A 72,089-nucleotide genomic window follows, 5' to 3' on the forward strand; every position below is an offset into this window, starting at 1 on the left:
CCTTCACCCTGTTATTTTTTGTTTAGTCTTCAAAACATTGAGGACAATGTTCGGTTTAAGTTTGGGGATAGGGGATTGAAATTTTTTTTTGCTAAGTCCTTATTTCAAAAATTCAAAAGGGTTTAAAAATTTTCAAAATTTTTATTTTGGATTGAAAATGTGAGTCTAGTTGTTTTTGCTTGTTAATAGTTATAGAGTCTAGTTGGTCGTACTATGCTTTTGCTAAAGGTTTTTCCACGAATTTCGAGTCTTGAAGTTGTCTGTGCACTAGCCATGTGAGTGTTAGATAGGTGAAGAGTTGACTTTTCTGAGAGAACTTAATCGATCATTAGTGGAGACTTAACCTATGTGAGATTCTGAGCCTTTCTTGTTGTTTTGAGTGATCTCTTCTGAGCTAATTCCGAGTAGAGTGAAGAGCTACTCAACCTCGCAATATTGAAAGAAGAACTCATTTGATCTCTTGAGTTCAAATTTTACAACCGCTAGGGATGTCATCAGGAAGTAAACCATTCTCTTGTAGTCTGAGAAACTTGAAAACAATGTCAACTAGAGGAAGATAGAAATCCATTTGTAAGAACCTTGAGAATAAGGCATGAAGCAAAATTAAGAGAATTATACCCAAGGAAAGAATAATGTCAAGAAAGTTCTTTGTGTATTTGAGTATGATTACCAGAAAAGTACTATGGGAAAAAAAAATATAGAAAAAAAAAGAAAAGAAAAAAAAAAGAAAAAGAAAAGAAAAAAAGAAAGTGTTTGATTAGTTTTGTTTAAATGTTTATCCTTTAAATTAGTTCTTGAAGATTTGAAGACGTCGAGTTCTCATGAGTTCCAGGTACATCCTCATTAGTGTCTATCGACCTCTAGGAAACATTGTTAGACAGTTGTTTAGGCGAGAAGAGTTGGTTAGCTTCCCCATTCCGTATTAGTGGTTGTTTCCTTTCTATGAGATCAGTCATTTACGAAAAATTTAGTCCGTCTTTTGCAATGTGTTGAGTTTTCCTTCATATTCATACCAACACATAGAGTGAACCATTCTGAGTGACTTTAATTTTTAAGTGTATGACCGTGAGGCAGTAGTCGAGGCGAAATGTATTGAGAAGGTAATCGAGGTCTTGTCTGTTCGGAACTGAAATGATGCTCATATTGGCTGGTCATGTGCACTTCGAGTCTTGATTACTAGTGAAGGGATTTTTAGCATTTGTATGGTTTGGTCGACTTAGATTTCATTTCTATTAACTTTCGAAAGTCTACCGGATAAACATTTTTAGTCCATAGCATATTTAGACCCTTCTGCATTTTTTAGATTTTTGAATTTTGTGGGTATATTCACTGCAAACCCTCACGAGACAAAACTCGTCCTCTAGGGTAACCTAGAGGTTTAACGACTTGTTGCACGTGCTAAGTGCAATCGTGATTCCCTACGAAAGTGGTGAAGTGGGTTTAATTTTATTTTTTCTGTTTTGCTCGAGAACTAGCAAAATCTAAGTTTGGGGATGACTGATGAGACATGAAAATGTCCCATCTGAATCTCTTAACTAAGGCTAGTTAATCTAATTCGAGCGGTTACTCTGATAATTTGTTTGTTTCTCTTGTCTAGGTGTCTTCTACGGAATTAAGCGCGAAAAACGGATAAAGATGGAAAAAAGACACACGAGGGGGCATTTTGGTCATTTATTGAGTTGGGTGATTTGTCCACGTCTATATTCGGATGAGAAGTAGAGCCCGAGACAAACTCAATGGCGAAAGCGGAAGTCAAATCGGAGTCCGGACAAACAAATTAGGCAAAGTTGAAGTTTTGGTCAAAATCGGGTCAAGTTATGGCTTTTCAGTGCCACGTGGCGTGCAAGCTGACGCTGTGGGATTAACTCTCGGTATCCTGGTGTGCGCAATGGGTAATGACCGTCTCCACTCTAAGCAATCATTCCATGTGTCGCAAGACATGATATTAATTTAGGCCCGCGCAATCTAACGTACAGAGAGAGGGAAACATGGATTGGACGACTGAGCTGTCTCTCCATCTTGTCTTGATATACCATCAACATAGCAAAACCGTCCACTTTCTAGCAGTTACACGGGATTGGCCAAAATAGTGGGGATATCTTCCTTAACCTTTTCAAAAGGGAAACAAATTAAGTGGGTATTATTTTGGGAAAGATTCTTCACTGCCATTTCCCTTCTTCTTCAAAGTTAAAGAGAGAAACAAATATAGAGAGATGGAAAGAAGAGATTATGGGTAATATTTTAAGAGATTGAAACAGAAATCTCTTCTTATAGAGAGATCAAACCGAGAAAGACTAGAGATAAAGAGACATTGCCGTGAGTATATCTTCTCTCTTCTTATTGTACTAATAGTGGAGAGAGAGAATAAAAGCTTGAAAGGGAAAGACATAGCTGGATATATTCGTAGAGACAGAGAAGGGAGGATTTGATTACTTCTTAGAAATCAAAGAGAATGATTGAGGAAGAAATATTCTAGAGAAGGAAATCATGGATGAGAAGTTTAGAAAGAAGGAAAGGGATAGAGAAAGCTCTCGGCTGGTTTAGAAGATTAGAAAGAGAAAGATATTTCGGGTATCTCTAACAAAAGAAAGATAGAGATGAATATATTTTCAGAATCAAAAGAGGGAAGACTTCTATAAAAGAGAGGTTGAACAGGAGGTAGAAATCATCTCGGCTTGGGACGGAAACAGGGGTTGGTTTGGTGTACTTGATCCTCCTCTCTGGTCTTCAAAAATATCTATAGAAAGAGAGAGAGAGAGAGAGAGAGATAGAAAAGTGCTTGAATAGAAATTAACAAAGGAAACCAGAGACCATTGATTTCATCAAGCTTTGTTCATCATCATCTTCTTATCCTTCTTCTTCTGTTTGTTTCTTTACTGTTTGTGAGAGAGAGTGAGAAACAGAGAGTGATAGAAATAGAGAAAAGAAAGAGATTTTATAGACAGGAAGAGAGATTTGTAACAAAGAGTTGAAAACAGAGAGAGATTCGGTTTTTGAAAATAAATTATATTCTTCATTTTGTTTTCGATTTTCCTTTTATGTTCTGTTTTCTTGGTGAGAGAGAGATAGAATATGTAAAGAGAAAGAGATTACAAAGATTTATAGTAGAAAGAGAAAGAAAAGCAGAGAACTTAGAAAGGAAATACTGTGGGAAAATAATTTTCTTACATAGAATTCAATTCCGAGAAGATGAGAAAATCGTTTTCCCTTAAGGCGCGTTTGGCGGTTTTTCGGGAAAATCAGAAGGAAATCGTTTCCAGTAAGAATAAAAGTTATGTTTTCTCCTCTCTTTGCTTCTTACTTTATTTTCTGATTTTTATCATAATTTCCATGAGTAACTAACTCCTCTATCTACGGTTTTAGATGAAGTTCATCATAATCATTTTCGCGATACAATTTATTAATAAGTTTTACTATTTTTAATGATAAAATCTTCCGGGTTTTTAGACCTTTCATGGACTAGAATCTGAGTTATATAAAGAATTCGCCAATTAAAGCCAAATAAATTTTCGTTAGAATTGTTAGGAGGACGGATTCAGAAAACCCTAGGCCTCCCCCATTTGAGTTCCTTGTATCAGTTGTATTTATTTTCTTTCCGTAATTTTATTATTTTATCACCAAAAACCCAAAAACAATTTTCCAAGAAAAAACCGATTTTACTTCCAAGTCTTAGAATAGGTTTCACTTAGTCTCTGAGGAACGAACCGGTCTTACCTGAATTTATTACAACTTGACACCCGTGCACTTGCGGGTGTAGACCTATTTAGGGTAACCTTTCTAGGCCCATCATAAGCCCATACTACTTTAAAAACACCAAAGGCAAGAAAATGGAACAACAAAATTCAAGGAGTATAGAGCGCATACCAGGGCTCACTTCGGCGGCTGTCTTATGACTGAGTATGACCTCCCAATGCCTCTCGATAGGGTTAAGAGTCAGGCAGAAGTCGAAACGCCTAACAACCTCCCATTCAGCAAAATCGATTTCGCTCCCTTGCTCGTTATCTGCATAAACTAACACGGTTAGACCAAGTGAAGAAGGAAATAACAAGACTCAAACAACGTCGACAAACAAACAATAAACAACACTCACTATCAAGTCTCCATCCCGAAGGCATCCACGACACGTCACGCCCACCAAACAAGCTGGGACCCTTCGCCAAAAAATATCGGTCATACCGTCCCATCTCACTAGAAGGCAAGCCTAACACCACCTGGGTCCTACCTTGTCAGATACGAAACTGATACCGACCTTTATCAAGTTTCAGGAGATAGAATGCAGATACGTCCTCTCCGTGCAATACCCTACCCGACTTAGCCAACTGGTCGAGGCATAGCAGGACCCTCCAAGCATTGGGCATCAGCTGGGATGGGTGAATCTCGAACCGTCTAACGTTCTTATACACCAAGGAAGGGATTGGAAGCCAGAGGCCGCTTTCGAAGCTATGTTCGTATAAAGCAACCCAGCCTAGTATGTCACTGTCTACCAATTCTGACGGGTCGGGCGCTCTACGCTTCACGTATTTGGGTATCTTGTATTTCTTTCTGAGTCTCTTCAAACAGTGTCGGTAATGGTAGATGGAGGATTTATCAACACGTCAGGCCGCCCAACAGGAGCACGCGAGCTAACTCCTCCTTGTGTCGAAGCCCTAGTATAACAACTGGAAGAGTTGTCTACCCGTTCATCCATCATACGGAGCACACGTCTAAGTAAGGATAGACTACTCCTAGCAAGGATCTGTTCTAACCCTCGCGACCACCAAAAGCCAAGCCTAAGCAGCATAAACTCTTCTCTACTTGAGATTAAAGCATATGGCTACCATAGCCCACATAGTTAAGGTAAGAAAGTTCTACCTTAACTTGCATGGCTACTACAAGCCTAACATGATTCTACCCCGTTGTTACACATTTTCTGCCATGCATATGTTAAGTTCACTATACTAACATGGCAAGCAAGAAACATAACTTGGTGGAATCCTACGCCTACTATAAGAGTAAAACAAGGCAAACATATGGCTACCCTAGCCCACATAGTTATGGTAAGAAAGTTATACCCTAGCTTACATGTCTTCTACAAGCCTAACATGATTCTACCTTGTCGTTTCACATTTTCTGCCATGCATATGTCCAGTTCACTTTACTAACATGGCAAGCAAGAAACATAACTTGGTGGAATCCTACGCTACAATAAGATCAAAATATGGAAAACGTGCTGCGATTATTGTTGGGAAGATCAAAATATGAGTGTTTTTACGAACGTACGAAGAACGCGAAGAACACTGAAGAAAGATTCGAAGATCACCTCAAGATCTTCAAGCTTCTCTCTCCAAGCTTTCTTCTCCAGAAAGTCCTCTCCAAAGGCCACTCCAACAAACACACTCAAACAAAAAGGGTCCAAGACCCCTCATCCCCTTATATATAAGTGGCAAAGTGACTTAAGCAGATCACGTCGTCCGACACATCTCGTCGCCACACAGCTCGCCTACAACCTTCAAAAATATTATGGACAAGCAACCACCGGAGGAAGCAAAACTTGGCAGAATAGTCTCACCCATAACCAAGCCAAGAATCAAGGCCGGATGAACAACATCGGTTGTGGCGCTGCCGAATCAGCTTATTCGTAGATTCGAGCAAAGAATTCGGGAGCAGAACTTCAGGTAATTCTGATAAATTCACGTACATAACGCACATATACGTATATGTATATACATATAAATATACATATGTATAATAAAAATAATAATAAAAAAAGATAGCATAAAACTGCCCAGGGACAGTTTAGGACGCGCCTGCCCAGCACGTTCCAGCAGGGCAGGACGCTCCTGCCCTGTGCGTCTCAGCAGGGCAAGACGCTCCTGCCCTGCACGTCCCAGCGGGGCAGGAAGTTTCCTGCCCTGCGCGTCCCAGCGGGGCAGGAGGCTTCCTGCCCTACACGCCCAGCAGGGCAGGGCACTCATGCCCTGCCTATCCAGCTGGGTCGTGCTCCTTAGTTGGGACACCACACGCCAGGTAAGTCGCTCATCTTCGTCTGGGACAGTTTAGGACGCGCCTGCCCAGCACGTTCCAGCAGGGCAGGACGCTCCTGCCCTGTGCGTCTCAGCAGGGCAAGACGCTCCTGCCCTGCACGTCCCAGCGGGGCAGGAAGTTTCCTGCCCTGCGCGTCCCAGCGGGGCAGGAGGCTTCCTGCCCTACACGCCCAGCAGGGCAGGGCACTCATGCCTTGCCTATCCAGCTGGGTCGTGCTCCTTAGTTGGGACACCACACGCCAGGTAAGTCGCTCATCTTCGTCTGGGCAACCGGGCCGTCTCCTCTGCATACCGCGTTCCGAGCGTGATCTAGCGTCCATCACTACCTCTGAAATACGGGTCTCTTTGACTCGAATATCCGCCAATCATGGTGCCACTTCTTCAAGCTCATATCAAAACGCTTCGACGTACCGCATAGGAAACAAAGCGACAACACAGAGCCGCCGGGCACGATTTCAATGGTTCGAGCTACAACAACTCCCTAAGTCCGCCACTCGCTAACTCAGAGAGTGGGGGACAAACTGTATTGGCAAAAAATAGCATTGGGCCTTCCTTATGCGCCCACCCTCATACTACATGAGAGAAGTGCCTTCAGTAGCCTCGATGGTCTAGTAAGGAAGCCCATCGAAAGCCCAACACACCTCGTAAGCCCAGAAAGTCTAGCATGCTTGTTCAAGCCCATGCTTTTGACATGCCGGGATATGGTCTGCCATGACAATCCACCCACACTCCAGCTAGTTGTCCAAACACGTGGACAAGTCGTTAGGGATTGAGTCAGTCCAATCCTAACATGTCGTTACACGTTGGAGTCATGGTAGAAGACCGAGTCTTACGCTACAAGGAGTAGTGGATCATTTGTACTGGCAACAACAGACTAAGGTGGCGGGTATCGTAGGGCTACCCTTCTCTCTCAAGAGATCAACGACCACGAAGGCAGTCTAGTGGGATCCTATTCTTACTCGAAATTATTCACTCATTCTCTACTTAGCACTCCAGAAGCTATACTACGATCTCTTCACTCATTCTATACTAAGCTCCGGTTACAAATCACCTACTCCGACGACCTCTGATCTAAGATATCCTAAGACAGAGATTCCGGCTAAAAGCATCCACGAAACCACATCACATCTTGCTGGAGGCTTCTCGTTTCTCTCATTTCTTGCAGGTCTACCCTTCTGTAAGCAAAAGTCTACCCTTCCGCAAGCAGAGATCTACCCTTCCGCAAGCAGAATCTTACTCTTCCATAACCAGAAGTCTATTTTGCTGATCAAGTAGTCCAGAAGCTACCACAACTCATCACTCCGTAGAATCGAGCTCCGACCACTCTACGAGTCGTGCCACCCCGACGCTACAACGACACTAACATCATTAGTAACTCTATCTTCGATCTATTTACTTTATTTTATCAAACTAAGTTACTGACTTGCCCGTTAGAGGGTCCTTGACCGACACCATCCCCAGTGCCCTTGGACTTCACGGTTGTGTTTCTCTTGTGCAGGTCTACAGGTTACCAGTAGAAGTTTCTTACCCTCATGTTAGCCTACCAGTAGCACTAGCCTACCAGTAGCGGTTTCCAGCCCCGATGTTTGCCTACCCATCTACCCGACTACCAGAACCGACCTTATGCCCGTCAACCCGTCTATTTGAAGGCCCGAAGCCTACTTGCTGGTGCCCACCTAACCATCTCTCTAATCGTGTGACTTTCTACCAGTCCACAATCACCATTACTAATAACAACCGTGAATGTTGTTGGTAATTGTTAACGCAATGTGTCAAAATCTTCATCCGATTAAGACACAATTGAAGATGTCTACATTTTTCTTTCTAAATTTCAATGAATATGTCTTTACCCGTATGACGTAATATGAAAGTTAAACAAATAAGACTCAACATGCCAACAAATAAATTTGGTGATTGAACGTTAATTTGGATATAAGATCCTATGACAATATACATTAAGCAATACTAAGCAGCTCAATATGTCATTAACCTTTTGCCTATTTTAGCAACACATAAAAAAACCCATATGCTAGATAAATTAACCAGAACGAAGAAGGAGGTAAATGCGAAGATCACAGACGAAGAGAAATAAATAAGAGAGAAATTGTCTTTGATTCGATTACTTAATTGTCTCCTCCTTGATCTAGGTTAATCTATTTCTGTCTTGATATAGGTTTTAGTGGGTTTAGACCATTGATAAGAAGTGAGACTTGTATCTTTGTACTAAGAAATTCAAGAAAGAGGTATGTAGACTTGTATCTTTGTACTAAGAAATTCAAGAAAGAGGTATGATCACCTAAAACTTAAACAATAAATATGAAGAAAAAAAACTAAAGAAAAATGTAATATTTTGTTGTTTCTACAATTGAATCCGAGACTAAGATATAGAGCTACAACTAACAACAAAATTGCAAACCTTTCATTGCTAATTCTTACGGCAAGAGCAAGTGAAGATTCAACCACCTACATAAAACAAACTCATAATTCAGAAATTCATTACAACACATCTAAATAAAACCCTAAATCATCATAAAATGGAAAAAAAAAAAGAAAAAAAAATTAACTGATGGACTAAACTCATGAACCATGTGGTTATCAATAAATAAGTTGCAACATGTAGTGGCCCATGGAATTGAAGAATCCAATGTTCATCAACTATGTTCATCAACTATGTTCATCAATTATGTTCCACAATTCAAGTATCTAGATCTTACTTTGTTAAGTTTGCTCTATTTTCTCCTTGTCGCTCTATCTATAGCTTCATAAATATAACCAATTGATGGTCTACCATCGGAATCGACAAGACGTAGAACTTTCACCAATGGAGATATATATTTGATTCAGAATTGCATTCCAAATTGAAAACTCTTCTGCCAATACAATATCTCTTACATCGATTTCTTCACTAGTTTTTTACTAAAGCTCTTCTCCCACTCTGATGAAGCAAATATTTTGCTTAATACCAATTTTTGCTCATGTATGTTTTTCAATGTTATAAAACATGTGAAAAATCGTTTCACTACCCGCCTATAAAACTCTTTTTCCTTCGTATGAACACGCATTAGATTCAATTCTTAAGTATGTTTGTAAATGCAAACTGAAATTCTTTTGAGTTTTGCAATTAATTATATATGCGTGCATTGGTAATTGTCCAATGTTATTGAGCGTAATATCCACAAGATGCGCCGCACAAGGCGCCCAAAACAAATGTTTTTTTCTTTTTCATTAATAACTCTTCAGCTTTGACATATGTCACAACACTATTAGTTACTACTTGAACAACGTTTTCTTCATTCACTTGTTCAACAACATCATCTAACAACTTGAACAAATTTTCAACATTCTGGATATGTTAGACGTGTCAATTGATTACAAGATAGCAGAGCCCAATGGACTAATCACTAAGAAGTTAGTGACGAACTTTTCTGTTCATATGTCCACTTATTAGACATTATAGTGCATCCAACCTTCTTCCATTCTTGGTTATACATTCGAGCTCTTTCACTTGCAATACTACTTCTTTGTTTTGCTTTAATATTTTGTATCTCGTTATACGAAGGTGACCTAAGTCCACGACCAAAACAACTCACATCTTCCATCATATCTTTGAAATATACATCGTTCACGAGGTTAAATGAGAAATCATTGACATAAAAGAGCTTAGATATTTGGCAAAACATTTTTGTCTAACACCCTTGTTCCAAATTGCATGAATAGTGTTGCTTTTAGACAACTCCGTGATCCTCTATAGTTGTTGTCATTTTTCTCTTAGAATCAATAATCTCTATATTAGGCTCGAGCGCTTCCTATTATTCAATTCTCTTTTTTGCTTTTTCTATTACTTTATCATTCAACATCTTCTTAAATTTTCATATACATCCTTTAGGTTTTACGACAAACAACGACATTCTTCTTAATTCTTCCTAGATAGTGTACACCATCTTATAAACTTCCCTCAATAATCTTTACCCAATAATTGCTTTTGACGTGGTTCTCATTTCGATTGATATGCATACAAGGTTCCCACGTGAGATTATAATATAATAATAAGTCACTGATTATTATACTTATCTAATATATATTGATCAGTAACATATTATTATACATATTTTATACCATAACGAATAGTATTATGAGTAAAGATATATAACAATAACATGATATCAGAAGTTGCTTCAACAAAAAAAAATATATATCAGAAGAGAGTGGAGAAAATAAAGACAAAAATAATAACTTTGATTAATGAAACAATAACTGGTAAATCGGTTGACTTGTCATACTCTTATCCAATAATAATCGAAAAACAAAAGTGAATAAAAGAAGAAGATTAAGAGTAAAGAAAGAACACAAAAACAAACTTGAGAGAGAGGGAAAAAGTCTCGTTCATTCTAGAGAGTGTTGCAGGCACATCCTATCATTTCTCTCTTCATTCCTTTAAGTATCATATTGCTGCAAATATGTAGAATAGAGAAGTAAGTTGAGCATTTCTTTTAGTTCATTATAATTCGAAGTGTTTTAGTTTATTGACTAATGACTTGTTAATTTTAAATGTAGAATGTTGAACGGATTTTGATTAGTAAGTCCCCCATTTCTCTCGTTGCCCTTTGAGATATGGAAGAAGAATAAAGTCATTTGCATGAGATTTAATATTCTTGTTAATATGTCATATGCAAAGAAGATGACGAGCCTCGGGAAATACATTGTTGAGAACATGGATTAAACAAGCTCTCTATTAGTTACAATTATTGTACGAAGGTCGCCCGGCATATACAACTGCTTGAGACATTCTATCCCCCATTTGTAATGATTTGTAGTCTCTTGAGAGATGAATGCACATGCAACAGTAAATGTTTTCTCGTTGAGGTAGAAGATACCACATGAAAAAATGGATGTTTGAACCTATTCGTGTTGTACGTGGAATCAATTATGAGAACTTGAGAAAAATATAATTCAAGATTAACACTGTGAAGATGAGAGAAGAATAAATCAAACACCTCGTTTATATTTACGTGACGTCCCTGCTTCACCAAATATTGTTAATAATTATACAACTTGTAAACTGTTGTATTACAATCTTTCCTGCACTGGACTCGTGTCTTATTCTTTTAACTGCGTTGTACACGACCGCGTTACTAGAATAGTTATATGTGTTGTGTTTTTTGTGATGCAAAAATATTTTTTCTGGTCGCACTCCACTCCGGGTTAACTTTACGATGATTTGTTTCTCATCTCTACTTAACTGAGCAACATATGCGTGCCCAGTTAGATCTTTAGAAAGATCATGGTTGTGGTAACCGTTCATTACCTTGACCAACCACATTCCTTTGCCCATGCATTTAATTCTTAATCAAAAAGGGCAATTACACTTCATTGAGCCAGATCTTCTACTTACATTAGTCTTAGGAGTAAAACCTTTATTTTTATGGCTGACATAGGCACAACTTCTCTCACAAGATAACTCAACAAAAGAACACCGCCTTCATTGCATAAATTTGTCTATGAAAATATTCCAACTAGAACGTTTTATGATGTCCTATGGTTTCGGTGCACCACTCTATAGCTTCCATTTTTTATTTGAAATACTGAAATTTTACCATAACGTAAAATTAATATAGGCAACTATAAATTACATAACAAACTACAAAAATGTTTTAAAGTTCATTATTGAAGCATACCTTGTGATAGTCAAAGCATTGCATCAAATCGGCTCACAGAATTGTGTCAAACTATAAGAATTACAGAAAGAATGGTCTTAAATAATTGTCTACATAGAAATGTTTGGCTATTTCTAAATTTTCACTTTGCTTATTATTAAGTCCAGTTTCTTGGAGTACTTCAGGAATATTCCACTATAGATTTGGGTTGAAAAAATTATCATAATAACCAAAAAAGCCTAGATCTTTTTCTATTAGATATAAGTTACCAAAGTTTTATGATTTATGATATATAAAGTATAAAATAATATGAGTAATTGTCATTAAGGTCATTTTTCTATTTTTTTCATTCCCACACTACCCTTGCCCACTAAAGTTCACTCTCTCCCAAAAAAAACCCAAACATTTTTACGTTTTTTTCTACTTCCCCTTATCTCGATTTTTCTTCTACTTCGAATCTTCATCATGGAAATTTCAGTTCTTCTTATGATCTCTTCATCGATCACTGCCTTCGAGCAATTTATGATGGATGATGGTGGTTAATATGTAAACACAAAATGAAAGAAATTTATGAAACAAAGAAATTTGTAGGGTTTTTTGTTGTTCCTTCTTCTTCGTATATCTTCTTCCCCGTTTCTTCTTCTCCTCTGATCATCCACTTGTTCTTTTTCGAAAAGCTTCTTAGGGCAAAACCAACGTGGGGCTCGGCTCCGAATTTTGGGAGCCCGTGAATTTTAAGAGCCCCGAGGCTTTTCTCAATTCCAATGTCGGGCTCCTAACAGGGGCTCCCAAATCTAAATTATGTACGTGTATAGTGTATGTGTGCGGACTTTTAATTTCAATTATCAACTATACATTATTAATTTCAAATATAAAATTGAAATTTAATATTCTAGAGAGAGGGAGAATTTTGAAAAGATGAAAAAAATTAAAAAATTATAGAAACAATTGGAAAAACAAATTTAAAACAATTAAGATTTTTTTTTTTTTTTTTTAAAATCAGTTTAAAATTTTTTTAAAAAATAAAAATAAGTGGGGTGGATCCCCTGAAACATTTGGGAGCCCGGGAGCATGGGGCTCCTAGCCCCACCAGGAGCCCTGCCCCGCGGATCCTGGGTTGGGAGGCATGCCTTACACTCCAAAAGTTTTCCATTTAAACTTTTGCTGAAAAAGGGTCGAGTTCTTCCCGTACATCATCAAGATCGTCATTATTGTCAATTGGACAAGATAGATTTAACTTTCAGTACTGTTTGTTGGAAACACACTTCCAAAGCTGAAATCACATGGGCATTTTGCAGTAAGTATGATAAAACTTGACTGTATGTATCAATCCAGAGAATGTTTCTAACAGAGATGCAAGTTATTGGTAACCAAGGATTTGAATGTTCAGAGTATACCCATATTTCTCAATGAAAACATCTTTAAATCTCGCCATACTAAATCCCTCTTGATACTCCTCCAAAATTTCAACTACGAGCATTTGGCAATCAGTTGTCATTTGATTTATGGGCTCTCCGATAAGTTTTCAGTTTATTCGTTCCAAATTTAGACAAGACTGGGAATGATGATGATGATGATGATGACATTTCCTAATCCTATTTTTGATGATGAATCTGATGTTGATGGTGAAAACTCTAGAAAAATGTGATGGTGTATTAATGAAAGAAGGGATTACTACCATCAGTTCTTGAGTATCTATTTACTACAAATGTAGATAATTTATTTAACGAAGAAAAATGCAATTAGTGAGTTTGCAATTAGTGAAAATGTAAGAAAAATACCGACAGGGAAAGATGAATACTAGCAAAGTAAGAAAAGTTCTTGGGTGGAAGTCAAAAGTTGGTTTTGAGCAATTAGTGAAAATCTAAACGCAAACTGAGTTTGCAAAATCGCAAATGCAAAGTAAGTTTGCAAATCCCAAATTCAAACTGAGCTTGCCCAATGGAAAATGCAAACCGTGTTTGCAATATCGCAAATGCATGCTTGGTTTGCAATATCGCAAAATGCAAACTCGGTTGCCAATATCGCAAAATGCAAATTCAGTTTGCATTATTGCACATGAAAAAAACAACAGAAAAAAGCCGTTGTTTTTCTTGGTTTTTTTAAGAAAATATATTGAAAGTGGATCTTGTTAAAAAGATAATAAAGTTATAGAGATTTAAAATTTAAAGAAAATAAACGAATTACTTTGTATATTTTTTGACCTATATAATAATTATCAAATGTTTTGTGCTTTTCTCATTTTCAATATTATTTTGACATATTTAGTTATTAGCCCATTCCGCTACATGAATTCAAGCAATTTATAAATCAGTGTATAATTGACAAGAAATAGGTTGTTGAATTAGTTGTAAAATCTGATCTAATCACACAAAAAAAAAATATTTCACTATTTTCAGTAATGTTAGGGGTAGATTTAACGAAAACAACACTGAAAGTTCTTGCATCTTTTGGACAAATTTTATAAGTTGAAGGAAGAAAGAAATACAAAATTTGACCCAACATATTTTTCTTGGGAATTCGTTACATTCTTAAAAGAGATCTTCATCTATAATATCACCATTTGATCGAATTGGTGGTTGTTGGTAGTGGTTGTTGGTAGTGGTTGTTGTAAAACTTGATTGTGGAGAAGAAAAGAAAGATATTTAGATCAACATGATATATATCTCGAGACATGGTAAATGTACCGAATAAGTATCTAATAGACGAAGGAAGTGAGAATAAATAAACTCTTTAGTTAGTAGTAGTTGTTGTAGAACTTGATTATGGAGAAGAAAATAAAGATATTGTTGTTAGAATATTTAGGATTTAAGGAAGAAGGTGTGAAGAAAAACCTTCTAAAATTTTAGACCACGTTATTGTTCTTTCCAATCCCTTCATATATCAATATTTAATTTCAAATAAAAAATAGCTCTCGATACCAATTTTGTATGGAAACCTCAACACAAAAACTGATTTTGTACAATGGGTCCACAACTAAAAACTCAGCTCCCCTTACCAAAACGCCCTCAAAATATAAGGCACTTCTCCTTGAATGCGTTGGTTGACGACTGACGACTACCACTTCCTATCCCAAACTCTCTTTATCCGCAATTTAATTTCTTTATCAATCTTCTCTCCTCCTCCCCCCCCCCCTCTCTCAACTAGGGGTGGAAATCGGGCGGGTTCGGTCGGGCTCAAATTCTTTGTGCGCGAGTTCGGGCGAATCAGGTTCTAAAGTGTTGTGTCCGATCGAACTATCGAGCGGATCAGGTCAGGCACATGCATTATTTTGTGGCCGCGATCCGTTTTTGCCCGAGAACCCGATCGGGCTCTAACGGGCTCTGGCAAACGGGTTACGGGGTTTTTCAATAAAAATAATATAAATTACAAAAAATATTCATTAAAAATATTAATAAAGTAGACTAAATCGGTACACTAATAACATTACATCTCTTAAACCATATATACAACTTTCATCATCATCTATTCATCAATATATACACAGGACACTATCATCATCATCCATCATATATCTTTTTAACCATGAAGGGTCGGGGACAGAGAAGAGAGACCATGAGTCTGGCGAGGTATCGTTCTATGAACCATCAAAAAAAAATCAGTACACTAATAATATTACATCTCTTAAACAGATCATTAACCATCATTAACAATACTAAAGGAGCATTACATCTCTTAAACAGATCATCAAATAGATCTGTTTCAGAGATGTAAAAGTGTCTCTAAACTTTTTATATTTGAAAACAAAGAGAAAAAGATAATTTTACTTTACATCTCTGAAACAGATCATCAAATAGATCTATTTCAGAGATGTTCAACATCTCAAAACACCAAATAACATACAAAAAAATGGATGAAAAACTTCAATCCAACACTTACATCTATAATTACATCTAAAACAAAGAGATTTGGTTAGAAAATACTAACCATTTTGCTTTACAGAGAAGCCGAGAAGGAGCCGTGATGTTGGTCGTTCTGGAACTTTTGTTTGTCGTCGAAACTCATATCCAAACTTCAAAGGATAACCTAGAAGGAGTCGTGATCCACCGCCTGTTTTAGGTTTTAGGTTTAGTGTTTTAGGTTTTAGGTTTTAGATTTGAGGTTTTAGGTTGGACTGTTTTAGGGTGGTTTAGGTAGTCGGTGGTGTGGTGTGGTGGTTGTGGAGTGGTGGTGTACGGTGGTGAGTGGTGACTTATGAGGGTGGCGTGAGGGCTGAAGCAGTGACTGAGTCTCTGAGTGTGAGTGAAGCGGTTTTAGGTTTAGGTTCAGGGACTGGTCGTTTGAGAGGTGATGAGACATGAAAATGTCCCATCTGAATCTCTTAACTCGGGTTAGTTAGTCCAGTTCGAGCGGTTACTCTGATGATTTGTTTGATTTTCTTTCTCAGGTCTCATCTATGGAGTTCGATGCGAAAACATCGTGATAAAGACACACGTGAGGGGCATTTTGGTCATTTTAATGACAAGGGTATTCTGGTCAATATTAGTGCTCATGTGAAAGTAGAGTTCAATACGAATCCATCGGCGAAAGCGGAACTTAAATCGGAGTCTGGAGCGAAAAATTAGCTTAAGTCAAAGATTGGAATGACAGAGGGTTGACCAGATCAACCAATGACACGTGGCGCGAATTTAATGGGTAACAGGGTTAATATGGACGTTATCGGTATCATTTCGGTATGGTCTTCGGGTCCATTGGGATAAAGTCGGATGGCAGGTGAAGAATAATCTGGTGCGCCCGCGCGGTCTTGTTTCGGTGCTCCCGCGAGGATCAGCGGTCTATCTCAGGTCAGCAACACGTGGCCTTAACAGGATCACGTTTCATCTCTTCCCCGATGCTCCGCTTTGCACTGAAGTTTCCCCTTGCCAGCTTTCACGTGACAGCTATAGTGACGCGCAGCGTATCCAGCGCAGCACCATTCAATGCAACCATCCAAATCCAACGGTTCTTTTCGCTAGTAAAGCACGTGGCGTCATCTGGATGATGTTCTACCGTGACCAAGATGCCCCGCTTTGCACTGAAGTATCTCCTTGCCAGCTAATGCAACGTGACAACCTGGTATTGGCGAAATCTAAAGGATCCGATTGGTAGTTATGAGAGCCTGGGATTGGTCAATACATTCTCTCTTTCTCGTCATTATCCTTTGAGTTTTCAGGAAAACAGAGAGAGAAACTGAGAATTAGAAAGAGATTATTTCTATAGAAAGAATACAGAGAATTAGAAAGAGATTATAAACAGAAAGAGAAAGAAGGAAGATATAGTTGATTAAGCAAGAACAGAGTTCGAAAGGGAAGGAAATCAGGGAGGATTGAGCTGGTTTGGAAGATTTTCAGAGATATGAACAAAGAAGGAAAGAAGAGCAATGTGATTGTTTCCAAAATAAAAATCAGAGAGAGATTTCAATAGGATTTGCAGAAAGAAAGAAAAGAAGATTTCTAATTTCTTTTTCTTTTCTATATAACAGGGAGAGAACAAAAGAGGGGGATCATCTCATCTTTGGGGGGGGGGTCATCCTCTCAATAGCTCAACCAAAACAGAGAATATTAGGGAGAGAGAGAGAGACACCATCATCATCATCATCATCATCTATTTCTTTTCTTTGTGTTTATTGTTTTTTTGTGAGAGAAAGTGATAAACAGAGAGAGTGAAAGAGAACCATTGTCAGTGTATCCATTTGGCTAAAACAGAGAGGAAGGAATTTGACTCATCATCATCTACTGTTGTCTTTTTCTTTGCAATTACTTCTTAGTGAGAGAGAGAGAAATTACAAAGAGAGACAGAAAAGAGAATAAACAGAAAAGCTTCTTATTTTATCATCTCCAACTTGTTCTTAATTGTCTTCTTTTCTTTGTGAGAGATAGAGAAAAACAGAGAGAAGTAAAATGGAGATGGAAACAGAGAGCTTCCTTCCTGTTTGAACAAATTTGAGTGAGAAAAGATTTCAGAGAGAGTGAGAAGAGTGAGAGAAAATCAGAGGAGGAAGAAGACCACGTTTGGGTCAATAATCTCTCTGGAAAATAATTTTCCCAGAGAGAAAATACTTCCGAGAAGACGAGAAATTTATTTTCTCCAGGGGAGTGTTTGGCTGCAACAGGGAAAATTCAGCGAGAAAAGTTTAGTTCTTTCAAATCCCTCTTATTATTCATACTTGTTAGTTTTATCTCTTCCATCATAAGTAACTAATCTCCCAATCTAGGAATTTCGATGAAGTTTTGACATACGATTTTGATAATTTTTTCATGGCTTAATATCTTAAATGCTTTAATCGTTATAATATTGAATTCGTAGAATTGGTGTAGGAAGATTTCTTCATTAGCTATGCTTTTGATTTGATGGTTCATGTTTAGGTTAAGTCCTTTAATGAGTCATGCTTATAGATTGATAGTTAATAGTTGCGATTTCGGTATTTCAAAACTTCGAGTTTAGACTTTAGTTTTATTCGGCTTTAACTAGAATATTTTCCGGGGATTGGTACATTCGGTTACCAAAACTCGAGTGATAAAAAGATATGCATGATTAGGTTTTCATGAGAATGTGTTAAAATGGATTCTAAAATCCTAGGCTCTCTTCCCATTTGAGTTCACCTTTTTAATCGTTTTAATATTTTTATTTTATTTTAAAACCAAAACCAAAATCAAAACAAAAAAAAACCGTCTTACTTCCAAGTCTTAGAATAGGTTTCACTTAGTCTCTGAGGAACGAACCGGTCTTACCGGAATTATTACTTGACGCCCGTATACTTGCGGGTGGTGACCTATTTAGGGTAACCTTTCTAGGCCCATCAAGAGGGTATTTGTAGGGTATTTATAGTGTAGATATTTTCTGGTGATTGGTCACCGGTTTGGTGTGCGCTTAACCAAAAATTGTTCAAAGTATTCATAGCAAGTCAAAGAAGGGTTGTGGTTGTTTGAATTATAGTACACGTTGTTAGGGGTGGGATTCGGGCGACCACGGGCTTCTTTTTTACGGGCTCGGGCGGATCGGGTAACAGAAGTTGTAGCCCACCATTAAACGTCGGGCGGATCGGGCCGGACATTTAACCCCAATCTCATGCCCGCAGCCCGCCCGTGCCCGCAAGCCCAAACGGGCCACGGCGGTCACGGGCCGGACGGGTTCGGATTATTTATAAAAATTTTGATTAATTAAAATATTAATATTGCCTCTTTATTAACAAGTTTTACCTTATAAATTACAAAGTTTTAACTTGTAAATTAAATGCATGTACAATTAATGGGTTAGACTAAGGATGGTATAAATAACCATTCTCTAACCTCTTTTTCTTTTCACCCAATGATGTGGGACTATGTAGAATGTTACTTCTCCTTACTTAGATTTTAATTTTCACTAACTCTTTAGTGCCACATTGATGGTGTTGAAGATAAAGAAAGCAAACTTTGCTTTAAAAAAGAAGGCTTGCATTTCAAAATTTAACACCCTTGCAATTCTTTAGTACCACATATTAACGATATTGAAACAATTGAATAAGTTATATAATCTCTTGGTTTTCAGTACAAGGCTTTCATTAACTCAGTAGTACCATATTTTTTTTTTTTTTTTGATGAAAACTTACATTTATCATTTATAAACAAATCAACATTTGCAAATATATCAATAACAACAATGAGATGAATGGTCGTTCAGCCCAAGATCAATCTTGATTGTCTTCCCTCTTTCTCTTTTTTGTGTTTGATATTGGATCAGATACCTTGATTAAGTTACAGAGACCAACATGAGAATTGTATGTATCAGTTACCTCCATTGCCATAACAGTTACAGGACTAGAAGGTAAGTAAGAGCTCCCACGAGCTATTAAAGTGTAATTTGGATCAGCTACTTGTTCTTCCATAATATTATAACAGTTGACAACTTCCCCCATTTGATCTTGCGGGATGAAACTGGTGATATCAGAGAGATATGCTTCAAGTTTTGATGGAAATATTTCCTCTAGACTGCATCTGAGTGCTGCTAGTGTGATTGTGGATGGCCGGAACTCGGTGAACTTTGAATCTAGTAGAGTGCACAGGAGCAACTCGGTGACTTATGGTGCATTGGTGATAATCGTATCGAAGAGAAGAATCAAGTTGGTGGATCAACAACTCCAGATAAGGGTAACTCGTAACACAGCCGACTCTCCACTCCAATGCCTTCAATACAGTAAGTTCAGATCCTCCATCTGGAGTTCATGCAAAGTAGGGATAGAGACTTCACCAAACTTTGCCGCAATATATGAACATACAACAGCAAGTAGCTCCATGAATGCGGCTTCCCATTTCATATTATAGTTGTTGATAGAGACAAATCGATGGAAGTAACTCGAAGCACGGAACACTGTATCTATGGATAGATTCAATCGTCGTTGAGACTTGAGAAACCATAATATAGCTCTGACTCTAGAAGCTTGGAAGAATGGTGAGTGAAGATGATTAATGTTTATGGGCATGAGATGGAGTTCTTTCTGTTAGAAAACCATGAAAGAGTTCTTGGAGTCTTCTTTGGAGGTGGTGTTGTAGAATGATGATGAACCCATTATAGTTGTATTGATGATGAACCCATTATAGTTGTATTGATGATGATGAACCCATTATAGTTGTATTGATGATAAACCCATTATAGTAGTAGTAGTAGTAGTAGTAGTAGACAAAATGAATGTTTTGCAATTTTTTAATTTTTGTCATCGAGGGGAATTTAAAGTAGAGCCTTAAGGCCGTGTGTTTCAAGCTATGACCGACTACACACTACAGTCACTGCTAGTACGGAATAGACATGGTGACCGTGACCACTAAAGTTTATTAACTATTTATAATGTCTTACAAAATTTTGTTTAGCAAAATATACCCAAGTTTTTTTTTTGTGTTGAAAATAAAATACATCAAAGTTAGGAGGAAAAAAACATGGTCTTAGGACCATTTGATATAGTCAATTACTATTGACCATGCCCCATAGTTAGTCAAGGTCACAAGAAGGCCAACATCACAAAACAAACTTTAAGCAAACTTCAGCTTTTAGTCCCACACCTTTAAGTTAGAAATAAAAGAAGCAAGGAGATAGGTTATATATAACCTCCTCATTTGCTTTGGAAGACATGTTTCTTTAAAGTCTAAAACTTTAAATAAGCTTCATCTATTAGTCCCACATTGTTGGGATAAGGATAAAAGAAGCAAGAGGGAAGTTATATCTCCCAAAACAATGCTTGGTAAAAGCTAAAATTTTAAGTAATTCTAGCTCTTTAGTCCCACACCTTTGGATCATATAAACTTGGGTTGGTGATATGGTATGAAAAGGGTGTTTGGGTAGCAGCCTTCGGGTAGCTAACAGGCGGATCTTCACGGACGGGTATTTCGGGCCGGGACTCGAATATGAGCTCCTGTCCGAGTCCCGGCCCATATAGCCCGAGCCATTGGGCCGGGTATACCTGGCTCGGGTAGCAATCGGTTTCGGGAGTAAACGGTCCGGGAGGATTGGGCCGGATATCGGGTTCCCGGACCGTTTTCCCACCTCTACACGTTGTCCGTAACATCTCCCTAAATAACGGTTGGTGGGTGACAGTCTTGTGATAAAAAAATATATTAAGGCCCATCCTTGACAAAAAAATATTTAATAAACCAACATTTTTGAATTTCTAACATTTTTCTCATGCAAAAACCCAAATGCATCACTAAAATGTTAATTGTCTAATGAAAGTCTCGAAATGTGTAGGAACCTATGCCGAAAAATTGTGAATGGAGACTTGTCGGTCAACCAGAACCTAGCTCATAGTGGGATGTCATCAGGGCCAGACGGATTTCATCGGTTAAGATATTATTATATATCTTTTATCTATGGAACAAATTACAGAACTTTTTTTGCTGACTGGGACATAATAAATGTCTCCATCTCATTTTTCCCTCGCTTAATCGCTCCCTACAGAAACCTTTTACTCTGTCTCTTCAAAATAGATAACCTCTAACAGTACATTCAGGTTCGCTCAATTTGGAATAATCCCAATGTAATCCATTGCCTTATATTGAGAGTAGCAAGAATAATGAGACAAAACAAAAAAATTTTGTTATTAAAAAAAATTAGTTGCGTATTTAATAAATGACCTCTAACATTAAACATTTAGATTTACTCAATTTGAAATAATCTCAATGTTATCCAACGAGTTATAATGAGAGTGGCAAGAATAATGAGACAAAACAAAAAATTTACCGTTATTAAAAAAAAAAAAGTTTGTTGTGTATTTAAATTAAAAATTAAGGTTCAAAGGAGTATTGTTACTAGACCATTTTTTTCCTCTTTCTTTCTATCCTTTATCACTGATTTTTCTCGAATAATTATGTATCCTGATTTTCTCTCCCAACCACTCTACATTTTTTGAAACTTTACCAACACCACGTATTCAGGAACACACACGTAAAGTGCTCAATGGATTTATCCGGGCAGGAGGCATGGGTCAGATCTAGTAATTATATATAGAGAGAGACTTCCACATGTATAATGTATATTGTTACAATTTGTAAATCACTCCATAAACTCCAAAATTTGAAGAAAAGTCAGACAATGATAGACATTATAGAGCCCAATTAGTCCACAAACTCACATTCTACTAATTATAGACATACTGTTTAATAGAGCAAGATTGATTTTGAATGATACTTTATTCATCTCATATAAGGAGTAAATATAATGTTACATGATAGACAGGAATAGAAATACAGATTAGGTATATGTTACAATTTCCTAACACTGGTAACTATATATTTACAGATAATATTATTTCCTATATGATAATATTGGGTGATTCACGTTTCCATGATTCACGCCAACACTCCCCCTCAAGGTGGTGCATAGATATCACCAATGCCCAGCTTGACAAGTGAATCAGTGAAACTTTTACTGGGTAACGCCTTCGTTAGAATATCAGCTAGTTGTTCAGTTGACTTAACATAAGGAATTTCAATAATTTTTTTCCTCTATCTTCTCATATATGAAATTTCGATCAATTTCAACATGTTTAGTTCGATCATGTTGCACTGGATTGTCTGCAATATTAGCAGCAGCCTGGTTATCACAATATAATTGTATAGCTTTGTCCGGGGGAAAGCCAAGCTCCCCCATAAGTATTTTCAGCTATAACATCTCACATATACCTTTAGTCATTGCCTTGTACTCGGCTTCTGCACTTGACATAGATACGACCTTTTGTTTCTTACTCTTCCAAGTGACTAAGTTACTACCAACAAATGTGAAATAACGAAGTAGAACGTCTTCTTTCACCTTTGCCACCCCAATCCGAGTCTGTATATCCTATAATCTTCGCGTGTCCATGGTTAGAAAACATAAGACTCTTTCCTGGAGCTGATTTTAAATATCTTAAGATTCTTACAACTGCCTCCATATGAACTTCACTAGGATTGTGCATAAACCGGCTAACAACACTAACTGCATATGCAATATCAGACCTAGTGTGAGATAAATAAATCAAACGACCAACTAGCCTTTGATATTTCCCTTTTGTCAGCTGGTACTTCATCAGGAAGCTCTTCCATCCCATGATTTTGTTCCATGAGTGTACTTATCGGCTGACAATCAAGCATGCTAGTTTCTTTCAACAAATCAAGAACATATTTCCGTTGAAACAAACATATTCCCCGTTTTGACCGAGTAACTGAAGGATATATTTCCTCGGTCAGAAGGAATGGTATCCTTCCGGAGGAATGTCCATCGACCAAGATGTCAATGTGTACGATTTGGCGAATAGGATTCTGATGACCTTACTCAGAAGATCATTAGTCCGGTCCAATTAAGGGCCGTAACGCTTAGCTAGAAGCTAACTACGATCGTCGAATAACTTCGGTAATCCGCGACAAACATAGATCGGATCCTACAAGGGTTACTGATGAGACATAAAAATGTCCCATCTGAGTCTCTTAATTTGGACAAGTTAGTCTATCTAGGGCAGTTACTCTCATGAATTACTCTGTTTTCTACTCAGGTACCTTTTTTAGAGTTATGTGTGCAAAACGGATAAAAGTCGGAGAAAATGCAGACTAGGGGTATTTTGGTCATTTTGTGATTCTGATTTCATGGTCAAGATTAGTTCTTGGATGGAAAGTAGAGTCCAAGACGAACCCGTAGGCGAAAACGGAAGTCAAATCGGAGTCCGGATGAGTAAAATAGAGCGAGTCAAAGTTCAGGTCAATTTCAATGGACCAAGAATCAAGAGGGACACGTAGCGCGCATCCAGGAAATAATCGAATGGACCGGAAAGAGAGCGGGCCACATTCGGTTACAGCAGAAGTACACCGAGCTTTAAACTGCCATCATCTTCTTTCTCTCATCTGTTTCATAAAAATCAAAAATTACAAAAAAAAGCTTAATACCGACCACTGGAAAAAGGAAAGAGTTGACTCGATGGATTTAGCAACCAAGAGAAAAAGGAAGAACCGACTTAACCACCCTATAAAAGGAGAAGAAACCGAGAGATAGAGGCATCCCTCCATTGAAGCAAAAACCGAGAGCTAGAGAGAGAGAGGTAAAGTTCAAGAGTTATTTATGTCTCTTCTTCTTCTTCTTTATTCTTCTCTTTGTGAGAGAGAGAGAGGTTTAGATTGAAAGAATTAGAGAGAGAGAGAGAGAGAGAGAGAGAGAGAGAGAGAGAGAGAGAGAGAGGCTACTGTTTTGTAGAGAGAGAAAGAGATTGAATTATTAATAAAATCCATTACAATCATCTTTTCTGCTTCTTTCTTTGCTGTTACTGTTAGAGAGAGAAAGAGAGAGTTACAGTATTGTAATAGAGAGAGAAAGAGAAAGGTTAGAGTGAGAAAGAAAGAGAAAACAGTAGAGAGAGAGAGAAAAACCAGTTGAGGAAAATAATTTTCCTACAGAGAAGTATTTTCCGAGAAGATGAGAAAACTATTTTCCCTAAGGGTCTGTTTGGCTGCACAAAGTAAAATTTCGTGAAAAAAGGTGTTTTCTTCTCCGATTCTTTTTCTTTCTTTAATGTTATTATTTTTCTTCTCTTTAATCATTATTATGCTCTCATCCATCATGAGTAACTAACTTTCCCGATCTAGGGTTAAGGTTAAGCTTTAGTTTTATTTGATTTTCTGATTAATCACTTTTAAGTACTTAAATACTTTGATTTCTTCGCGTATCTTTCATGATAACCCCTTTCATTAGTTATACTTATGTTTGATGTTTCATATTTAGGCTTTAGGTCTTTAATGTTTCATGCTTACATTTGATATCTAATAGTTAGAGTACCCGTGATTTTATGTATCGAAATTGAAAATTTTAAAGTAAGTGTTCTAAAAAGTAAAAATCATCCGAGGTTGGTTATTCTTCCTTGAGTTATATAAGAAGAAGATCTGAATTGCATAAGTTAGATGTCATATTTGCTAAAGTGGATCCTGAAATCCTAGATTCTTCCTTCTTATAAGTTTCCCGATTATCAACTTTTTATCGTTTCTATTTTAGTTATTTCACTTTAAAAACAATCTTTAAAAGAGGAATCACCATAGATACAAGTTTTAGAATAGATTATACTTAGTCCCTGAGGATTCGATCCTAGTTTTATCAGGTTTTACTACTTGACACCGGTATACTTGCGGGGGTACCTTTTTGGACATATCAAGTTTTTGGCGCCGCTGCCGGGGACTAATAGCGGATTTGTTCTAATCTTGTTTCTATTTTTTTGCTTTTTGAATTCTTTGGTGTGCAGAATACTGAGGATCAAAAGAGGAGGTGCAACAAGAAGAAGGACTCAAAAGGAATTTTTCTAATATATATATAAAAAAAGCCTCGGATTCGAACACTTAAGGGAATAGTGGTCCGGGTCGTCTGCAAAGGTCATCGCCCGTCTAGAACGGGAGGTAATTTTTCTGATCACCCACGAATCTCCTGTAAGTGGGTAATTGTGTGAATTTGTTTGCCTCATTGTTTTGCCGAACTGTTTAGTGTAAGCATTTTAGTAAGGGCACAAAACCCAATTACAAGATAGGAGTTCGGATTTCATCACCGTTCTCTTGCCCATTTAGGAAACAACATTCGCGATCCTAAGCCTCGTTAATAATTAAAATCTGATTTAGACAGTGACCCTAGGGTATCGAGCTCATAGGACCTTCATAAACAACTCGGGAACTCGATTTTTACTGGGCATTCTCAGAGGAAAGCGTGTGAGCAATTCTTGTCAAAAAGGCCGACTCGAGAAGAGGAAACGTTTGCCAAAGAAAGACGGTTGTTACAACGTTCATCGTTGACTGTCTTCCTGGAGAATTGTGTACCGTCTACTCTGATCGAGTAACCTTAACAATCAGAGTTCAAGTGTTGTGGCGAAATAGGAGCTGTCTAGATTATTAGGCAAATCTGACAAGCCATTCACTAAATCTATATCTAATAACTTGTTGCTAGATTCTATTTAGGTTGCTTGGTAGAGTCAGCTTGATTGTGTTTGTTTCCTTAGGAACTTCGTAGTGATTCTGTGGTTTTCGAAGAAAAAAAAACAGTCTATTTGTTTCCGTGGTCATTGGTCTCTAGTTTATGCCCGATAGATATCGTGATCAGAGAGGTCGTTTCATTAGTAGAGAAACCCATTTAAGTCTTCTAGAGAAACCTTCTGTGAGTGACACTATGGGTGAGAATCTGAACCAAGAACGGGAAGGAACCCAACCTATGACACTCAAAGATTACGTCAACCCCACTAGGACGTGTCAGCCATCATGTATAAGGTTGCCTCAGGTCACAACTCACTTAGAGTTAAAGCCAAGCATAATCCAAATGTTTCCTATCTTCCGTGGGGTTGAGAACGAGAATCCCTACCACCATATTAGGGATTTCGAGGAAATCTGTGGGACCATGAACTTCCAAAATATGTCTGCTGAAGTCCTGAGACTTAGGTTGTTCCCTTTCTCTTTAAAAGAGAAAGCAAAATCATGGTTGTACGCCTTACAACCTCAGTCCATTATTACATGGGAAGAATTAAGCTGTTCGTTCCTTCAAAAATTCTTCCCTAAGCATAAAACTACCTTTTTAAAGCAAAGTCTTAATATTTTAATGCAACAAGAAGGAGAATCTCTCTATAAATATCTTGAGAGATTTAAAGAACTTGTACTTCAATGTCCTCACCATGGGTTCGATCAAATGAGGTTAGTCTAGATTCTTTATGACGGACTAAACTACCCCACCACATCCGGGGTTGGGGCATTCTGTGGTGGTAGCTTTACCCATAAGCCTGGCGATGAGTGCATGGCGTTTCTAGAAGATCTAACTGAGAAATCCCAGCAATGGGAAACTTCTAGAGGACCCCCCACTAGGACAAATCCTACTCCAAATCGGGGTGGCGTCTATAGAGTAGATGATTCAGAACTAAAACTGTCCACCCTATCCAAAAGGATAGAAGCCCTAGAGCTTGGTCAACCTAAAACATTCAGGGAAGATCCCACTCAAGCCATGAGTGTTGGAAATGAACCCATTTCACATATGTGCTCCGTCTGTGGAGACCCATCTCATACAGGGGACAAGTGTCCCCTATTCTGTGGTTCCGATGACAGAGAACAAGCTAATGCTCTTTATCAAAACTTTAGGCCAAAAAATCGTCAGAAGTTTGACCCTTATTCGAACACTTACAATCCGGGATGGAGAAATCACCCTAATTTCTCATGGTCCAAAAATCAATATCAAGGTCAAAACCAAAGTCAACTTAGCAGTTCTATAAACCCACCTGGTTTCAATGCTCCTAGGAATCCTTATGTTCAAAATCAAGCTCAAACTAGTACCCAATACACTTCGCAGAATAAGGAATCTCTAGAGGAGACCATGAATAAACTAGCTAAAATCCAAATAGAGTTTATGCATAAGACTACCCAGTCCATAACTAGTTTAGAAACCCAGGTAGGTCAACTTTCAGAAGCCCTTAGACATAGGGAAAAGGGTATGTTTCCTAGTCAACCAGAGCCTAATCCGAAGAATAAACAGTCGATGGATCAAGCTAATGCTATAACCACCCTTAGAAGAGGTAGGGTAGTTGACAATAAGGTAGGAGTGCCTGAAGATAGTGAATCAGATCCTAAACCCTCCTCCTTATCAACCAACATCCCTAGGGCAGAGCCTGAGAAGACCCTTGAGCCTGAAAACCCACCTGTGGAACCTGAGTCCTATGTCCCTAGAAGAAATCTCAGTTTGAGGAGATAATGGAATTGTTCAAACAAGTTAGTATTAATATTCCATTACTAGATGCGATTAAACAAGTCCCAGCTTACGCTAAATTCCTTAAAGATCTATGTACTAGGAAGCGTCAGATGAATGTGCATAAGAAAGTCTTCTTGACTGAGAAGGTGAGTTCAATCATCCAACATAACCTACCACCTAAGTAGAAAGATCCAGGAAGTCCTACACTACCTTGCACCATAGGAGACCATAAGATAGAACGAGCTTTGTTAGATCTAGGTGTTAGTGTCAATCTTCTTCCATATTCTGTGTACCTACAGTTAGGTTTAGGAGAAATCAAAGCCACATCTGTAGTTCTTCAATTGGCAGATCAGTCCGTTAGGCGACCCCGTGGTGTAGTAGAAGATGTGCTGATAAAAGTTGGTGAATTCATCTTCCTTGTGGATTTCATCATCCTAGCTACTGAACCAGTTCATGATACCCAAAGTCAAATTCCTGTCATCTTAGGACGTCCATTCTTAGCCACCTCCAATGCCGTAATATACTGTAGGAGTGGACTTTTGAGATTGTCTTTTGGAAACATGACTGTAGAGATGAATATCTTCAATGTTGTACTTCATCCTGATGATATTAACGATTTCGATGAGTTAAATTTGATAGAGATGTTAGTTCAGGATTCTTTACCTAAAACCCTAACTAATGATCCTTTGGAAACATTGTTGGCTCATTTTGGCTTAGACTTTAATGAGGATGAAAGTATCAATGAGGTGAATGCTTTACTAGATTTCACCCCATTACTGGATACAGATAAGTGGAAAGCTAAAATTGAACCCCTCATATCGTCAGAGCCAATGGATCTACCAACATAATAGATATCTCCACTATCCGTCAAAGCTAAAATTCTATTTAGGCCTGTGAGATATGTTTATGGGACATTCCCAATGTTATATCACACTCCCACTAGTCATATCATCCGATTAAATACCCATTCTTATGTGTAACCCGATGTAGGATCCGATCGAAGTTAGCCGCGAATTACTTCGTAATTCGACGATCGTAGTTGGTTTCTAGCTAAACGCTACGACCCCTAAATCAATCGGACTTGATGATCTTCTTCATCAATTGTCCTAGCCGACATATTGCTCGCATTGCCATCTTGGTCGAAGGACATCTCCTTCAACTCCTTCACTTATATATATAAATATATATATATATATATATATATATATATGTGTGTGTGTGTGTGTGTGTGTATGTGTGTGTGTGTGTATATATATACATGTGTGTGTAAACATTTACATACAAGTGTGTGTAAACATTTATATACATGTGTGTATATGTGTACATCTATTATGTGTGTAATTAAATGTGCTCAAGTGACATATAATTAAATAGACAACAAACGATTTTTTTTTTTTTGGGTCTCAACAACTATATGACACATTTATGACAAAGTAAATTTTGCGGGTGTAATAGTACTACATGGTGATGTGCCATGTGAGTTGGTATGATCCACTCCTTTTGTAGTTCAACCGTTATATAAAGGAGTGAAGCCCTCACTGCCTCACTTGTGTTGTGAGGACTTGGAGCAACTTGTGAAGATTTGGAGCAACTTGTGGAGGGATTTTGCTTGCTTTGGATATTTAAGGTAAGGTTTTTGGTTTTTACCTTTGTTCTTCATATTCTTTGCTTGTTTTTCCCATATTTTCATATGTTCTTCCCATGCTTTCCATATTTTTTCCTTTGCACGGTTTTAGCAAGATTTTGATGCTTGAATCTTTATGAAATAATATATTTGTTGAAATCCATGTTTTGCTATTTATGGAATATGGGCCTTGAATTTGCTTAAAGTAGTCTAGATGGCTAAGTGTCGGCTCGTTCCTTAGGTATTATGGCAGTATTAGATGCCTAGCTATTTAAAGTTTAGCAGGACTTTAGTTATCCTAGAGAGACCAAATATAGTCTAGCTGGACTAAGTGTTGGCTCAATCCATATAGCGGGACTTTAATTGCCCTATAGAGACCAAATATAGTCTAGCTGGACTAAGTGTTGGCTCAGTCCATTTAGAGGGACTTTAATTGTCCTAAAGAGACAAAATATAGTCTAGCTGGACTAAGTGTTGGCCAATCCATTTAGCGGGACTTTAGTTGCCCTAGAGAAACCAAATATAGTCTAGCTGGACTAAGTGTTGGCTCAATCCATTCGAGCTAGCGGGACTTATTTGTCCTAGAGAGATCAAATATAGTCTAGCTGGACTAAGTGTTGGCTCAATCCATTCGAGCTAGCAGGACTTATTTGTCCTAGAGAGACCAAATATAGTCTGGTTAGACTAAGTATTGGTTCGCTCGCGAGTCATACGTGCAAACATTTGTTGGATTTGTTTCAGACAAAAGTTTGTAGGCCTCGACATTAGGTGGGAAACAATTGGTCCCCCTTCGATGACGTTTACTTTTATGACGAAGGTTATTCTTGAAGTCTTTCCAACCCGGAGGCAATTTTTCAATTATTGCTCGGACTTGAAAGGCTTCATTTGTTACCAATGTTTCGGCCATTAATTCCTAGAGAGTTATTTGGAATTCTTGATCTTGGGTTATGACTGGTTTAGAGTCAACCATTTTAAAGTCCAGAAACCTTCCAACGATAAATTTCTTCACTCCTGCAGTTTCGGCTTTATATTTAGTGTGTAGTGTGTTCCATAATTCCTTTGCATTATCAATCACACAATACACATTATAAAGGCCATCATCCGACGAATTCAAAATATAATTTTTACATGAAAAATACTATGCTTCCAGGCTCTATGGCCAAGTATATTGGATATCTCCATCTTCTCGAAGGACCGGTTTGTCTTCAGTCAGATATTTTGCCAACCCTAGAGTGGTTAGACAAGACATCATCTTTTGTGCTTATCGCTTAAAATCGATGCCCTTAAACTTCTCTGGTTTTTCGACAAAGGCAGGACCAACACTTTTCATTGTGGCTTCACCAGTTGTTGCCATCTCTATTTCTGTCTCACACAGAAACTTAATTCTGTATACCGATGTAAATTCAATTGTCTTAAGATTGTTGGTTTCGGTGTACCGATTCAACAAGTTGACTCAGCGAGTCTATAACCGAATCACTGGTGAAACTGGTTACTATGATTTTATTTGTAAATCAATCAAAAACACTTTCTTTCCAAATTAATGGAGAAAAACTAAGGAATAGAACAACTCAATATCTTTCATATTTGTAACCGATAATGTCTGTTATTGATAAGCCTAAAATAGGTTTATTCCTCAAGTGTAGGGATTAAGTTATAGTAAAGTTTGTAAATCGGGAATTTGTTCTAAGGGACAAGTAATTTTATCTAAATCTTAAATTAAAACTCCTTTCCTTGATTTGATTGGTTTTGAAAATAATAAAACAATGACAAACTAAATAGAAAGGGGGTAAGATGAGAAAGAAATTTAGGATTTAGAATCCACCATATTATAGTTCACTTTTTAACTCATATAATTAATCAACTAAGCCTCTATCTTTATAACTCAAAATTTAATATAATGAACTATATAAATTTCGGGAGGTATTCTTAATAAAAGCATTTCATATTCATGTAATAAAGACATTAAAGTACAATCAAAAGGTTTAATTAATCAAATCACATATCTTAAAGAGATCCATAATACGTTTCATCATAAACCCTAAATATAAGATTAGCTACTCATGGAATCTAAAGTAATATTCATTGAAATTCTAAAGTAAATGGAATTACAAAAGATAATGAAAAGAAATCACCAAATGGGATTTAGATCCATAGCTCTTTGTGCCTCCATGTTGATGTCCAATATTAACTCCAAATGTTTCCAAGAATATTACCCAAAACTACAAATAATAGCTTTTTAGTTGAGAAGATAGAAGAGAAATAGATCAAGAGATTTTAAAGAAGAGATGAAGAAATTAGAAAAGAAGAAAGAGATTGGAAAGGAAGATAAGAAAAGAAATTGGAAGGAAATTATGGTGGAATGGGTAGTAAAAGAAAAGAATGGAAGCTAGGGTTTTAAGTGATAAGGATGAAAAGGGTAAAAATGGAAAGGTTTTATTACTTTATCTCCAAGAAATAGATAAACATTGGCTAAGGAATCAACTAGTACAATTGAGGGCAAATCTGGAATTTCTGGTGGAAGTTGTTGTGAAAAGATGGCCACTTGTCAATTAGTTATAGGCTGAAAATTAAGGAAGGACAAAAGGAGAGGCTAGAAGGTAATTTCGGAGGGCTTAAAAGTAGAGCAGAAAGGACCATGCGAATTCTGTCCGTTGGGCATTTGGGATGGAACTTCAATGTTCAGCGGGTATACCGAATACTGATGCTCCATGATTAAGGACGTGCCACGTCACCTTGTTGTGTCCCACCAGCCAGAATGGTGACCGAAATGATCCCACCAGCCACATTATTTGACTTCAGCTTTGCCTTTGCATATTTCACTCATCCGGACTCCGAATTGACTTTCGTTTTCTCCTACAGACTCGTATTGGACTCTAATTTCTAACCATGCACTGACCTTGACCAAATTACCAGAATGTCCTTGACTCCAAATGACAAAAATACCCTTCATGCATCTTTTTCTCATTTTTAACCGTTTTCACACTTAACTCTGCAAAAGCCACCTAATCAAGAAAACCAACAATTTTATTATAATAAAGACTCAAAACGAACTAACTCGGTTAAATTAAACGACTCAGATGGGACATTTTCATTACCCATCAGTTATCCAGAACAAATGATTCGTAGTCGAATCTCACTATCGATTTAAGATTGGAAAGAGGAATTGTATTCCTTCTTTGTTTACCGATTTAGTACTTAAAAGTCAACAAACTTCTGATTTTAAAAAATTAGAATGTCTTTGATTAAGAAATCAAATAGACTAAAAAGAAAAAGAAAAATCAGAATATTAGAAGAAGAAGATTTTTAATCAAGGTGAGGTATTCCTCTTTTCTTAAGACAATTGACGTCCTGTATAGTATTAAACAATTACCGGCGTTTGTCTCCTAGGATACAACGATTACTTTTCGATTCAATGGTACTTCGAATCAGAAAGTAGTCGAACTTGAAAGTATACTAACCTCTGACTTAATGCGAATTGATCGGACTTCCTTCGTATGAAACTCCTTGAATACTCTATCAAATGGTCTTCTTAAACTCTCTAAAATGAACTTCTAATAATGCTTGATGCTCTGGAAAAGACGGACTGAAATTTGGAGTTCATTTGGGTCCTATAAATAGGTTTCAAATAGACACATGCATTTGGCACACTTCCGTTGGTTAAGGGACTCATCTATTGAGAAAGTAAAGTGACGGGTCACTTCTTTAGCAACAGATCCTGTCTGTTGAGATTTGAACCGTTAGATCTTGCTCAAAAGCTCGGGAGGAACACCCTCCGTTAAATCTTCTTAGGCGCGTCCAAAATTGCCAACCAGCTTAATCTTGGTGGCCGTTAGATGGAGTTCGGGAGATGTCCCACCCCATGCCCGACACAGGCTTAACGCCATCCGTTGGATCTACGCGGACTCAACAAGCGTCGTTAGATCTGAACCAGCGCTCCTTGCGCAAATGGCCCTCAAACCAACATTTCCTTATTGCCGTTTGGTCCCTAACTTAACCATTTTCCGTCCAAACTTCAAACTTGAATATCTCATTCATCCGGAATCGGATTTGAGTGATTCTTGGCTCTAAACTTAAGAGCTCGACGAGACGAATGCAATGGTTTGCTTCGTTTCTGAGTTTGACGACTTGAACCGATCTGAAATCGGCTCCAATTCCAACACGTTTCTCAACCAATTCGTTCAAGAAATCATCTAGTTTCTCAATATCGACACTCGGCATAACAACAATATGAGCAATGTTTCCTTGACAAGCTGGTTGCCAACGACGAATGAACTCTTCATCTTCTGGTCTTTCGAACACAACAGTACTGCTAAGCTCGTTAAGCATTGCTCTGACTCCTTCAGCTTGAAGACGATCTTTCAAATAGTGAGCATTTCTAAGACATTTTTGGACTTCTTTTTGGAACCCTCGATATCCTTTTCGGTTTAGTGTGTACCAAAGGAAGATTGGAGCATGACCATTTGGACTTCCCATGATTGTGGCGTCTCGAGAAGCTAGGTATTCGACATTTCTTGAGAGAACATTGATGTGAGATAATCTTGTTAATTGAACACCGCATTGCAGTGGACAACTGACAAACTTGTGACCTGAGACACTTACACTGCCAATTGGCTTCTTGAATGAAACTATAGGTGCCTGTTCATTAGAAAGAACAATATAAGCAAGACGAAAACAGGATAGAAGTTAAGGACATATCAAGCTTTAAAAGAACATGAAACAAAAAAACAAACATTTCTATAAACTAACTTGCCGTACGTAAAGTTATGATTCGAATCCAGAAATCCCCTGCACCAGTTATAAAATTTTGTTAAGCTAACAAGCAATCCATAAGGTTTACGATCCGAATCCACAAATCCCATGCACCAGTTATAAAAAACATGTTTCCAGGATTCTTTTATGATTGCGAAAAAATTGTCTTCGCGGCACATCTAAACTTTGTTTGTCAAGGTCACAGAGCTTGTGGATTCTAGATACATGTCGAAAGAAGCAAAGATCGTTGCTCCTTGGTTATCTACTACAGACGGGGTTAAACTACTAGTTAAGATCAAACTTTAAATATCATAATCAGATTTATCAATCACAAAATTGGGTTTGTTGCTAATAATAACTGTTATGACGAAGAACTGGCAAACTAAAAAAGCACTAATGAAAGTAAACACCCACAAAGAACAAGAGGTATACGTGGTCCGGTTGGTGAGACGAGTACCATGGCTCAATGGCGCCATGATTTTCACTATGTATGAAGAACACGATTACAGAGATTTTTCAAAGATATCAGTATTTGTAGCTAACTTAAACCCTCTAGCACTCCGCCTCCATGACTCTCACCCAAAAACTGAGAAAACAGGAAACCCGCTTAGATTGATAACCACCCCTGATAAGATCAGGGAAAACATGAGCAAACGAGTTGAGAAATCGCATCATGAGCCCAAAGAGAGCCCCATCACAATGAATGTAGAACCTATCTTTTGAGAAATCGCATTGCTTAAGTGTTTCAATAACAAGATCAAGATCATCAACTGCTCCTTTAACAGTTGTTCCTGCACAAGTTTAATAACATTAGGTTGAGCACCAGTAGTAGCCTTCTATCTATTCTTTCCCATGGAAGCAAGATGGGAGTTAAACAGTAATACCGTCATACCTATGTTGACATTAATGATGGCTGGCTTGTTCTTGTTAAGAAGTAGTTTGGCTTTGAAATCTACACAATCGATTTCCCCGGAGAGAACAAAGTATCAAGTTTTACACATCCCGTTCTGTACATTCGTGCAGCTTTAAAGACAGAATAATGTGAATCTCGTGATGCATATAAAACTCCATCTGGATGAACTTCTCTCCTATACAGCCAGATTTACATTCCACATCAATATATGAAACGATAATGAAAAAATCACATCATTGAAAGAAGAAAATTATATTGTGCATAAATGGTGTGCCCGACTTATGTCTCAGTGTTGATCAAATAACTCTTGTGCTAAGTCACTAAGTTACTACCTTCTGGGATATGCATACAGGAAAAATGAACTCTCTTACTGCTGTCTTTTCAAGCACTGATCAGGCATAGCGACACATTAAAATTGTTGTTAGGAAAATAATAGTCAGCAATGGTACTAACCCAACCAGGATACCATGAAGATTACCTTCTGTTCCACAATTCGTAATGTAACCCCAATATTCATTTTTCTCTATTTCCCATAGACGAGCTAACCAATCTAAGACACCAACTTCAAACCGTCTTGAATGGACACATATCTGAATATTTGAAAATTTGCAGCCAAGTCGAAAAGAAAATCTACAAAGATGTCATGAAAATTATCCTAAATTGTATTAAAAAAAAATTATCCTAAATCTTTCAAGTGCAAACTAAATTGCCAATTCCGCTTGAAGTAGTAAACCAATAAATATCTGCGACAGAGACTACAACTTAGGTGAACTTTTACACTTGAGTTCTGATAAAGCTTTCGGTGCCTGAGACCAACAAATGGACCGGGATAAACGGATCGTGATCCCTTAAATTTCAACTCCAAATAAAAAAAAATCTAATTTACATCCGTATAAAGAGATGCAAGGCTATACGAAGTAAAATTCTAACAAAAATCAAGCAATTCAGACAAAATTAGCGGACCTTATTTCGTTATCACTGTTTTTTTCTCCCACAACAACAATCAAGACAATTACAAGGCCAAAATGCATTGTTATTTCTTGCCATCAAACTAATTTTTTATCTAATTACTCGTACGACAGACCCATTTACATACGAGAGTTCAAATTTAATTTCTTGTGAAACAATAAAATGAATCGTAAACTGGTCGACCAAGGAACGTTTTGTAGTCCATTATCCATCTCGACCAGTTTGTTTTTTTTTCTGAACAGTCCGAATAAATCTTTAGTGAGAAAGAAAAAGAATACAAAGGAATTGGAAAAGATTGTGAGGAACATGTTACGACACAATCTCCTTCCAATTCAGGATGAAATCCAAAAAAGTGGAACTGCTAGCTCAAGGCAGGGTCCTAGACCAATGAAACAGAAGTCTTAGAACATCTTCGATTTCAATCCTAGTGGACCTAGCAGACTCCTTAAAGGTACAGGAATTCCTAAATTTCCAAATAGACCACACAATTGCATTAGGAATAAGATTCCACAGCTCTCGAACAGTTTGTTTTTCTCTTACGAAACACGGCGAAAAAAGAATTCCCAACTCTAACTTTCGAATTTTTGATGTCAACCTCTTAATGGAGGGTCTAGAGTAGATATCTGAAGATATAACATGCCCGTTAGTTTTAACTAGGAAATGAACTCAAGATATGACAAACATACCCAAAATTACCTACACAAGAAGTCTCACCTTTTGGCCATGCAAAAGTAGAGCTTACAGCTTTGCTTGTCAGATCTGAGATGAACTCTTCGATTTTATTAAAATTTCCATCTACGAAAGCAGAAAACAAACTGACTCTAGTACTGGAATCTTTGCAGCCTTGTCAATTCTTTTGAACTTTTCAAGTAAAAAGTAAATTGCTTACTCCTGTTTTAGCTGTCAACCGATTAACAACTAAAAATACATGTCAGGTTTCCTGTCACAGTCTATATTATTAGTATTAAGGACAAGCCAATCAAAAACAATGTGATATACCACAAATGTGTAATCCTTCTCGAAAATATTAATAGAACAATGTGATATACCACATTTAAGATCCAATTCTTAGGCATCACAATCGAGAAATCTATAATCCTTCTTGAAAATGTTGATTGAACAATGTGGTATACCACATTCTCCATTTCTTAGGCATCATAACCAACAAATGTATATTCCTTCCCGAAAATATTTACGGAGCAATTGGTTTACCATGTAGACAAATACAACTTACAACGTGATGCTACCGGTATTGTATCTCACTTATTTAATAGCCCATGCAATTATTACTAGAAGAATATGACGCATGAAAAGCCTGACTTGAAACTCAAAATACTAATACATAGTACATATATTAAAAAGACAAGGGCATATAATCCATATTGCCCACAACATTAAGTTTCACTAGCTAACTTGCAAAACCAAAATCTCGGCCTCAAACACTACATTTGGTGTGAAACCTAACATAAGAAGTACAATTTCTGAACCAAAAGTAGAATAAAGTAACTTAAAGGCGCTTGAAGACTCTAGTGAATGTCTACTGCAGACTTTCAATTAATCAATATGATTTTTTTAGGTTTCACCTAGCAGTCTCTTCAAGTTATACGAAAAGAACTCTTGTTAATCCCATCATAGAGAGAGTTCTATTCGTGACCAAGAGGTTTTACAAAGTAAAATTATGAAATAAACAAAGCAATCTAGACAAAATTAACTAACCATTGTTTCAATTATCTCTTGCCATCAAAAATGAAATTTGCTTGAGTATCTGCATGCAGAATCCACCAACACCTCGAGGTACTGGTTTGGTTCCACTCTCAAAACACTCGAGAGCATTAAAACCAATCATATAAAAGTTATCTAATGAGCCTTTTATAGTCCACTACATTTTATGTCATAGGAAAGAATTGCACCTTGAAAATCAATAAACTGAAGTCCCACTTCTGTTTATACTTGATTTCTTGGTTACTTCTGGAAGACGTGAAAGCAAATACCAGGATAAGCTACGAATCCTAGGTGTCTCCGTATTAGTAGAGATATTTGGCGATAAACTTGTGTTGGTCTGAAGGGACTAATATAAACGATTGAAGTATGTCGGTGAATAAAATGTTCTACTAATACTGTTCAGATTCAGGTATATTGTTGAAAAATATGAGCATTCTTCAACAATAAGAGCAACTATAATTGAACTATACACAGTATCAGTAGAATGAGTCAGTTTATTCTTCCTATTGTGAATAAAACTAGAATGAAACATATCAGTAAAAAAGGAAACTTGCAACCTCTTTCCATAAATCTCCTGACGGTTCAGGCAATGGCATGAATTAAAAAAACAAAGATTAAAGAAGATTTCATGGTTACAAAATACTCGCAGAGTATGTTATGAATGACGGATGACTATTGAGATTATTTTACTAGATGAGATAACTGATCAAGATCCGAGCTCATCTGTAAATCCTATTATGTTGATATAATTTATGTAGGAAGAGAACTCATGAAGTATTAAAACATTTTCAAAAAAGGTCTGCACATTTAAGCATTTGAACTGATAAAGATGCGAGCTCAGCTGCAAATCTTATCGAGCTATGCAAATATGAAAAAAACATCTGGGTTCTCATTGTCATAAGTTAGATGATTTCTCATAAAAAGTAACTAATCAATTACGATACAAGACATTCCAACTATTAAACTTGAAAACACAGATCCGAATATTTGAAAATTTGCAGCCAAGTCGAGAAGAAAATCTACTAAGATGTCATGAACATTATCCTAAATTGTATTAAAAAAAATTATCCTAAATCTTTCAAGTGCAAACTAAATTGCCAATTCCGGTTAAAGCAGTAAACCAATGAACAATTGCGACATAGACTACAACTTAGGTGAACTTTTACACCTGAGTTCTGATAAAGCTTTCAGTGTCTGAGACCAACAGATGGACCGGGACAAACGGATCGTGATCCCTTAAATTTCAACTCCAAATAAAAAGCATCTAGTTTACATCTGTATAAAGAGATGCAGGGTTATACGAAGTAAAATTCTAACGAAAATCAAGCAATTCAGACAAAATTAACGGACTTATTTCATAATCACTGCTTTTTTTCTCCCACATCAACAAACAAAACAATTACATGGCCAAAATGCATGGTTATTTCTTGCCGTCAAACTAATTTTTTATCTAATTACTCAGTTCGACAAACCCATTTACATACGAGAGTTCAAACTTAATTTCATGTGGAACAATAAAATGAATCGTAAGCTGGTCGCCCAAGGAACGTTTTGTCGTCCATTACATCCTCTACTAGTGGAGAGAATTGCTATTTAAAAACCAATAAGTTACCTCCCAGCTTTGGGTGAAATAGTAATATAAATGCAGATACCTGATTAGCTTCGTGACATGGGGTCTCTGTAATAAAATAGACATTATGCGAGAAGCTTGTGCTTGTTTGAGGGGACCATCGACAATGATTGAAATTTTCGTCTACACTAAGAATATATTAGTTAGAGTCATCCTTGTAGAAGGATCTAGTTATCATAATGCAATATACTGAACATTGTTTAACAGTTAGAGTTGCAAAATTGAACAATTCACGCGATTCTAGTAGATTATTACCCATCTCGACCATGTTGTTTTTCTCTTACAAAACACGGTGAAAAAAGAATTTCCAATTCAAACTTTCGAAGTTTTGATGCAAACCTCTTATTGAAGAGTCGAGAATAGATATCTGAAGATATATCATGCCCTTTATTTTTAACAAGGTAATGAACTCAAGATATGACAAACATACCCAAAATTACCTACACAAGAAGTCTCACCTTTCTGGCCATGGAAAATCAGAGCACTCTCCTTGTCAGATGTGAGATGAACTCTTCGATTTTATTAAAATTTCCATCTACGAAAGCTGAAAACAAAATGACTCTAGTACAGGAAGCTTTGCAGCCTTGTCAATTCTTTTGAACTTTTCAAGTGCAAACTAAATTGGCTTAATCCTGTTTAAGCATCAGTACCGTCAATTGTATAATCCTTGCCGAAATCCATTTCGTAGGCATCACAACCTACAAATGTATAGGTCAACAGTTGGTAGCCCAAGTGGTTCCAAGGTGTTGACATAAACTCCAGAAAGCCCTGGAGGTCCCAGGTTCGAATCCCAGAGAAGGTGGAATCTTTGGTTATTTGAATTGGGATTATTAGGGTGTAAATAATGTTGTTGGCCTTTAGGGCATGTTCTAGTTGGGCTATAGGCCCGGTCCTGTTAGTGTTTGAGTGGGCGGTTATCGAGCTTATCACATCTATGATGTATCAAGTGCCAAATGTAACGACATACGTAGATCGTAGTCGACTTCCAAAAAAAAAAAAAAAAAAAAAAAAAAAAAAAAAAAAAAAAAAAAAAAAAAAAAAAAAAAAAAACCTACAAATGTATAGGCTTTCCCGAAAATATATATGGAACAATGTGGTATACCACGTTAAATTTTCATTTCTTAGGTATCAAAACCGACAAATGTTTTATTCCTTCCCAAAAAAAAAAAACAGATGGAACAATGTGGTATACCACATAAAAGCTCCATTTCTTAGGCATCACAACAAACAAATGTATAATCCTTCTCGAAATAATTGATGGAATAATGTGGTATTCCACATTAAAGTTCCATTTCTTAGGCATCACAACCGACAAATGTGTAATCCTTCGCAAAAGTATTGATAGAACAATGTGATATACCACATTTAAGATCCATTTCTTAGGCATCACAACCGACAAATGTATTATCCTTCTCAAAATATTGATTAAATATATATTCCTTCCTGAAAATATTGATGGAACAATGTCGTATACCACATTAAGGTTTCATTTCTCAAGCATCACAACCAACAAACGAATAATCTTTCTCTCGTTTTTTGAAGGAACAATGTGGTATACCACATTAAAGTTTCAATTCTTAAGCATCACAACGGACAAACGTATAATTCTCCTTCGAATAATAATGGAACAATATACCATATAACACATTAAAGTTTCTTAAGCATCACTTCGGATAAATGTATAATCCTTTCCACTATAATGAAGAAGGTGCAATAGCGTAAATAAGAAAAAAATATCAATTATTGGGTAAAACAAGACGTATACACAATGTCTTAAGCAACAATACGCAGGGTTGTGGAATCCTTCCGTTAATTATTGGTGCAGAAATAGAATATATGTACTTGCATAAGGTAATATCGAAAACTTCTATAATATAATGATATAACAAGTAAGAGGAAGAAGACAAGAAGTGAGAGAAATGAGAGAAGAAAGGCCATGCCGACATGATTTTCTCCCGCCATTAAGAATAAAACAAAATTTTGCTTCATTACCTAAAAAGAAATCAATACATCTCAAGGTCCAAATTTTATTTCGATGTCATTATCTCAATTTAGAAACATGAGACAACAATAAAATCGAAATAAATTCTATGGTAGTTTATTCATGCCTTTTATACTACAGTCCAATTTCTTCTCTAATATAAGAGATTAATTGTTTCATGAATACCAAAAATTGATTTCCCATGCCTGGGAGAACTTGATTCAGTGAATCCTTCTTGAAGACTAATACAAAAAAAATGGATAAGCTCGCTGACTCTCCATTATAGAAGAGATATTAGGCGCTAAGCTTCTCCTTGTCTGGAATGATCATTGTAAATGATTGAAGCGAAAATTGTATTTGCAAATCAGATCAGTTGAGCAACGAAACTAATCTCCAGTTCTATTCCGATTTCAAGATGCAAATCCCTCACAGATGCTCTTGTAAAACTATTGTACAAATTGGTTCTCTTCAGATTCCTCAAATGTTTTTAACTAATGAAATTAACAAGCACATGGATACACTATATATAGCACCATGTAGACAAATACAACTTACACTGTGATGTTGTCGGTACGGTATCTCACTTATATAATAGCCCATGCAGTTATTAATAGAAGAATATGACCAATGAAAAGCTTGACTTGAAACCCAAAATACTAATATATAGCACATACATTTGAAAAAACAAGGGCATGCACCATATAGCCCACAATATTATGTTCCACTAGATAACTTGCAAAACCATACCCTCGGCCTCAAACACTATGTTGGGTGTGAACCCTAACATAATAAGTACAAATCTAAATAATAACTAATAAGAAACCATCTTTCACAACCAAAAATAGAAAAAATGGACTTAACATCTCTTTAAGATAAGTCTACTGCAGACTTTCAATTAATCAATATGGATTTTTCGGTTCCCACCTAGAAGTATCTTCAAGTCGTACGAAACAAACTCTTGTTAAACCCGTGATCGAGAGAGATGTATTCGTGACCAAGAGGTTTTTACAAAGTAAAATTGTGAAATAAATCAAGCAATCAAGAGACAATTAGCTAACCTTTGTTTAAATTATCTCTGGTCATCAAAAATGATTTTTGCTTGAGTAACTGTAAGCAGAATCGACCTACACTTCAAGGTATTGGTTTTTTCCCACTTTCAACACACTCAAGAGCATTAAAACCAATCATATAAAAATTATCCACGAAGTCATAAGACAGAATTGCACCTTAAAAATCAATAAACTGAAGTCCCACTTCTGTTTATAGTTTGGTTTCCTTGTTACTTCTCGAAGACGTGAAAGAAATTTAAGCAAATACCTGGATAAGCTACGAATCCTAGGTGTCTTAGTATTACAAGAGATATTTGGCGATAAACTTGTGTTGGTCTGAAGGGACGATTATAAACGATTGAAGTATGTGGGTGAATAAATTATTCAGCTAACACTGTTCAGGTCCAGGTATCTTAAAGCATAATATGAGCATTCTTCAACAATAAGAGCAACTATAATTGAACTACAGACAGTATCAGTAGAATGAGTCAGTTTATTCTTCCTATTGTGAATAATGCTAGCTCTGACTTCTAACTCCCATACTTTATTAATCAAATATGGAAACTGATTAGTAGAAAAGGAAACTTGCAATCCCTTTCGAAAAATCTCCTGACGATCTCAGGCAATGGCATGAATTAAGAAAACAAAGATTAAACAAGATCCCATGGTTACAAAATACTTAGCCGGAGTATTTGATGAATGACGGATGACTATTAATATTATTTTACTAGTAGAGATAATTTATTAAGATGCGAGCTCAACTGTAAATCCTATAATGTTGATATAATTTATATAGGAAGATAACTTGTGAGGTATTAAAACATTTTCAAAGTTTCATGTCTTAAGCATCACTATCGACAAACGTATAATCCTTCTTCGACTATTGATGGATAAATATGGCGTACAATATCATAGTTCCATTTCTTAAGCATCGCTTAAGACAAGTGTATAATACTTCCCTCGATTATTGATGAAACAATATGATATATCACATTAAAGTTGAATTTCTTAAGCATCATCCTCGACAAAAATATCACCTTTCTAAAAAAATATATATAATCTTTCCCTCGATTGTTCATGGAACAATATGGTATCCAACATTCCTATTTCTTAAGTATCCCCACCCACAAGTGTATAATCCTTCCCTCGATTATTGATTGTAACATATGGTATACACATTAAAGTTCCATTTCTTGAGGATTATATTCGGACAAATGTATAATACTTGCGACAAAATAGATGGAACAATGTGGTATACCACATTAAAGTTCAATTCCTTAGGCATCACAACCGACAAATATATGATCCTTCCCTCGATTATTGACCTAAATATATAGTATACCACATTAAAGTTCCATTTCTCAAGCATGACAACCGACAAATGTATAATCCTTCCTGAAAATATTGATGGAAGTTTATCATATACCACATTAACGTTCCACTTTTCAAGTATCACAACTGACAAATGTATAATCTTTCCTGAAAAGATTGATAGAACAATGCGGTATACCACATTAAAGTTCCATTTCTTAGGCATCACAACCCACAAATGTATAATCCTTCCCTCAATTATTGATGAAAATATATGGTATACCACATTAAATTCCATTTTGGAAGGATCGCAACCGGCAAATGTATAATCCTTCTCTCGAATATCGATGGAACAAAGTGGTCTACCACATTAAAGTTCCATATCTTAGGCATCACAACTGACAAATGTAAAATCCTTCCCGAGAATATTTTTGGAACAATGGGGTATGCCACATCAAAGTTCAACTTCTTACGCTTTGCAGTCGGCAAAAATATAATTTTCTAGAAAATATCGATGGAACAATATATACCACATTTAAAGTTCCACTTTCTTAGGCATCACAACCGACATGAATAATCCTTCAATTCCCGGAAATATTGATGGAACAATGTGGATACCACATTATAGTTCCATTTTGTAGGCATCACAACCGACAAATGTATGAGCTTTCACGAAAATATTTTTGGAACAATGTGGTATACCACAGGTTCATTTTTTAGGTATCAAAATCGAGTACCAACAAATGTGTAAGCCTTTCAAAAAATACAGATGGAACAATGTAGTATACCACATTAAAATTCAATTTCTTAGGAACCACGAACGACAAATGTATACTCCTTCCCCAAAATATGATGGAATATTGTGGTATACCACATTAAAGTACTATTTTTTAGGTATCTAAACCGACAAATTTTTATTCCTCCCCAAAAATACAAAATGTAACTATGTGGTATACCACAATAAAATTCAATTTCTTAGGCATCACAACTGGCAAATGTGTAATCCTTGTCAAAAATATTAACAGAACAAGGTGATATAACACATTTAAGATCCAATTCTTAGGCATCCACAACCGACAAATGTATAATCCTTCTAGAAAATATTGATTGAACAATGTGGTATACCACATTAAACTTCCATTTCTTAGGCATAACCAACAAATGTATATTCCTTCCCGAAAATATTGATGGAACAATGTGGTTTACCATGTAGACAAATAATACTTACACCGTGATGCTACCGGTATGGTATCTCACTGATGTAAAATTGTGAAATAAACCAAGCAATCCAGACAAAATTAACTAACCTTTGTTTTGATTATCTCTTGCCATCAATATTGATTTTTGCTTGAGTACCTGCAAGCAGAATCCACCAACACCTCGAGGGACTGGTTTGGTCCCACTCTAAAAACACTCAAGAGCATTAAAACCAATCATATAAAAGTTATCTAATGAGTCTTTTATAGTCCACTACATTTTATGTCATAGGAGAGAATTGCACCTTGAAAATCAATAAACTGAAGTCCCACTTCTGTTTATACTTGATTTCTTGGTTACTTCTGAAAGACGTGAGAGCAAATACCTGGATAAGCTACGAATCCTATGTGTCTCCGTATTAGTAGAGATATTTTGTCGATAAACTTGTGTTGGTCTGAAGGGACTATAATAAACGATTGAAGTATGTGGGTGAATAAAATGTTCTACAAACACTGTTCAGATCCAGGTATGTTGAGGAAAAATATGAGCATTCTTCAACAATAAGAGCAACTATAATTGAACTATACACAGTATCAGTAGAATGAGTCAGTTTATTCTTCCTATTGTGAATAAAACTAGAATGATTAAGGTGTATGGAAACTTATCAGTAGAAAACTTGCAACCTCTTTCCATAAATCTCCAGATGGGGTGTCTTTGGCAATAACTCATGGTTATAAAATTCTCAGCAGGAGTATTTTATGAATGCGGAATGACTATCGAGATTATTTTACTACATGAGATAACTGATTAAGATGCGATCTCATTTGTAAATCCTATTATGTTAATATAATTTATATAGGAAGAGAACTCGTGAAGTATTAAAACATTTTCAAAAAAGGCCTGCACATTTAAGCATTTGAACTGATAAAGATGCGAGCCCAGCTGTAAATCTTATCGATCTATGCAAATATCAAAAAACCATCTAGGTTCTCATTGTCAAAAGTTAGATGATTTCTCATAAAAAGTAACTAATCAATTACGATATAAGACATTCCAACTATGAAACTTGAAAACACAGATCCGGATATTTGAAAATTTGCAGCCAAGTCGAGAAGAAAATCTACAAAGATGTCATGAAAATTATCCAAAATTGTATTAAAAAAAAATTATCCTAAATCTTTCAAATGCAAACTAAATTTCCAATTCCGGTTGAAGCAGTAAACCAATAAATAACTGCAACAGAGACTACAACTTAGGTGAACTTTCACACTTGAGTTCTGATAAAGCTTTCGGTGTCTGAGACCAACAAATGGACCGGGATAAACGGATCGTGATCCCTTAAATTTCAACTCCAAATAAAAAGAATCTAGTTTACATCCGTATAAAGAGATGCAGGGTTATACGAAGTAAAATTCTAATGAAAATCAAGCAATTCAGACAAAATTAACGGATCTTATTTCGTTATCACTGCTTTTTTTCTCCCACATCAACAATCAAGACAATTACATGGCCAAAATGCATTGTTATTTCTTGCCATCGAACTAATTTTTTCTCTAATTACTCGTACGACAGACCCATTTACATACGAGAGTTCAAAATTAATTTCATGTGAAACAATAAAATGAATCGTAAACTGATCGACCAAGGAACGTTTTGTAGTCCATTACATTCTCTACGGGTGGAGAGAATTGATCTTTAAAAACCTATAAGTGACCTCCCAGCTTTTTGGGTGAAACAATAATATAAATGCAAATACCTGATTAGCTTTGTGACATAGGGGCCTCCGTAATAAAATAGACATTATGCGAGAAGCTTGTGCTTGGTTGAGGGGATCATCCACAATGATTGAAGTTGTCGTCTGCACTAAGAATATATTAGTTAGAGTCATCCTTGTATAAGGATCTAGTTATTATAATGCAACATACTGGACATTGTTTAACAGTTCAGAGTTACAAAATTGAACAATTCACGATTTTAGTAGATTATTATCCATCTCGACCAGTCTTTTTTTTTAACACGTCCGAATAAATCTTTAGTGAGAAAGAAAAAGAATACAAAGGAATTGGAAAGAGGTTGTGAGGAACATGTTACGACACAATCTCCTTCCAATTCAGGATGAAATCCAAAAAAGTGGAACTGCTAGCTCAAGGCAGGGTCCTAGACCAATGAAACAGAAGTCTTGGAACATCTTCGATTTCAATCCTAGTGGGCCTAGCAGACTCCTTAAAGGTACAGGAATTCCTAAACTTCCAAATAGACCACACAATTGAATTAGGAATAAGATTCCACAGCTCTCGACCAGTTCGTTATTCTCTTACGAAACACGGCGAAAATGAGTTCTCAATTCTAACTTTCGAACTTTTGATGCAAACCTCTAAATGGAGGGTCTAGAGTAGATATCTGATGATATAACATGCCCTTTAGTTTTAACTAGGAAAAGAACTCAAGATATGACAAACATACCCAAAATTACCTACACAAGAAGTCGCACCTTTCTGGCCATGGAAAATCAGAGCTTGCAGCTCTCCTTGTCAGATGTGAGATGAACTCTTCGATTTTATTAAATTTTCCATCTACGAAAGCTGAAAACAAACTGACTCTAGTACTGGAATCTTTGAAGCATTGTCAATTCTTTTGAACTTTTCAAGTGCAAACTAAATTGCTTACTCCTGTTTTAGCTGTCAACCGATTAAAAACTAAAAATACATGTCTGGTTTCCAGTCACAGTCTATAGTATCAGTATTGAGGACAAGCCAATCAAAAACCATGTTAAAGTTGTGTTTCTTCGACATCACTACACACGTAAGTAATATCTTTCCCTCAATTATTGATGGAAATATATGGCAAACCACATTAAAGTTCAATTTTTTATGCATCACAACCGACAAATGTACAATTTTTCTCTCGATTATTGACAAAAATTTATTGTAATTGTGTACGGTGTACCACATTATAAAGTTCGATTTCCTAAGCACTGAAACCGACAAATATATAATCCTTCCCTCGAGTATTGATGGAACAATGTGGTATACCACGTCAAAGACTCAATTCTTAAGCATCACAGCCGAAAAATATATAATTCTTCCCTCGAAAATTGATGGAACAGTATGGCATATAGCACATTAAAATTTCATTTCTTAAGCATCACTATCGACAAATATATAATCCTTCTTTGATTATGGATGGATAAATATGATATGCCATATTATAGTTCCGTTTCTAAAGCATTGCTTATGACATATGTATCATACTTCCCTCGATTATTGATGAAACAATATTGTATATCACATTAAAGTTAAATTTCTTAAGCATCACTACCAACAAATATATAATCTTTCCCTCGATTGTTGATGGAACAATATGGTATCCCACATTCCTACTTCTTAAGCATCACCACCCACAAGTGTATAATACTTCCCTCGATTATTGATTGAAATATATGGTATATCACATTAAAGTTCCATTTCTTAAGCATTATATCCGACAAATATATAATACTTACCACAAAATTGATGGTGCAATGTGGTATACCACATTGAAGTTTCATTTGTTAGGCATCACAACCGATAAATATATGACACTTCGCTCGAATATTGACCGAAATATATAGTATACCAAATTATAGTTTCATTTCTCAAGCATGACATCAGACAAATGTATTATCCTTCCGAAAGATGTTGATGCAAATTTATCGTATACCACATTAACGTTCCATTTTTCAAGCATCACAACCGACGAATGCATAATCCGTCCTGAATATATTGATAGAATAATGTGGTCAAGTTCCATTTCTTAGGCATCACAACTAACAAACGTATAATCCTTCTCGAAATTATTCATGAAACTATTAAAGTTCCATTTTTTGAGCATCACAACCGGCAAATATATAGTCCTCCCCTCGAATATCGGTGGAACAAAGCGGTATACCACTTAAAGTTCCATATCTTAGGCGTCACAACCGACACAAATATAATCCTTCCCGAGAATATTGATGGAACAATGGGTATGCAAGTTAAAGTTTCATTCCATACGCATCACAGTTGACCAGTATAATTGTTCCCGGAAATATTGATGGAACAATGTGGTATACCATATTAAAGTTCCATTACTCGGGAATTACCACCGACAAATGTATAATCCTTCCGGAAAATATTAGGGAACAATGTGGTATACCACATTTAAGTTCCGATTCTTAGGTAGCAAAAGAGACAAATGTTTCCTTCCCCAAAATATAGATGGAACAATGGGGTATACCACATTAAAGTTCCATCTCTAAGGCATCATAACAGACAAATGTATAATCCTTCTCGAAATTATTCATGGCCTAATGTGGTATACCACATGAAAGTTCCATTTCCTAGGCATCACAACCGACAAATGTGTAATCCTTCTCGAAAGTATTGATAGAACAATGTGATATACCACATTTAAGATCAAATTCTTAGGCATCCCAACCGACAAACGTATAATCCTTCTCGAAAATATTAATTGAACAATGTGGTATACCACATTAAAGTTCCATTTCTTAGGCATCACAACAGACAAATGTATATGCTTTCCCGAAAATATTGATGGAACAATGTGGTTTACTGCATTAAAGTTCATTTCTTAAGCATCAAAACCGACAAATGTATAATCCTTCCCAAAAACATTGATGGAACAATGTGGTATACCATATTAAAGTTTCATTACTCAGGCACCACCACCGACAAATGTATAAGCCTTCCCGAAAATATCGATGGAAGAATGTGGTATACCACATTGAAGTTCCATTTCTCAGGCACCACAACCGACAAATGTATAATCCTTCCCGAAAATATTAGGGAACAATGTGGTATAGCACATTTAAGTTCCAGTTCTTAGGTAGCAAAAGCGACAAATGTTTCCCTCCCCAAAATACAGATGGAACAATGGGGTATACCACATTAAAGTTCCATCTCTTAGGCATCACAACAGACAAATGTGTAATCCTTCTCGAAAGTATTGATAGAACAATGTGATAGATCACATTTAAGATCAATTTCTTAGGCATCACAACAGACAAAGTATAATCCTTCTCGAAAATATTAATTGAACAATGTGGTATACCACATTAAAGTTCCATTTCTTAGGCATCACAACAGACAAATGTATAATCCTTCCCGAAAATATTGATGGAACAATGTGGTTTACTGCATTAAAGTTGGTTTCTTAAGCATCACAACCAATAAATGTATAATCGTTCCCAAAAATATCGATGGAACAATGTGGTATACTACATTAAAGTTCCATTTCTTAGGCATCGAAACCGACAAATGTATAATCCTTCTGGAAAATATGAATGGAACAATGAGGTATACCACATTAAAGTTCCACATCTTGGCATCGCAAACGACAAATGTATAATCCTTCCCGAAAATATCAATGGAACAATGTGGTATACCAGATTAAGGTTCAATTTCTGAAGCATCACAACCAACAAACGTATAATCGTCCTCTCGAATGTTGAAGGAACAATGTGGTCTACCACATTAAAGTTTCAATTCTTAAAGTCCATTACTCCGGCATTACCACCGACAAATGTATAATCCTTCCCGAAAATATTAGGGAACAATGTGGTATAGCACATTTAAGTTCCATTTCTTAGGTAGCAAAAGAGACAAATGTTTCCTTCCCCAAAATACAGATGGAACAATGGGGTATACCACATTAAAGTTCCATCTCTTAGGCATCACAACTGACAAATGTATAATCCTTCTCGAAAATATTCATGGCCTAATGTGGTATACCACATTAAAGTTCCATTTCTAAGGAATCACAACCGACAAAGGTGTAATCCTTCTCGAAAGTATTGATAGAACAATGTGATAGATCACATTTAAGATCAATTTCTTAGGCATCACAACAGACAAAGTATAATCCTTCTCGAAAATATTAATTGAACAATGTGGTATACCACATTAAAGTTCCATTTCTTAGGCATCACAACAGACAAATGTATATTCCTTTCAGAAAATATTGATGGGACAATGTGGTTTACTGCATTAAAGTTGGTTTCTTAAGCATCACAACTGATAAATGTATAATCGTTCCCAAAAATATCGATGGAACAATGTGGTATACTACATTAAAGTTCCATTTCTTAGGCATCGGAACCGACAAATGTATAATCCTTCTGGAAAATATGAATGGAACAATGTGGTATACCACACTAAAGTTCCACATCTTGGCATCGCAAACGACAAATGTATAATCCTTCCCGAAAATATCAATGGAACAATGTGGTATACCAGATTAAGGTTCAATTTCTGAAGCATCACAACCAACAAACGTATAATCTTCCTCTCGAATGTTGAAGGAACAATGTGGTCTACCACATTAAAGTTTCAATTCTTAAGTATCACAACAGACAGATGTATAATTCTCCCTCGCCTTTTGATAGAACAAGACACTAAGTAGCATATTAAAGTTTCTTATGCATCACTACTTTCTTAAGCATCATTGTTGATAAATGTATAATCCTTCCCACTATTATGAAGAAGGTGTAGTAATGTAAATAAGAAAAAAAAAATTGGGTAAAACAAGACATACACACCATGTCTTAAGCATCAATACCAAGGATTGTGGAATCATTCCTTTAATTATTGGTGGACAAATAGAACATATGTACTTGCATAAGGTAATACCGAAAACTTCTACAATATAATGATATAACTAGGAAGTTATAGGACAGCTAAGCAACATGTCTTCAAGTAATGATAGATGCACTTTATTAGTTGCAAGACAGGAAGACAACAACTTTGTATAGAAAATGTGATAGTCAAGAGTTAGAATTCATCGGGTATGCTAGTTAAAGTTTCATTCCATACGCAACACAGTTGACCAGTATAATTGTTCCCGAAAATATTGATGGAACAATGTGGTATACCATATTAAAGTTCCATTACTCAGGCATTACCACCGACAAATGTATAATCCTTCCCGAAAATATTAGGGAACAATGTGGTATACCACATTTAAGTTCCATTTCTTAGGTAGCAAAAGAGACAAATGTTTCCTTCCCCAAAATACAGATGGAACAATGGGGTATACCACATTAAAGTTCCATCTCTAAGGCATGATAACAGACAATTGTATAATCCTTCTCGAAATTATTCATGGCCTAATTTGGTATACCACATGAAAGTTCCATTTCCTAGGCATCACAACCGACAAATGTATAATCCTTCTCGAAAGTATTGATAGAACAATGTGATATACCACATTTAGGATCAAATTCTTAGGCATCCCAACCGACAAACGTATAATCCTTCTCGAAAATATTAATTGGACAATGTGGTATACCACATTAAAGTTCCATTTCTTAGGCATCACAACAGACAAATGTATATTCCTTCCCGAAAATATTGATGGAACAATGTGGTTTACTGCATTAAAGTTCGTTTCCTAAGCATCACAACCGACAAATGTATAATCGTTCCAAAAATATTAATGGAACAATGTGGGATACCACATTAAAGTTCCATTTCTTAGGCATCACAACATACAAATGTATATTCTTTCCCGAAAATATTGATGGAACAATGTGGTTTACTGCATTAAAGTTCGTTTCTTAAGTATCAAAACCGACAAATGTATAACCCTTCCCAAAAACATTGATGGAACAATGTGGTATACCATATTAAAGTTTCATTACTCAGGCATCACCACCGACAAATGTATAAGCCTTCCCGAAAATATTGATGGAAGAATGTGGTATACCACATTGAAGTTCCATTTCTCAGGCACCACAACCGACAAATGTATAATCCTTCCCGAAAATATTAGGGAACAATGTGGTATACCACATTTAAGTTCCATTTCTTAGGTAGCAAAAGCGACAAATGTTTCCTTCCCCAAAATACAGATGGAATAATGGGGTATACCACATTATACTTCCATCTCTTAGGCATCACAACAGACAAATGTATAATCCTTCTCGAAAATATTCATGGCCTAATGTGGTATACCACATTAAAGTTCCATTTCTTAGGAATCACAACCCACAAATGTGTAATCCTTCTCGAAAGTATTGATAGAACAATGTGATATATCACATTTAAGATCAATTTCTTAGGCATCACAACAGACAAAGTATAATCCTTCTCAAAAATATTAATTAAACAATGTGGTATACCAAATTAAATTTCCATTTCTTAGGCATCACAACAGACAAATGTATATTCTTTCCCGAAAATATTGATGGAACAATGTGGTTTACTGCATTAAAGTTTGTTTCTTAAGCATCACAACCGACAAATGTATATTCCTTCCCAAAAATATTGATGGAACAATGTGGTATACCATATTAAAGTTTCATTACTCAGGCATCACCACCGACAAATGTATAAGCCTTCCCGAAAATATTGATGGAAGAATGTGGTATACCACATTGAAGTTCCATTTCTCAGGCACCACAACCGACAAATGTATAATCCTTCCCGAAAATATTAGGGAACAATGTGGTATAGAACATTTAAGTTCCATTTCTTAGGTAGCAAAAGAGACAAATGTTTCCTTCCCCAAAATACAGATGGAACAATGGGGTATACCACATTAAAGTTCCATCTCTTAGGCATCACAACAGACAAATGTATAATCCTTCTCGAAAATATTCATGGCCTAATGTGGTATACCACATTAAAGTTCCATTTCTTAGGAATCACAACCGACAAATGTGTAATCCTTCTCGAAAGTATTGATAGAACAATGTGATATATCACATTTAAGATCAATTTCTTAGGCATCACAACAGACAAAGTATAATCCTTCTCGAAAATATTAATTGAACAATGTGGTATACCACATTAAAGTTCCATTTCTTAGGCATCACAACAGACAAATGTATATTCCTTCCCGAATATATTGATGGAACAATGTGGTTTACTGCATTAAAGTTGGTTTCTTAAGCATCACAATCGATAAATGTATAATCGTTCCCAAAAATATCGATGGAACAATGTGGTATACTACATTAAAGTTCCATTTCTTAGGCATCGGAACCGACAAATGTATAATCCTTCTGGAAAATATGAATGGAACAATGTGGTATACCACATTAAAGTTCCACATCTTGGCATCGCAAACGACAAATGTATAATCCTTCCCGAAAATATCAATGGAACAATGTGGTATACCAGATTAAGGTTCAATTTCTAAAGCATCACAACCAACAAAGGTATAATCTTCCTCTCGAATGTTGAAGGAACAATGTGGTCTACCACATTAAAGTTTCAATTCTTAAGTATCACAACAGACAGATGTATAATTCTCCCTCGCCTTTTGATAGAACAAGACACTAAGTAGCATATTAAAGTTTATTATGCAGCACTACTTTCTTAAGCATCATTGTTGATAAATGTATAATCCTTCCCACTATTATGAAGAAGGTGCAGTAATGTAAATAAGAAAAAAATTGGGTAAAACAAGACATACACACCATGTCTTAAGCATCAATACCAAGGATTGTGGAATCATTCCTTTAATTATTGGTGGACAAATAGAACATATGTACTTGCATAAGGTTATACCGAAAACTTCTACAATATAATGATATAACTAAGAAGTTATAGGACAGCAAAGCAACATGTCTTCAAGTAATGATAGATGCACTTAATTAGTTGCAAGACAGGAAGACAGCAACAACTTTGTATAGAAAATGTGATAGTCAAGAGTTTGAATTCATCGGGTACTATCAAGAAAATCAACTCAAAAATCGTGTTCCTTCAAGTAAAAGAAACTATGATGGGCAATGTTTAGGTTTTGATGCGATTTAGATTAAACAAATCAATGTAAAAGACCTGAAATTCAAGAATTGAACAGGTAATTCCAGAACTGATTTGGTTCTGACCCATGAAATAATCGGAAGAGAAACAAAGCGATTGATTCAAAAGTAAGATAAAAGCAGAAACTGATAACCCCTATCATGATAGAAAGTTTCATTGACTAATAAAAATAAAGATTGTACTATTAATCCAAAACTCAGAGCACAGATGCAAAACAATTCTTACTTCATTATGCAAGAATTATACTTTCCAACCTAAATTAGAGATGGACATGGTTTTTTTTTTGAATAAAGAGATGGACATGGTACCGCCACAGCAGATAATGGAAAACACGAAATATGTTACAGGAAATAAGATTTACCTAAAGAAGAAAACAGTAGGTCGATAAAAGCCCTAAATATACTACGACCTAAATCCAAGAGGATATGATAAGCACAATAAAGGAAAACAATAAAAAAAAAGATCTGAATATTTTGGTTTGGAGTACTTCCCTGGCTTGCACAAAACCTATGCTTGTCGCGATTCTCTCCTTCTCATGGTTGATGCTTGCTACAAGTTTGTGCCAAGTTTGTTTACTCCTAAATAAAACCACACAAGGTTCTCTCTGTATTTAGTTTTACCTATCTAACAGCTTAAAATTTTTAAGCATGTAATTATCAACATTCATTACGCGACTATTAGATTAGCGTTGCAGTTGTTATCATTTTTTCCCTATCAGCTATCATTACCACCACAGCACAGGGAGGAACTAATAATAGAAAGAGCAACGTAAGGATTGATGCTTACTGCTAGAGAAGTGGGCTCGTCAGAGGAGCTTAGTTGCCGGCGATCAAAATCAATATCACCCCCACCCTCTTCAGCATAACCCTTTTTTAATAGTGGCTCACCTTTGGCTTTAGGAGATCTAAAGTTCAGCTTCCACTTTCTCCAAGACAGGATACTCCTCCGCTTTGAACTTTGCGAGAGAGGTGGATCAGATATTAATGCAGTTGAATCCTCGACATTCACACTAGCCACGTCGGATTTTCGGTTACTGTAGTAAACCCAATCCTCATTTTCTTCGCCGTTCTTAATCCCGATACATATGATCCACCTACACAGTTCGCATATGCCAAGGTGCCATAACTGAAGGACTTTTTCACACTAGAATCATCTCCGACCCCCAATCCACGTTCATCACAATCGTCAAGAGATTCTGTGTCAAATGGGAATACATAGTCACCATCATCGCTCCGAGAACACCTCTCATCACTTTCTTCTTCCTCGCGGAATATTTTCTTAACTTTTCGGGTACAAACATACTCCTTTAAGATTGTTACTTTTCTTAAACCAGCTTTAAGAGCAGAAAACTCGTCTTTTGCTGACGGTAAACCTTCGGGTCCTGGGTGAAAGTGGAGCAGGCAATCTCTGCAATATCTCAAGCGAATCTTGCAGATTTCTCAATTCCAATAAGCTGAGGGACAGCTGCAAAAAGGAATCAGCATTAAAATCTACTAAGTTTGAGAAAAATAACCGTATAACAAAAAAAAGTACAGACAACAAGAGAGAGCTACACACAAAATTTGTGGATACCAGTAAAATTAAAAGAAAAATGTGGGGTTTTTAGACATTTCAAATGGGTAAAAGACATACACAAAGAGAAGGACGGGAGTCAGCATTTCCACTCGGCACAGAGAGAGGAATAGTGACTTCAACTTCTTCTGTCGCTCTTGTTGCAGATTCTGCAAGGTTCATGGATGCTTTTCCAACAATTGGGACCTTATTCTTGAATCCTTGGTTCAACCCCTGAATTAAGATAACATGGGTTTCAGTTACATATTAACCTAGAACGAGATATTACTCAATTCTTCAAGAGTTAGTGCGAGTATTAACAATAAATAATTGCTAATCCATATATAATTGAATAGAATAATAATCTTACAAATGCGAAATACTAAATGAATCACGGCAAGTCGGTAACATATATAATAACCTAGATAAGTCAAAGCAGTTTAATGTTCCAGCATTTGAAGGCAAATACTTTATATACACCATTTAATATCAAGGCAGAATTAGCAGAGTTCGATTCATTAAATCAAAAGCCAAACATTAACTACACTATGGGTTAATTAAGGAAGCTAGTAATGTCAAAAAACATATAGAGATAATGCTCAATATATCAAAAAGCTAACATAAGATCAGATCCTTAATAACATAAGATGAAGAATACCCAAGATCATCATTTTGTTCAAAATACTCCAAAATAATAAATCCTTAAAACTGAACTTAGAAAGATAACAAAATTATTGAACTTCCATATCCAAACAAAAGAACATTAATTAACAAAGTAAAATATGTAAAACAAAATTAATTGTTTTTTCAACAAAACCCCCCAAAAAAATTTGCCAAAAATAAAAGTTCATAAATGTAATGAATTTGAAATAGGGTAAATAATCAAACCCACATTTAAAACCGTAAAAGCGATTTCCCATGGATGAAACAGATTTTCCTTGTAAGCAGAAAGATTGCAAATGGTTTGAAAATCCTCATTCCATTCAACCACGTCATCATCTCTTTTCACTTCTTCCTCTTTCGTGAAATTCCTCTTCATTGTCTCCTAAAAGGACTTAGGGCAAATTTCGGACCTTTCCATCTGATCTCAACCGATAATTTCGTAACATCATCTTGTTGTTTATCTCCTTCAACAACATCAATGTGGAACCCTTCAACCCTAAGCAAAACAATTTTCACCTCAAATTTCTTTGATAATGGAGGCGGCCATGGCCATCCCATCTTCACTGCCATTTTCTTTCCCGTTTGATCGATTCTTCAAGTAAAAAAAAAAAGGAAAACCCTAAACTTCACCAGAAGAAGGGTGTAAAGATGTAAACGAGAGAAGAAAATAGATTAATGAGTAAGCAAGGAAAATGAGTAAGAAATGCGTTTGGATTTATTATAAAGAACGAAAGAAGACAATGAATCCTATTTTCTAGAGAGAGAAAGTTAAGAGTGGTGGTGTTGTTTTCACTTGTGTGTATAGAGAGAGAGAGAGAGATGGTGGAGTTTTTGGAGCATGAAAAGAGTGATTGATGTTTTGATCCACAAAGAAAGAACAATAAACATCTTAACTAGAGTTAAATAAGTTAAACTCATCTCGTGGTTAGGTTTTGTCAACACTGATGAAAATGTGATAAATTTAAGTTAAACTAATAACATCTCTTCTAGAAATTTTTTTTTTTTTTTTTGACGAGAGAAACCTTGCATTAACAAAACCGGAGTACACATTACATAAAACGCTGTCCTGCTCGAATTCCTTCTTTCCCATTTGGTTAGAGCGTCAGCATGAGAATTACATTCTCTAGGAGTGAAGGTAAAGATGGTGCCTTCAAATTGATTTAGGAGGGTCTGTACTTGTTGTAGAGTCGCTTCCGTTTGCCAGTGGACACCCACCTTATGACCGTTAATAAAATTTATCAATGATGGGCTGTCGCTTTCAATGTGGATGTGTGAGATCTGCAACTCTAACGCCCATTTCATACTGTTGAGTATAGCTAGGCTTTCACCTTCTTCAGCATTTTGGCATTGAACCGAGTCTGCTGCCGTTATTATGAAGTTAGACTCTTCATCTCGTATGATACATCCAATACCTGCCTGTTTTGTCAAGGTAGTAAAAGAGGCGTCAACGTTCAGCTTGAGGTATGGTTTCTCTGGGGGTATCCAAGAGCTTTTCGTGGTTTTCTTTCTGCTTTTATTTGTGGTTATCGTCTCCGTTTTGAGAGGAGTAATAGTGGCATTATTGATTCTGTCAATAATTTGTCTAGGATTTTGTTTGTTATCATTAAAACAGTTTTCACATCGTGCTTTCCATATAAACCAAAGGATTTTGGCATATAGTTGAGTAATCTCCTCTTGTAGATCCTTCCACTGAAAGATCCATTGCATGGTGGAGCTAACTTGATCTGTTCGTACCTGAAAATGAAACCAAATAGCTTTTACAAACGTGCAATGAAGCATTATATGATCTAGAGTTTCGTCATCTGCACAATTAACACAAGCGTAAGAGTTTCCAACGTATTTACCTATTTTTGCTTTCACAGGTAAGCTATTGGTACAGCACTTCCATATAAATAGTTTTACTCGGGGGATAATATTCATATTCCAAATAAAGTACCAGTCTGTTTGATCCTGCATATGATTCGTGTTATTCATTCTCAAATAATTATACATCGTTTTTATGGAGAAATTTCCTGGTTTCGTTAACGTCCACATCGGTTTATCCTCTTGGTTATAGTGAATATTAATACTCTGTATGGCTCTAAAAACCTCCTCGTCGAAGCATTCCTGCAATATCTGAACATTCCAACTGTTATTAGTAATCAGTTACGAGACCCAGATAAGACTGGATCCCTTATGATTGGTAATAGGGGGGTAGTTAGGGATCCAGAAATCCTGCCAAATGTTTACCTTACCACCGTTGTTTAAATCCCAAAAGATCAGACCCGCCAAGTCGTTGTACTGCTTAGCAATAGACTTCCAGAGCCAGGAGTGATTAGTTTTCGGAGAAGTGGGTTTATGAGTATTAGGAAAATACTTACTTTTGAGTACACGAACCCAGATGGCATTGGGATTTTTAATCATGCGCCAGTTAATTTTGTTAAGAAAAGCCTGGTTATCAAGAAGGGGGAGGCGAAGACCGAGACCCCCCACCTTTTTAGGTTTACAAATGGCCGACCAGTTGATAGTATGGAAGGTTTTGGATTTTCCCCACCAGAAAGTCCGTTGAATGGACTCAATGCTGTTGCATAGGCCTTTAGGAATGGCAAAACACTGCATTTGGTATCGGGGAACAGCCGCTGCGATAGTCGAAACGATTACCGAGCGACCAGCTTGGGAGAGGAGACTAGCTTGCCACTTAGCAAGCTTGTTGTTAATATGAGAGAGAAGAGATTAGAAGGAAGAAGTATTCTTTCTATCAATGAAGAGATTAGTGCCAAGATATTTGCCACACGTCGAGGATTGATGTACTTTAAGCTCCCTAATAATCATCCTTTTGAATTTAGGGTGCAAGTTTTTAGAGAAGAAGATATTAGATTTGGAGTAGTTTATCATATGCCCCGAAGCCTCACTAAATTCTTTCAGAATATTCCTAAGATTATGAATGTTCTCCAGAGAATTCTGACCAGAATATTCCTAAGATTATGAATGTTCTCCAGAGAATATTCCAAAGTATTCTTTCAGAATATTCCTAAGATTATGGAGGTGAGAGATGGTAAGACCCGACTTCGCAATCGGAAAGCCTAGAAACTGATAGGGGCTATCACCCTTATCAAGAAGACGGCTAAGACCTTCCATAGCAATAGCGAAGAGGAAAGGAGAAAGAGGATCGCCCTGTCGTATCCCCCAACTGATGTCAAAAGATAAACCAGGGCGACCATTAATCAGCACTGCCATAGAGCTGGTAGAAAGGCAAGCCCGGATAAGGTTAACCCAACCAAGAGAAAAACCGAGCATAATCATCACATTTTCCAAGTACTGCCACTCAATACGATCAAAGGTTTTAGACATATAAAGTTTAAGGCCAAAATAGCTCTTTGCTCCTTTGATTTTCTTAAAGGAGTGAATTAACTCTTGACTGATGATAATATTGTCCGTGATTTGTCTACCAGGTACATAAGCGGCTTGGAAAGGAGATATGATATCATTGAGAACTGATTTGAGCCTGTTAGCCAGGATTTTGGTAATAATTTTGTACGTAGTATTGAGAAGACTAATCGGACGATAATCAGCCGGGGTTTGAGGCATCTTTGTTTTGGGGATGTGACAGATATGAGTGTGGTTAGACATTGGCGAAAGCACAACTTCTCTGAAGAAAGTGGAAACCATCTGGAGGAGATCCTCTTTGACTGTATCCCAGTTGGCTTGATAGAATAAAGGGGGGAACCCATCCGGCCCCGGAGCCGCTCCAGGTTTCAGGGAGAATGTGGCTCTGCGGATTTTCTCAAGCTCTGGAATCATATTAAGGCACTCATTCTGATAGAGAGAGATTTGAGAGTTGAAACACTCCTTGAGATTGTCAGAGAAAGTGGAGTCGACAGATGTAGAGATATTACGAATGTGGTTAGCAAAAGTTGTGGCAATCACCTCTTCATCATTGGACCACGAGTTATCTTCTAGTTTAATAGCCATAATTTGATTCTTACGATTTCGCGTGGTGGCTTTAGCATGAAAGTACTGGGTGTTTCTATCTCCTAGATTGATATTGGCAATTCTCGATTTCTCTTTCCAAAGGCTCTCCTGTTGAAGAAGGAGGGTTTCAATTTGATTGAAAGTGGCTTTGAATTTCTCCATATCAGTAATATTTTGAAGTTGTTGAGTCAAATTTTTAATGTTAGTGTCAATGTGCCCGAAAACCTCTTTATTCCACTTAGACAATTTAATAGCCAGAGAATTGAGCTTGGTTTGAATTGGAGTAGGCAAGGTAATCTGATTATTTTTAATGAAGTGGGCACAAGCAGGATGGGACATCCAAGTCCGAATGAATTTGAAAGGCTTACGGCCCAAGGGAGATTTAGTTTTGGTAGAGAGAAAGATAGGGTTGTGATCAGAGCTAAGAGTCGGGAGATGAGTAAGTTTGAAACTGGGACATTAATAATTTTGGAATTTTGTCAACCCTATCAACCACTTGGACAACCATTTAGTTGGTGTATCAAGAAAGATGGAATGAGTATCTACGAGTTTCAGCTCAAAGCATCCCAGCCTGGTCCAATATAAGAATCTAGAGTTAGGGCATCAATTGGTATCCAATGCCACTGTAAGCATTTGCATTCCATTTACTGGAGTTTTTAAAGGCACCTCTTACATATGTGTTATTGGAGGAGCTTCCCGGTTAGAAGCCCCATGATTTTTAGAAAAGTTTAAAAGCGTCAAAGAGGTGCTCTCGTTGTCTTGTTTGACTCAAAATCAGTGGATTCAAACGGTTTTTGGTCTAAAATCGACTTGAGTACACTGATTCCAAAATGAATTTCTCATTATCTTAAGTTTTGAATCGCCAAAATTTTAAAATCATAAATTTTATTTTTCTCTAGTTCGATTCTCTGGACAATAATTTTTTTAGGCCTTATAAATTAAGGTGATCTCTAAAGCCTCTATATGCCTCTCAAAACTCGTCTCTAAATTAGAGTTTTTGCTGAAATTGGTTAGTTTTAAAAATCGAAAGTTTTTATTTGGATTTGGTTGAAGTCGGTGAGTCTTAACTATGGTGAACTTTAAATTTGATTGTTTTGGTGAAGTCTTTGTCGAAAAGGTTGTAAGGTAAGTTTAAATCTATTCGATAAAAACAATTAGTGGGATCGAACCGATTTTAGTTCACAAAATTGATTGAACTCCACCACCACTGGTAAATAGAGTTAAAATTTGTAGATTTTGACCAAATTTGCTTACAACAATCAGCTCAAATTCACTGATTTAGAGAGCGCGGGTAAACGAAACGGTCAAAATAAATTTACCACACTCAAATGGAGTCACCAGGCGCGTCTGACATAAATGGGAGGAGCCTCTAAAACATCCCTACCATTTATACCATTTTACTTGGAAGAATAACATCTATTATATAAAACGCAAAGTTTTTTGCTGACTGGGACAAACCAAAAGACAAATCTGGTCGTTCATTATCTTTTTCTACAAATCTTGCCCGCTAGATCTATTACCTCCCTTAAAAAATAAAAATTTGTTAACCTAATCACTAAATTTGTTACTATATAAACCCATAATAAATCTGCATCCAATTCTTAGTGTCATAAGAAAAATAATAAGTTGTATATTGATGACCAATCAATATTATAACTCCCGAAACTAATGAGATTTTAATCATAAACGTCGGTTTCGGTTTGACACAAGTCATAAAAAAAATCAATCAATTGTATATTGATGACTAATTAATCATTAATTATATAAAACGCAAAGTTTTTTGCTGACTGGGACAAACCAAAAGACAAATATGGTCGTTCATTATCTTTTTCTACAAATCTTGCCCGCTAGATATATAACCTCCCTTAAAAAATAAAAATTTGTTAACCTACTCACTAAATTTGTTATATAAACCCATAATAAATCTGCATCCAATTCTTAGTGTCATAAAAAAAATAATAAGTTGTATATTGATGACCAATCAATATTATAACTCCTGAAACTAATGAGATTTCAATCGTAAAGGTCGATTTCGGTTTGACACAAGTCATAAAAAAAATCAATCAATTGTATATTGATGACTAATTAATTTTATAACCCCTCAATTTAACTAATAATATTTCAATAGTCGTTGGTTTCACGAAACCTATCCTTTAAGTTGAGCAGTAATACTCCCTAGACTTTGACCTCCCCATTTTTCTTATTATCGTCAACTATCAAACGATTCTTGTGCTCGTAAAGTTATCTTCTCTGCAACAACATGGTTGAGTTCTCTACACTGTTGTATCAAAATCTGAGGATATTGATCTAAGGTTGTCAGCCCTCTATATTTCTTTTTGATATCTAAATATTCAAAGTTCGTATATACCGACCTCAGGTTGTATGTTCTCTCTAAATCTTTTTTATCTCATAAATATTCTTCTTGTAAGCTCTTCGTATATAGATGTTCAATGTTCTTATCAATATGACCATCTTTGTTGCTCTATATATGTTGGAAACTCTTCTCAAGTTTTAAGTTATTATTTTCTTGATCACTCATGATTTCAATTTTGTGTTTTTCTTTGCAGAGTTTTATGTGTTTGTTGTGCAAAGGAGTTTCACACTTAATGTGATTGTCTGCATACCTAAGAATTTTTTGGCTAACTCAAAATTCACAATTCAACATTATGTAACTATTTGGATTTGGTAAAAGTAGTAAGATTATGTACTTCGCTTCAAAGTTTAAGCAAATTCTAAGAGCGTATCTTAGTTATGGTTCCAAGTGATTATTAAACCATTTTCAATTTCAAACACTATTGTATCCTTAGAGAAATGATTTGTGAAGTTTTAATAGTTTCTCATCTTTAACTCATTTGTGTTGGGTGCTTATAACTCTTTATCATTTGTTAGGAACTTATCTGTGGAGGCCAAGTCTTCGCACCACTCTTTCATTTGTCAAGCCAAAGAGAGTTCCACCTAGTGGTAAGAGCAACTATTCAACAAGTATATTGTTTTTAGAATGAGATCATTTTCAGATTTTTATCGATTTTCATAAAATAAACTTCAAGCTAGAAGATTCAAGCAATCTCAGATTTTCTCGATTTTGACGCAATCAGCTGGTTAGACTTCTTGTAAACAAACTGGATCAACCTCAGAATTTCATCAGTAGTTTGTTATACATGGACTTCCAATAACAACCAGTAGTGGAAGATTTGAGCTTCTTGATGATGGTGAACATATTGGTAGTGTAAAGTCATAGTAGGTGGTGATCACATGATAAGTGTAAGATGGAGTTTACAACCTTCATGTGTTTGTTTCTTTAATTTTACTACCTTGAAACCTAATATAAAACCCCAAATATGTTTTAGATTCTTGAAGAGTAAGTACTAACCTAATCAGAAATCCTACGTAGCCAGAACTCAAGAGTACAAACTCTTGGACTTAGAAAGGTATCTAAGAGTTGTAGTTCTTGACCAACAAATATATTCTTATGATGAAGATTTTTGTGTGAGATCTGATTTATGAAACAACTGCTTACAATTATTTACGAAACGGCTTCATCGGTTTAGTGATTTGCTTTAATAAAGGATACTCACAGTATCTAAATAGTAGTATGATATAAGAATGTAGACATAGTTCTTGAATTCCTTTCAGCCTTATAAAAGCCATTTAATTCAGTTGATTAAGTTGTGTTTCTTATGAATTGACCTCTGAAAACAAATTGACCCAGGTGAAAGCGGGTAGTCGTTGCTGAAACTTTTATTTAACTATTAAATGGATTACAGAAAAGAAGGGTATGGGTGGCGAAGTTATTACCAGTTTCGTCGTCATCTTTTTTTGTGCATCATCCATAGTCTAGGACGCTACGAATCAACTCATGAAATACCATAAATAAACTAAAGAGATGGAGAATGCCTATTTTAGATCGAAGTATGTTTCTTACCTGTAACCATTTGTAAGTTCAAAACAATGTAATTTTTTAAGCGTTTATATTTGCGTTCTGGGTACTTTGATTTAAATGGTGAAATTGTTTTTTACATTTAACCATGTGTAGTTCCATAAAATAAAAATAATAGAGTACAATGGTTGCATATTCTTCTAACATCTCTCGACAACGAATATCTCAGCTCTCGCTCTCCTAAATAAAATAACGAAATGTGATACTCGATGTAAATTGCAAAATGTTGTAGAAACGGTGTAACCTAGACAGGAAAAATTACGTGATAAGAGAGAGAACATGAGAATATATGGATGCACAGTTGGAACCAGAATCTAAACTAAGGACAAGCTTTAATTTGATTTGTATGAATGATGTGGCGTGAAAATGCCACATTTAGGTCACTTAACTTGGATGAGTTAGTTCTTTTCGAGTTTTATCTCTAATTATTTATGTGTTTTTATTGCTAGGTAGTTTATTTGGGGTTTCGCGTGTAATTCGGAATAAAGAGAGTGAATTATCACATTTTCATCTTATGCGGCAAAAGGGAAGAAAAGAGTACCAGGGGTATTTTGGTCATTTTGGTCAAAATCAGAAGTCAAACAACAAGTGAAGTCAATGACGAGTCCGACGGTGAAAACGGAAGTTGATTCGGAGTTCGGACGGAGAAGTTGTGAATGAAAGAAGCCGAGGTTCGGTCTTGAAACAAGGATTCTATGAAGGCACCCCCCTTGGTTCTAAATGTAGAGACAAGATGAAGACACTCCCTTGCTTTAGAAAGAAGCCCAACCCAAGAGCCCAAAGAGGAAGAGAATAATAGAGATTCTATGGGCACCTTTTTGGTCCAAGTCAAAATTATCTAAGACTTAGTCAAGTTAGGGTTGTGTATACACAAGAGAGAAAAAGGATAGGACACTATTCATCATCTTCTTGACTAAGAACCAAGCAAGAGAGAGAAGGGAGGGTTCTTGAGGGTCCTCTATCACCAAGGTTCTAGGGTTAGAGTTTGAAGAGAGGGAAGTAGAGAGAAGGTGCCGGCCAAGCTAGGCCGGCCAAGACTAAGGCCGGCCAAAGCTTGGCCGGCTTGGGCTGAACGAAGAGTACTCGGGACAGGCAGCAAGAACAGCTCGGTCCTTCAACTCGGGCAGCAAGCTTCATAGCTCGGGGTGCTTCAACAGCTCGGGTTTTGAGGACACTCAACAGCAGCTCCGACCAGCAGCGCACGGGACCATCATCAAGCACGGGACAGCAGCTGGTTATGGCCGGGATTGATGTTCTTTGGCCGGATTTCTTGAAGCTTCTTTGCCGGATCTATCTAGGGTTTCCGGCCACTTTCTTGGCCGGAAACCTTAGGGTTTTTGCTCCCCATCATCTTGGCTACCTACCCATGTTGTTTGATTTGGTTTTTGATTAAAAGTGATTAGAGAGAGAAAGCTTGGTGAAGCTTTAATGGTGGTGGGTTTTAAATGAAGAAGATGAGTCTGGTTGCTAAGGGGAGATCTGATTTTTGCTCGGGGAGACCCATTATGCACTGTTAAGGGGAAATCCAGAAATTTGCTAAGGGGAGATCGGCTGAACCTTAACTACTCAAATTTTCCGACGAACCTAGCCCCGAACCACATCGAAAAAGGGGGATTTCTCATCATCTTCTTTTCATTTATTACTTATTCACCATGTTAGCTCAATCAAGTGTGTCGTTAATGAGATGAAATGTGATGAATTTGTGATTATCTATGTGATGATTTAATGTTTTGACAATAAACTAATGTTTTCTTATTTTGATTACTTGTTTCAATCGTTTTTCATGTGTCTTATCAAGTACTTCGCATAGTTAATCGATTAGGCAAAGTGATCGATATCGATCGTAGTCTAGATCCAAATTTCATGTGTCTTGTCATGCACTTCACATAGTTAGGCGGCTAGACGACATTTTCGATGATTCGGTTTTAATCGTTTAGGAAGTTTGTTTGACTAAGTATTATCTCCGGACATACGTAGTGCTTATGAACATCCACCGTAGGAATCGAGACTAGGTTTGTATCAATACATTCGATTGGACCGTAAATAGTTGTAGGTCCACCACAACGGATTCCCGGACCTCGACACTTCTCTCACTTATTTGTTGCCTCCCTACTCTTGTTCCTTTAACTCTTCTCTCGAATCTCTCTCGCCTGTTTACATTGATAATTTAGTTTGTTTACTTGTTTTCTTCTTTTGTTAGTTATTCGATTATCAAACTCCTCATTTACCTTTGTTCCCTTTTCGTCTTAGTCTAAGTTAGCTAGTAACACTTAAACCGACGAATAAGACCCTTCGATATCCAAACTACCTTCCTATCCTTGGATCGACTCCGGTTTTACCGGTTACTACTTGATACCTCCGCTTGGGTGTGCAACCTTTTCGGGTGCATCAATGAAAAAAAAAAATTTTGAATCGAAACCAGTGAAGAAAATAATATAATCGTAAAATGTGTAGAAAATTTTAATTATTCATATATAAACATAAATTCTATTTCCCGCTTGCCTATATAAATTATTCTAATGGGGTAAATTAGATTTGTTTGTGTACAAGAATTTGTTATGAAGATTTACTTTTCTAATTAGTTTGGTTGTAATTGTGAAGCAGGGATGTCTATTTTTGCAAACGAGGTAGTCAACTAGTTTATAATGTATAAAATACTCGGCAAAATCGACCGTGTCGGAGGCACGGGTTATGCCTAGTCTATATAACAAAACACAATGTTTTGTGCTGACTGGGACAAACCAAAAGACAAATCTGGTCGTCTATTTCGTTTTTCCTCAAATCTTTACCAGTAGATCTATTACCTCAAAGTGAGTAAATTGGTTCACCCACCTAATGAAAGAATGTAAATAAAACGTTTAATCTCAGTCGTTAGATTAAAATCGCTCACGTGAAATTAATTAGATGATACCTATAGATAGTCATTACATCACAATAATCCCCTACTTTAATTTGTATTAGCCATCCTTCCTCCTCCATTAAATCTCTTGGTCGGTTTCTTTCTTCCCAAATCCTTCCTCTCTCAGTCTTAACCACTTAGGAATGGGTGTTCTTCATTATTCCCCTATTCAATGGAGGATTTCGGTTACTTTTTTACTCTATAAAAAGTTTAATTTTCATCCTCATCCATCCTTGTAAGTTTTTCCTTTCTCTTTCTGATTGAGTATTTTGTATTGGATTCTTGTTATTGTAGTTTATTATGATTGAGTATTATGTATTTCTTTTTGTAGATATGTTAATGGTGATTCTCAGATATAGACTTTTACTTATCAGATTCACTTGGATTCCGTCATATGTTCATGTTAATTTTCTTATTTTTTATACTCAAAACAAACTTTAGCATTTCGTATCTTTTCTTCTGTAGAATGGTGAAGAATGAATGAGATGAGAATTTTTTAGATTAAATTTGTTCAGGAATAAAAATATGGAGTTTTGACTCTAATTTATGAATGATAGGAGATGGAATTTGTTTCCACTATAATTAATAGTGAAAGACTGAGTTTTGGTACAAAAGTTCTTCCACTTATATATTCTATTTGATTTGATACAAAATTTTGTTGTCTCTTAGAGTTGATGACTGGATGAAACAAGAGAAAGGCTAGGAGTGGTCTATAATGAGTGGTTTAAATCACTTCTACTTTTCTTTTTAAGAATAGTATCTAGAAGGTTAAGAAGGTATAACCCGTTTTTCCGGCACGAATAACCTTCAAGTGTGTCAATTTTATGTGGATTACAAGTCTTGTCCAATGTCCAATTGCGTAAATAATGCGTTCAAGAACATAAATATAAGTATCATCAATTAACCCAGTCATAAAAACACGTAATATAAATATAACTCTTGTGATATCATATGCTATTTTAGAATACTAACTCCGTCTTTCAAAAAAAAGGGTTAACAAGATCATCATCTTTTCATAGAAACAAATACCTCTCTTTTAATCAAAGATCACCAAGTTAATTATTATTATCAAGCAAAATATTGACATTTAAGCTTGAGTTGTTCGTTGAGTACATTTGACTGTATGTTTTCATACTTGCTCGGTTAATTATTTTGTAATTTTTTTATATTTATAATTGTGGAATTGTATCTATAAGGTTAACAAGATCATTATCTATTCATAGAAACAAATACTCTTCTTTTAAACAAAGATCACCAAGAACATTGACATTTGAGCCTGAGTTGTTCGTTGAAGACATTTGATTCTATGTTTTCATATTTGCTCGGTTAATTATTTAGTAATTTCTTTATATATTTAATTGAAGTATCGAAGGTGTTACTTGATTTTTTGATTGGATTCTAGGTTGTGTTATAAATAACGAAAGTGCTTATTTTGGATTTGAATTCCGAAGTCCTTACTTATTGATCACTTAATTTGATATATTTACTCCGAAAAGAAGAGATATATGCATCTTGGGTCAATATTTCTTTTTCTGATATTGTTTGACAAATACTTCAAATCATGATCCTTGAAATTTTTACCTTAGGCGATTCAATAACATGTTTACCTTTGGATGAAGAAATAGTAGGATGTGAACTTCCAAATTTACAAAAGTTTAAGTCAGAAGATTAGAATTTTGAAAGCAAGGTGATTTAGAAAATTAAGCTAATAACCCCAAGCACATTAGAATGGAGAATTGATTTTATTACCCCATGTTCATATCTTCATCATGGTATCATCAATTTCAGAAACGGATATGAAGAAAATTAATTGTTCACATTTGTTGAATTTGATCTTGCAATAAAAGAGGGTAACCAACACAACTAAAATCCATATTTTTATCTCTTGCTTTTGGAATAATTCTAAGTTGATATTAATTTAATCATGGAAGTTTCCAACTTTTGGCACTGTTTTTTGTTGTACGTTTCATACGAAATTAGCTTTGTGGATCATCCTCCATCTCTTGCACCTTCAACTGCTATTTCATTAGCCAACAATTGGAGATTAACAAAATGCATCAAATTGAGGTTGAGTTCATCAATTGGATCTTTAAATATAATTTTTCTTATGCAATCATGTAAATTCTTCCTCATTCAGTACATCTTTTGTGTTTTATCTAAAGTTGGACACATATTTATTAACATCAACTATGTAAATATTTTTGCACTATTTGGAGCTTAACAATCCATCATACTACAATTCTCTTTTATTAGAGTCTGGATCTCATGACCTTTCTTTCACCGTCTTTTCCTTTTCATATTTAACATTTATTTTCTTATTTGTTGCACAGGATTTTATTCCTCTTATATGTTCGAGATCTACTTTATTCTCGTTTATTAATTACTTTTGAAGTTCTGCATCGTTATGGATTTGTTCCAATTTAATTTTCTGTATTCCAGGTGAATGTTTCTATTGATCGAATGTTGGTGGTTCTCCATTTTCATGTATTCAACTATTATCACCATTGTTTCGCCAAGGAGTGGCATAAAAAGATATAAGAAGTTCATTCTTCCATGGACCATTGCAATGTAAATACATGTTTTTGTATTTGAAGTACTTGAACATTATTTCTAGAATTTTTTAATATTAAAGTATAAGAGTGTTATCAAATTGAATGTTATCACACCAAGATAATAGTTATAATAGGTTCATGTGTACTTTAGGGTTTAAATTTGATAAAGATATGGTGTTTCTGCTAGGTGGATATTTATTTTTTGAATCGTCCAACCTCATTCTAAATGTTGGGATAACAAGTATTATACCGCTCTTATTATCTATATGCAGTTTTTTTTATGTTCCTGTTGCTTTTGCTTTAACAAAGCCAACCTTTAAAACCTAAAGTATTTTGGACTTAATATTAAAAAACAGAGTAAGTATTGTTTTTTTGAAAGATATAGTATTCTAAAATAACATATGATATCACAAGAGTTATATTTATATTACATGTTTCTATGACTGGGTTAATTGATGATACTTATATTTATGTTCTTGAACTCATTATTTACCCAATTGGACAAGATTTGTAATCCACATAAAATTGACACACTTGAAGGTTGTTCGTGCCGGAGGCACGAGTTATACATAGTCTATATAACGAAACACAATATTTTGTGCTGATTAGGACAAGTCGAAAGACAAATCCAGTCGTTGGTTACGTTTTTTATAGCATTCTCACCCTTTAATCGGTTACCTACCTGAAAAGTTCACCCACTATGAATGAGGGTAAATAAAAAGTTCACCCAGGAGATGAATCTTGATCGTCTAATCTAACCCACTCATTCCGTTACCCTTATCCAATCTCTCCCCCCCAGAAAGTACCCTCTTTTTTGGCTATAGGGTTACGTATGTATCTAATACACTATCTAGTGTTTATTGCAGAATCTCAAACATCTATATGTTAACACTAGACATCCAGGATCGATATTTACATGACTAATCAATGAACTACAATGGAAAGAAGATTACCTTAATCGCTTTCCCAAGAACAAAATTCCGACTAGATTCGGAAGATCAAGAACTCCAACTATAAATCCTCTACTTGAGACACCGAGTGTATGACTTGAACTACCTCCTTCGAGTCAGCTAGGACCTTCTTGAAGGTTGAGATGAAGAACACTTTCTTCTTGACTAGATAACCGAGAGAACTCCTTTTTCTCTTTCTTGCTTTTTCTTTCTTCAAAAACTCTCTTAACTTTGCTCTTGATTGCATACATAATTATGTCTAATGAGGTCTATTTATGGGCAACATAGTGTAGGAGTTTGTCCCAAACTAGGATTCCTAAAATATCTCACTTAAGACATATCCTTAGAAGTCCCACATAAAACCAAACTAGGGCTTATGGTGTGGCCGGCCACTATAGCCCATTATGGGCTTTGTGGCCGGGCCACTTAAGGGTCTAGCCGGCCATGTGCTGGACGACTCCTTTCTTAGGTCAGCCATCACATGGCCGACCCCTTTATGGGCACTCCCGGACCTCCCTTTTAGCCCGGGTTTATGTATACTTGTCCGGACTCTTCCGAACACTAAATAATGGATCCAATCCACTTATTTGCCACTTTATATCTAGTCAATCTCTCTTTGTTCAAACCATGACTCTTATGTGTAACCCTTGTAGGATCCAGTCTATGTTAGTCGCGGATTACCGAACTCATATGACGATCGTAGTTGGCTTCTAGCTAAGCATTACGACCCCTAATTCGACCGGACTAATGATCTTCCGTATAAGGTCATTATGATCCTATTCGCCAAATCGTACGCA

The 72,089-nt window shown here is 36.2% G+C and overlaps 1 protein-coding gene, 1 long non-coding RNA gene and 1 pseudogene across 3 annotated transcripts; 1 reads left to right on the forward strand and 2 right to left on the reverse strand.

Annotated features, from left to right (window-relative positions):
* Window positions 1-15,039: 15,039 nt before the first annotated feature.
* LOC147557288 (uncharacterized) lies at window positions 15,040-15,955 on the reverse strand. The gene is made up of 2 exons (XR_015235147.1): window positions 15,605-15,955; window positions 15,040-15,254 (listed from the first exon to the last, which is right to left on the reverse strand). It is a non-coding gene; the product is annotated as an uncharacterized LOC147557288 (long non-coding RNA).
* Window positions 15,956-27,103: 11,148 nt separating this feature from the next.
* LOC147557289 (uncharacterized) lies at window positions 27,104-28,689 on the forward strand. The gene is made up of 3 exons (XM_086658799.1): window positions 27,104-27,830; window positions 27,887-27,987; window positions 28,141-28,689. Exons 1-3 carry the CDS (start codon window positions 27,104-27,106, stop codon window positions 28,687-28,689), a joined length of 1,377 nt encoding a protein of 458 aa, XP_086514925.1.
* Window positions 28,690-34,497: 5,808 nt separating this feature from the next.
* On the reverse strand, window positions 34,498-57,709 carry LOC147557290 (uncharacterized; annotated as a pseudogene). The gene is made up of 6 exons (XR_015233909.1): window positions 57,233-57,709; window positions 56,422-56,574; window positions 55,576-56,253; window positions 45,097-45,145; window positions 35,107-35,302; window positions 34,498-35,005 (listed from the first exon to the last, which is right to left on the reverse strand). The product of XR_015233909.1 is annotated as an uncharacterized LOC147557290 (transcript).
* Window positions 57,710-72,089: the final 14,380 nt, after the last annotated feature.

This window comes from Eschscholzia californica, unplaced genomic scaffold (assembly GCF_041429995.1).
Source record: "Eschscholzia californica isolate CP2 unplaced genomic scaffold, dmEscCali1.0.p SCAF_2, whole genome shotgun sequence".
NCBI classification, from domain to species: domain Eukaryota; kingdom Viridiplantae; phylum Streptophyta; class Magnoliopsida; order Ranunculales; family Papaveraceae; genus Eschscholzia; species Eschscholzia californica.

Bases quoted from the DNA above. Each gene is read 5' to 3' on its own strand.
- LOC147557289 (XM_086658799.1), top strand. From the start codon at position 27,104: ATGAGTGTTGGAAATGAACCCATTTCACATATGTGCTCCGTCTGTGGA. The intron at 27,831-27,886 runs GTTTGAGGAGAT...TTCCATTACTAG, and splicing joins TGTCCCTAGAAGAAATCTCA to ATGCGATTAAACAAGTCCCA. The intron at 27,988-28,140 runs GTGAGTTCAATC...GTGTACCTACAG, and splicing joins AAGTCTTCTTGACTGAGAAG to TTAGGTTTAGGAGAAATCAA.